Genomic DNA, 72,089 nt, shown 5'->3' on the forward strand with positions numbered 1-72,089 from the left:
CATATTGATGAGCGGATAATTTATACGCTTTTTGGCATTGTTTTTAGGTAGTTTTTAGTAAGTTCAAGCTACTTTTAGGGATGTTTTCATTAGTTTTTATGTTAAATTCACATTTCTGGACTTTACTATGAGTTTGTGTGTTTTTCTGTGATTTCAGGTAATTTCTGGTTGAAATTGAGGGACTTGAGCAAAACTCTGAAAAAGGCTGACAAAAGGACTGCTGATGCTGTTGGAATCTGACCTCCCTGCACTCGAAATAGATTTTCTGGAGCTACAGAACTCCAAATGGCGCGCTCTCAACAACTTTGGAAAGTAGACATCCAGAGCTTTCCGGCAATATATAATAGTCCATACTTTATTCGAAAATTGATGACGTAACTTGGCGTTGAACGCCAAGTACATGCTGCTGTCTGGAGTTAAACGCCAGAAAAACGTCATGATCCGGAGTTGAACGCCCAAAACACGTTATAACTTGGAGTTCAACTCCAAGAAAAGCCTCAGCTCGTGGATAGATCAAGCTCAGCCCAAACATATACCAAGTGGGCCCCGGAAGTGAATTTATGCATCAAATACTTACTCATGTAAAACCCTAGTAGCTAGTCTAGTATAAATAGGATAATTTACTATTGTATTAGACATCTTTGGTCTCAGTTTTGTTTTATTCTTCATCTTAGGAGGCTATTGATCACATTCAGGGGGCTGGCCATTCGGCCATGCCTGAACCTTTCACTTATGTATTTTCAACGGTAGAGTTTCTACACACCATAGATTAAGGGTGTGGAGCTCTGCTGTACCTCAAGTTTCAATACAATTACTATTACTTTCTATTCAATTCTCTTTTATTCTTATTCCAAGATATACGTTGCACTTCAACTTGATGAATGTGATGATCCGTGACACTCATCATCATTCTCACCTATGAACGCGCGTGATTGACAACCACTTCCGTTCTACCTTAGGCCGGGCGCATATCTCTTAGATTCCCCAAAAAAAATCTTCGTGGTATAAGTTAGATAGATGGCGGCATTCATGAGGATCCGGAAAGTCTAAACCTTGTCTATGGTATTCCGAGTAGGATTCTGGGATTGAATGACTGTGACGAGCTTCAAACTCCTGAAGGCTGGGCGTGATGACAAACGCAAAAGAATCAAGGGATTCTATTCCAACCTGATTGAGAACCGACAGATGATTAGTCGTGCTGTGACAGAGCATAGGAACGTTTTCACTGAGAGGATGGGATGTAGCCATTGACAACGGTGATGCCCTACATACAGCTTGCCATGGAAAGGAGTAAGAAGGATCGGATGAATGTAATAAGAAAGTAGAAATTCGAGAGGAGCACAGCATCTCCATACGCCTATCTGAAATTCCCACCATTAATTTACATAAGTATTTCTATCTTAGTTTATTTATCTTTATTTTCTATTTATTCCATTAATCAAATTTAAACCAATAATCCAATTATACTTGAATCCACCTGACTGAGATTTACAAGGTGACCATAGCTTGCTTCATACCAACAATCTCTGTGGGATCGACCCTTACTCACGTAAGGTATTACTTGGACGACCCAGTACACTTGCTGGTTAGTTGAACGGAGTTGTGTCCACACATAAGTGCCATAATAATGATTCCATACAACAACAAAGAATACTACATTGATGTGATCACAATTTCGTCCACCAAGTTTTTGGCGCCGTTGCCAGGGATTGTTCGAGTATGGACAACTGACGGTTCATCTTGTTGCTCAGATTAGGTAATTTTCTTTTCAAAAATATTTTTCAAAATTTTTCTTTTCTTTTTCGTTTTTCCAAACTTTATTTTCGAAAAAATTAATAAAAATCCAAAAAAAATTAATAAAATCATAAAAATCAAAAATATTTTGTGTTCCTGTTTGAGTCTTGAGTCAATTTTTAAGTTTGGTGTCAATTGCATGCTTTAAAAATTTTTCTTGCATTTTTTTCGAAAAATTCATGCATTCATAGTGTTCTTCATGATCTTCAAGTTGTTCTTGGTAAGTCCTCTTGTTTGATCTTGATGATTTCTTGTTTTGTGTGGTTTGTTGTTTTTCATATGCAATTTTTGTTTGTTAGAGTCTATGCATTAAAGAATTCTAAGTTTGGTGTCTTGCATGTTTTCTTTGCATCAAAAATTTTTCAAAATTATGTTCTTGATGTTCATAATGATCTTCAAAGTGTTCTTGGTGTTCATCTTAACATTCATAGTGTTCTTGCATGTATCTTGTGTTTTGATCCAAAATTTTCATGTTTTGGGTCATTTTTGTGTTTTTCTCTCTCATCATAAAAAAATTCAAAAATAAAAAAATATATCTTTTCCTTTTTTATCTCCTAATTTTCAAAAATTTGAGTTGAGTTAGTCAAAAATTTTAAAAATTAGTTGTTTCTTACAAGTCAAGTCAAATTTTCAATTTTAAAAATCTTATCTTTTCAAAACTTTTTCAAAAATTAAATCTTTTCCTTTTTTCTTATTAATTTTCGAAATTTTTTTAAATATTTTTCAAAATCTTTTTCTTATCTTTTACATCATATTTTCGAAAATTAGCTAACAAGTAATGTGATTGATTAAAAAATTTGAAGTTTGTTACTTTCTTGTTAAGAAAGGTTCAATCTTTAAATTCTAGAATTTTATCTTTTAGTTTCTTGTTAGTCAAGTAATTAATTTTAATTTTAAAATCAAATCTTTTTCAAAATATCTTTTTTATCTTTTTAATCATAACTTTTTATCTTATCTTTTATATCATATCTTTTTCAAAATTTTATCTTTTTCAAAAAAATTTGATTTCAAAATATCTTATCTAACTTCTTATCTTCTCATCTTTTCAAATTTGATTTTAATATCTTTTTCAACTAACTATTTAACTTTTTGTTTGTTTCTTATCTTTTTCAAAACCAACTAACTACCTATCCCTCTCTAATTTTCGAAAATATCTCATCTCTTTTTCAAAAATTCTTTTTAATTGTTTTAAATTTTAGTTTTAATTATATATTATCTTTAATTTTCAAAAATCACTAACCACTTTTTCAAAATCATTTTCGAAAATTTTCTATCTCTCCTCTTCTTCTATTTATTTATTTATTTACTAACACTTTTCTTCACTTCTCTTCATCTCAAATCACCACATCTATCCTTACCCATTCTTCTTCACTCTTTTTCCCTTTCTTCTTCTACTAACATAAAGGAATCTCTATACTGTGACATAGAGGATTCCTCTTTCTTTTCTTGTTCTCTTCTTCCCTATATGAGCAGGAACAAGGAAAAAGACAAAAGCTTCCACCTCTGAGTCATGGGAGATGGAAAGACTCATCTAAAGGGTTTATAGCTCAGTGGTAGAACATTTGACTGCAAATCAAGAGATCCCTGAGATACCTCAGGGGATACATGTTCCTCCACATAATTATTGGAAGCAACTAAGGATAAGAACACCAAAATCACTAGGGATCATGCAACAAAAGCAAGGAAGAGACATAAAGGAGCTCAAAAAGCACCATTGGACCTTCAAGAAGGCGCCACCCTCACTCAGGTGGACTCATTCCTTGTTCTTGTTTTCCCTGCTTTTTCGGTTTTTATCCTTCATGTCTATCTATGTTTTTTGTCTCTACTTCATGATCATTAGTATGTAGTAACCATGTCTTAAAGCTATAAATAAATTCCATTAATCCTTCACCTCTCTTAAATGAAAAATGTTTTAATTCAAAAGAACAAGAAATTAATGAATTTCGAATTAATCCTTGAATTTAATTTAATTATATTGATGTGGTGACAATACTTTTTGTTTTCTGAATGAATGCTTGAACAGTGCATATTTTTGATCTTGTTGTTTATGAATGTTAAAACTGTTGGCTCTAGAAAGAATGATGAACAAGGAGAAATGTTATTGATGATCTGAAAAATCATGAAATTGATTTTTGAAGCAAGAAAAAGCAGTGAAAACAAAAAGCTTGCGAAAAAAAAAGAAAAAAATTGGCGAAAAAAAATAGAAAGAAAAAAAAGCAAGCAGAAAAAGCCAATAGCCCTTAAAACCAAAAGGCAAGGGTAAAAAGGATCCAAGGCTTTGAGCATCAATGGATAGGAGGGCCCAAGGAAATAAAATCCAGGCCTAAGCGGCTAAATCAAGCTGTCCCTAACCATGTGCTTGTGTCATGAAGGCCCAAGTGAAAAGCTTGAGACTGAGTGGTTAAAGTCGTGATCCAAAGCAAAAAGAGTGTGCTTAAGAGCTCTGGACACCTCTAACTGGGGACTCTAGCAAAGCTGAGTCACAATCTGAAAAGGTTCACCCAGTCATGTGTCTGTGGCATTTATGTATCCGGTGGTAATACTAGAAAACAAAATGCTTAGGGCCACGGCCAAGACTCATAAGTAGCTGTGTTCAAGAATCAACATGCTTACCTAGTAAAGTCAATAACACTATCCGAAATTCTAAGTTCCTAGAGAAGCCAATCATTCTAAACTTCAAAGGAAAAAGTGAGATGCCAAAACTGTTCAGAAGCAAAAAGCTACAAGTCCCGCTCATCTAATTATAATTAATATTCATTGATATTCTGGAATTTATAGTATATTCTCTTCTTTTTATCCTAATTGATTTTCAGTTGCTTGGGGACAAGCAACAATTTAAGTTTGATGTTGTGATGAGCGGATAATTTATACGCTTTTTGGCATTGTTTTTAGGTAGTTTTTAGTAAGTTCAAGCTACTTTTAGGGATGTTTTCATTAGTTTTTATGTTAAATTCACATTTCTGGACTTTACTATGAGTTTGTGTGTTTTTCTATGATTTTAGATAATTTCTGGCTGAAATTGAGGGACTTGAGCAAAACTCTGAAAAAGGCTGACAAAAGGACTGCTGATGCTGTTGGAATCTGACCTCCCTGCACTCGAAATAGATTTTCTGGAGCTACAGAACTCCAAATGGCGCGCTCTCAACAACTTTGGAAAGTAGACATCCAGAGCTTTCCGGCAATATATAATAGTCCATACTTTATTCGAAAATTGATGACGTAACTTGGCGTTGAACGCCAAGTACATGCTGCTGTCTGGAGTTAAACGCCAGAAAAACGTCATGATCCGGAGTTGAACGCCCAAAACACGTTATAACTTGGAGTTCAACTCCAAGAAAAGTCTCAGCTCGTGGATAGATCAAGCTCAGCCCAAACATACACCAAGTGGGCCCCGGAAGTGAATTTATGCATCAAATACTTACTCATGTAAAACCCTAGTAGCTAGTCTAGTATAAATAGGATAATTTACTATTGTATTAGACATCTTTGGTCTCAGTTTTGTTTTATTCTTCATCTTAGGAGGCTATTGATCACATTCAGGGGGCTGGCCATTCGGCCATGCCTGAACCTTTCACTTATGTATTTTCAACGGTAGAGTTTCTACACACCATAGATTAAGGGTGTGGAGCTCTGCTGTACCTCAAGTTTCAATACAATTACTATTACTTTCTATTCAATTCTCTTTTATTCTTATTCCAAGATATACGTTGCACTTCAACTTGATGAATGTGATGATCCGTGACACTCATCATCATTCTCACCTATGAACGCGCGTGATTGACAACCACTTCCGTTCTACCTTAGGCCGGGCGCATATCTCTTAGATTCCCCAAAAAAAATCTTCGTGGTATAAGTTAGATAGATGGCGGCATTCATGAGGATCCGGAAAGTCTAAACCTTGTCTATGGTATTCCGAGTAGGATTCTGGGATTGAATGACTGTGACGAGCTTCAAACTCCTGAAGGCTGGGCGTGATGACAAACGCAAAAGAATCAAGGGATTCTATTCCAACCTGATTGAGAACCGACAGATGATTAGTCGTGCTGTGACAGAGCATAGGAACGTTTTCACTGAGAGGATGGGATGTAGCCATTGACAACGGTGATGCCCTACATACAACTTGCCATGGAAAGGAGTAAGAAGGATCGGATGAATGTAATAAGAAAGTAGAAATTCGAGAGGAGCACATCATCTCCATACGCCTATCTGAAATTCCCACCATTAATTTACATAAGTATTTCTATCTTAGTTTATTTATCTTTATTTTCTATTTATTCCATTAATCAAATTTAAACCAATAATCCAGTTATACTTGAATCCACCTGACTGAGATTTACAAGGTGACCATAGCTTGCTTCATACCAACAATCTCTGTGGGATCGACCCTTACTCACGTAAGGTATTACTTGGACGACCCATTACACTTGCTGGTTAGTTGAACGGAGTTGTGTCCACACATAAGTGCCATAATAATGATTCCATACAACAACAAAGAATACTACATTGATGTGATCACAATTTCGTCCACCACATATTCTCTGAAATATGCAGAAGTTGTTCAATGAAGAGTGTTGAACATTAATCTTAAAATCAGGGGAGCTTTGTACCTTGAGCTTCACTATTGATCCTGGATTAGCCCATAGCAACTCTGAGTAGTAATCAGCTATCCTCTTATATTGCTTCCTGTAAGTTTCTTGTATTTCATCTAATGCAGCTTGTCTTGACCTAGCTGCCATTGACATTGTCTGATAGAGGGAAATCGTCGGTTCGAAATTTTCACAAAGATATCATCTCGCTGAAGTATAGATCCAAACCAACAATCAACTCTCAATCAAAGTTTAATTTGTTTGTCACAATGCAAATCGATAAAAACAGAGAGTATATAAACCTCAGGTCGTCTCTCAAGGAATTGAAGGGAAGTGTGCATATTATTGGTTATGAAATATTTTAGAGTTTTTGTAATAAGAGATGAGAAATGTAAATAACAAAAAAATAAGCTAACAACTAAGAAAGGTCTTGGCAAGAGGTGAGAATTGGAATTCCTATCCTCATTATCATCCTCAATTGTGATGACAATTGTCTTTTGCTCTTACTTAGCTATCCTCTAACAATTGAAAGAATGTCAAGTGAGAAAAATTAACTCTAGTCCACAAGTCCTAATCAAAGATTAGCTTTAGTGGAATTCAAGTCAATTAGTAATCCTCAATCACCAATCAACAAAAGAATTTGACAATTCAAGAGTTTCCAATTACTCAACCCAAGCCAAAAACACAAAATTCTACACTAAAATTGAAAGCAGCATTTTATCAAATACCTAACATGCATAAAAGAAAAAATAGTATAAATTGCAATAATGATAAAAATCTATAACTACCAATTGCAAAGAAATAATATCAATCACTTAAATAAACATCAAGAAATATAAAACATCAAAATTGCATTAAAGAAATTTCAAATTAACAAAGGTGCATTAACATAAAGAGTATCAAAATAAAGAGAGTAACAATAAAAGAAAACTAACTATGAAGCAAGAACAAAGAATTGTAAATGAAACTAAATGAAAGCAAGAATCAAATCCTAAACTAATAAGAAACCTAAATCTAAAACCCTAATTCCTAGAGAGAGAAGAGAGCCTCTCTCTCTCTCTCTAGAAATCTCACTCAAAATATGCTAAAAACTAAAATGAAATTCATTCTATGTTGTCTTTGGAATATTTCCCCCTTGAAAGAGCTTCCATTCAGCTTTTAGGCATCCAAAATTGGGCCAAAAGACCTCCCAAATCGCGAGCCATGTGACTTTTTAATGAAGTCATGTGCCCAAACTTGTGCATACGCACAGAATGTTGTGTGTACGCACACTTCAATGTGTGTATATTCCTTGTTTCTTCTTTTGTTCTCCCATTTTTCATGCTTTTCTTCCACTTTCCCAAGCCATTCTTGCCTAATTGACCTGAAATCACTCAACAAAATATATCACAGCATCGAATGGAATAAAAGTGGAATTAAATTGATCAAATTAAGCACAAAATAGCATGTTTTCACACTTAGGTGCAATTTAGAGAGAAATCACAAAAATATGCTATTTAAGTGTATAAATGTGAGTTTATATAATGAAATCCACTCAATTCAAGTCAAAATTTACCATCAAATATGGATTTATCAATTCTCCTACACTTAAAAAATAGCCTGTCCTCATACTTAACACAAACAAGAAAAATGATCAAAGAGGTAAACAACTTATTAAATGAAACTATTTGTATGCATGCAACTATACTAATGCTGTCTACTTCTATCTATAGTACAATATCCTATTGATTTGGTAAAACCAAAAAAACACATTTCCAAGCAAACATATTAACATATATGGCTAAAGAAAGAAATATTGCAATGCAATCACAATCTAAAGATTTGATTCAAGTTCAAAATGAAGCAACTTGCAAAATAGCACAAAACAAGAGGTGGAGACATGAAATTGAGCAATCGAACCCCTCACTGGATGTGTATACACTCTAATCGCTCAGTGTTTAGGGTTTAATCACTCAATTCTCTTCTAATCATGCTTTCTAGGATTGGCTCTTCATCTAACAATCAACAAGTATTTGATGCATGAATGTAAATATCATGAGGTCTTTAGAGGGTTGTAATGGGGTTAGGGTTAAGGTAGGATTAATATGGTCAAGTAGACTAAGAGATTGAATCTTTGATTAGCTTAAGTATCCACACAACGTATATCAACCTAATCACCAAAAATGCAACCTAACTACCCATCACTTCCTTTTTACACAGATTCATGCATTAGTTCTCTTCTAATCCGTATATGCATTTCTTATTCATTTTTCTTTTCTTTGGGGCTACCTTTATCCCCTTTTTGTAATTTTCTCAATTTTTGTATTTGTTTTTCTTTTCTTTTTCTCTAAAACACATGTATATAGTTAAAGCAATATAAACATGAACATGGACCCAATTTTCTAAGATTTTTCAATGAATACCCAAAATGCTCTTTTTATTCACCATCAATTTTTTTCTACAATTTCTCCACACTTGAATGATACACACGCCTCAACCAAAGCTAGTCAAAGATACAATTCATAGACATTAATGATTTTTTTATTTAGGATTAGTGATGTGGTAACAAATAGAACAAAAGGGAATTAAGAGGCTCAAAAGTGGCTTAAAATGGTAGATGTAAGGGTATAGCCATATGGGTTAGTGAGTTTAAATTAAAAAATGGTCTCAATCATGATAAATGCATTCAAAACATCAAATATTGGAAATAAAGAATCAAGCAAATTCAAGATCACAATCATAGAAGGAGCATAGCACACACAAGAATGAAGATTGTGGTTAAAGATATGCAACCACATTTTAGAAGCTCAAATCTCACTTGGTGTCTTGTTCTAACTCTTTTCTATATTCCACAAAATAATCCAAGCAAGTTTAAAAGCAATTTTTCGAATCAAATCAATGGAATGCCCTTAAAAATATTCCTTGGAGTTTTTTATTATTTTTACCAAAATTATTTCCTATATATGTATGTATGTGTTGGATGCAAAGCCAAAATTCCTAGCTCTTTTTTCTACTTTCCACTATCCAAAATCATTATGAACATTTAGAAAAAATTGAACTAGGTGCTAACTAGTAGTCACAACATCCGATCACATCCATTATCCAAAGCATTTATACCCACTAAAATAAAATGCAATATATATCAACTAAAATCAAAATTCAATACTAGAAATAAAGCTCAAAATAAACTAAGATATATACAACCAACCAAAATAAAAGTGCGCAATGCAAGAGTCAAAAGTACTAAGAAAATATCCACAAAAGCATAATAACAAGAAAACAACCAAAAGTCAGAAGTACTAGCAATTATCCCTGAAAGCATAATAACAAGAAAATAAAATAGATTCCAAAGTTGTTCAGAAGAGAGAATGTTACGCCCCAAAAGTCACAAATCCTCCTCCACACGGGGCTCTGGCGGCTGGTAGACAATCATGTCCCAAACAGGCTCGGCATCGCCATTCTCATCATCTTCCTCCTCTATTGCGGGATCAGGTGAAGCTACATGAACTGGGCCAGGATCTCTCCCCTCGAGCTTCACCACCAACCAGTTGAAACGCCTCGCATTGAGGCGCTCATTGCGGCAGACCTCCTATAGTAGCTCCTGGACCAACACATAAATAGGCTGGATGGAAGGTGTAGGTGCAGATGATGGCGGTGGTCTAGATGATGATGCTGACTTAGATGTCATCCTCTTGTTTGTTCTCTTGTTTGCCAACCCCTCCCACTCCCCAAATGGCAAAAGTCTGTGGCCACTCGGGACTTGGAAGATGCGATCATCTGGTATCCTTTCCACTCTGGCTGCTGTGGCCAATCTCATTACTACAAGAAACAAGGGGTTTAGCCACGGAAATAATCGTGGCTAAACTCCAAGATAACGGTAGCAACCATGCATTGGCGACGAAAAATTATTTGTGGCTAATCAGGGGGTTGCATTTTCAGTTTGCCACAATTTTAGAGCTATTAGCCACACTTTTAAACATCGTGGAGACCTTTGAACAATCACAATTTGTATAATATTGCACACGCATAATACCGTGGCTAAATAAAAATGATCAAATTGAAAAGTATAATTCTACTACACTTCATCCGTTGTTAATTGTGCAAGCCAGATTTTTTGGCCACAATTTTTTCGTGGCTAATGTTGGGTTATTTAATCACACTATTTTTGTGGCTAACTTGCACTGTTTTTCATATACCATTCGTGGCTAATTTGCTATGTTTTTTTTCGTAACTAACTTTTTTTTATCGTTTTATAATATGTAGCCTTTGTTTTAGTTTGACTATGGCAAATTGAACAGTTTTATTAAATTAAAATTATATTTATGTATAAAACATTAATAACAAAAAATTAAACTTTTAAATATATAATATTTAACATTTTTTAATAAAAAATATAATAAAAATTCAGTATAATAATAATAATATCATTAATAATAATAATAATAATACGACAAGTCTAAACTTGTAATACAATAAGAAATAAGAAAAATTCTAACATAAATAAGAAAAATCCTAACTCTTCTAGAGTAAATATATTTAAAATTTTAACTATTATTTATTAAATACACTAACTAAATGTCCGACATATCACTGGATGGACTAGGCACTTCATCATCACCATATTTTGATAACAAAAATTTGTGTAGAGTTGCCAATTGGATTTTGGTTTCTTCATACCTATCTATTTTTTTCTCTAATGTTTCAATTTGCTTCTCTAAATTTATCACATGCTACTGAGATATGTTGCTGGAGACTCCACCGATTGTAAATCCAAAAATACGTTTAGACTTGCCAAAACCTACCAGACATACAGCACTACTAAAACCTTGCACACGCCCTACATTTTCAGCACCAAAGACCTTTTCAATTGCATCATTTGGATGAGCTAACATTTTCGAAGGAACTCCTTCAGTAGTAGCACGTTCTTGTTCTTCAGGCAAATGCTCTAATATTTGCTCCTACACAAGAAAAAAAATTAGATTAGTATATACAAGGTTTTAATTTATAAAATTAAATTACACATTAACCTAAAACAAATAGCATAATACACTTACTGCGAAATTGTGCCCACCATTTACATAATTTCCATTCTTCTTCACTAGAATTGACAGAATAACTTCACTCCAACATACAGATCTTTCTAAGATTTTTTCTTATCATAATGCAATTGCATTGTCAATACTTATTTTAGAATAACTACAAATACAATAGTAAAAAAAAAGTTAAAAATACCATTTCACTTGCTCTTTTGGCATTGCTTTTACTACCACCAGCATGTGATACTTGAAGCTTCTCTCAATTTTTTCTATTTTGCAAGCATTATTTCTAAAATTTATAAACACAAAAAATAAAGGTAATATTATTATAAAAATAACAAGAATAAAATATAACAGTAATAAAACAAAAAATTAATATAACAATACTACTAAAAGAAAAACTAAGTTATTACCTTTGTTGTAATGATGCACAAAAGCTGTCCATTCAATGGGAGGTATATTTGAATCAATCTTAGTTGCTATAATTTTTTTCTTTGTTTTATTAGGATAAAAATAAATATTCCATAATGAATATTTGTAGGCTTTTCATCGATCACCCAATATTCTTAATGCCCATTTAATACCAGTAGCATAATCAAACTCAAAATCTTCCTTCAAAATATTTATATACAACCTTAAAATTCATATTTAAAATATTATCATTAAATAATTGTATTTTTTCATAGTTATTACATCACAAAATTTAATTAAGGAGTTGAGAGTTTTAAACATCTAAAATCAAACAGATAAAAAAACATGAATATTTAATCACACATATCTAGTGGATGTTAATCATGACAATAATTATACAAGAAAATAGAACATGAATATATAATCACACATATCTAATGGTATTCATTTATCATGATAATATCCCCAATTGCAGTATCTTATACATTAATATATCCTCTCCAACTTTTTTTTAAAAAATCAAGAGACACTTGTTAAGATTTCTAAAATAGCTTGTTCATCCCTTTACTTATTTTTTTCAAAGCACTATTTTCTAACATGATTTATAACGATCACTCAAATTAGAGCATATAACATTTTAAGCAAAAAATAAAAAATAAAAAACAAACCTAATAAGCAAAGAAACAAGCCAATTCTACACAAATTGGGCAAAAAAAATTATTTTTTTGAGAGAATAATAGATACATAAAACATTGTATGTACATCTATAATTTTAACTATATAATATGAGAAAACAACCATAAATAGATACAGTATCACATATAAGTAGCATACAACCACTTAGAGCTACAATGAGCAATTTAATACAACAGAAAAAATTTTAAAATGTCTTGAGTATATATACTTACTTCAATGTAGTTTCACTGCTTTTTTTGTGTTGTCTTAAAGCATCTGATCCCATCTTTGAATTGAAATTGGACACAACATTGCTCTACGAGCCATTAAACCAAGAAACTATACCAATAAATTTGCACCATTATCTCGACCTTGTCCATGGCCATCAAGTTCCATAATGATTTTTTCATCCTTTTTCAAATGCCAACCTTAAACGGCCGTTATTTTACAAGTTGTGATTTCTCCGGTAGAAATGTCTACAACCGAATGTAAAATTGAATAAAAGAAATAAACCAAATATTAGAACTCAAAAAATCATGTTAAAATTGAGAATTGCGTATACCTTTGACATTCACAACTAAAGGGTCATTATGGTGATGTTTGGTAGGTGCAATTGATTGATCTGTTATCATTGTATCATGCTCATTCGTTTTGTCTATATCCAAAGATCCAGCATCGTCTTGGTTGAGACTTATTTCATCTAAACCCTCAGCAAATTCTTCATTGTTGTTGACAATCTGTGGTTGTCGTAGTTCTGCTAGAAGGGCCTTTCCTGAACTATTACATTTTTGCTTCGTGAGAAAATCTGCCAAAAAAAAAACTAACGAATAACACCAAAATGAAGAAAGAAAAAGTCAGTATTTTGGGTTTGGAGAATGCTGTATCATATGATAGGCCTCATAATATAATGTGGTTAAAGAAAGTGTCTTCAGGTGCTATAGAGATTAAGAGTCAAAATACGACGTGAACAGGAGTGATAGAAATTACGTTGGACTTTTTCCGTGGTTACTTTAACTTTTCATCAAAAGGTACATTAAAAGTTGAGCGCAATTTAAAATTTTAAATCTCGAAGATTCAGTCTAGTCATTGTTGTTTAGGTCATCTTTTTACTTTTTTATTTTTTTAATTTTAAAAATATTTTTTTCTATTTTACTTTTTATTATGTACTAAATATACTTTATATTAATTTATTTCTAATACAATAGTTATTTATTTATTTATTTTTTAATGATTAAATATGATTAAAAATTTAAATTTAAATTTTAAGTCTGTATTATTTTTATCTTTAATTTTTGTTATAATAATAATAAATAACCAAAAAACTATTTTAATAAATATACTACCCTCACAATTTCTCACTTCATGTGGGTGATGATTCAAACAATGCATTATCATTTAATTATTTTTCTATTATGCACGAAACAATATAATAAGAGTTATACATTAAATCAGTTTTGTAAATATTTTTACCTGAAAATTTTAATGTTTAATAAATTTTAATTACTAAGTCAGTTATTAAAATTTAATTTCATTAGACAAATAAATTATCACATAAAATTGTTATAAAAAATTTTACAAATCAGTTTCTGTTGTTACTTAATAAAATTAAAATTTTTTATATAAGTGAATAATTACTCATTAATTTATTAATATTAATTTTCTTATAAGTAAGACTGACAACTTAATTTAGATATGAATTCTTGTGATGAATAATCTTGGATTTCAAATTAAACCAGTTCAGTAATTTTATTGAATTTTAAGGGTTATGTTCCATGCAGGAAGTATTCGACATTGCCAACTAATGGTGGACTTGCTCAATCGATGGCCATGAACATGAACATTATTGCATTGTCAACTATAAACAAACAATGAACTTCCCAGATAACAGTAGATAGAATAATTAAGTATAAGTTTTGTCCAGTGTCCAGTGTATAAATAAGAAGCCATACTATTGAAATTTTGAAAATTCTTAACAAGATATAGATAATTTCATTTAAATACCTAACGTGAGTAATGTTCAGCATCCCTTTTCATGGCGGCCATTATCACTTCTCTTTTACAGTTCTTCCTGAAATTAGAATGGTAGAATATAATTGCAAGCGCTGACTGAAACGAACGAAGACAACCAAATATCAAAAAGTACTACTATTGTATTGATCATTATTGAAATTAAATGAAAAAAAAAGTAGAAAATAGTTCAAGGACGAAAATTTTGATAATTTTGACATAATTTATGTATCATTTAAGTGCTGTATTGGGCTAGCCAACCACATTTATCGGTGCTTGTATTTTTTTCAATTAAAACTACTACATATTATAATATAACTTTATCTACAATTTAAGGAAGCTTGTTTTCATTATCCATCCTACTAGAGTTGGCTCCCTCTAATACAACTAGAAAATTACTTAATACAGACAGATTTAGTCTATATTACAAACGAATTTTTAGTTACCGACGAAATTACCGATGGATTTTGTCCCTCTGTAAAAGTCTTGTCGAAAATTATTTTTCGTCGATAAATTACCGACAGATTTTTACTAGTTACCGACAGATTTTTTCTCTGTAAATTTTCCCCTCTATTTCGTGAGTGTCAAACTTTTCGATAGATTTTTCGTCTGTAACTAAAGACAAATTTTTTGACAGATTTTCCGTCGATAATTGGCAATGAATTTTCCTACAGATTTTCCATCGATAATTAGAACCTTGAAAAATCATTCCAAACTCTGAATACAAACAGAAAATCTGTCTATAAATACATCAATAAGGTAAAATATTTTTTTTAGATTTTTCTATTGCAAAATAAACCTGTTTTCATACAAAATAAATATAAATTTAATAAATACAAATTTTTATCTAATTTGTATTCGAATATTTATAATATTTCAAGAAATAAACAAATTCATCGTATTATCAAACTAAAAAAAAAAGTACTATAAACAAACAATTAAATATAATTTAAAACATAAACAAAGTGTATTGATAAAACCATACTAAAATTATCAGCTATAGTCCTAGTGTCATCTTCATCCCCATCATCATCATAGTTCTCCAAAAAAACTCTTCATCATCATCATCAATAAGAAAGTGGTTCTGCACATAAAAAAGATACTATGATATAAGAAAATAATCTTGTTGACAATAATATTTAAGACAAGAAAATTTGGGATCGGACCTGATGAGTGAGATAGTGGTCTGGATGGTTGCCCAAGAAGAAATGCTCCACTAGCTCACTAACTGATTCATCAGGATCAGGTGGTACATTCCTAACAAGTATCTGCACAAGAGTAATTTCTTCAAGAGCGCTGTGACTTTTGAAATAAAAACAAACAGGATACACTTTTTGAGTATAAATTTTGAATTAGGAGTTAAACAATCTTAGTACATAAATCCTTATCCAGAAGCGTTGTTACTATGATTATAAACATATCACAAGTCATGAGAACATGATCTTACTATGAACTGATCAGGACGGCGTCGTTCTGAAGCAAGAAAATGTAACCTCATTATTGCAATAATTTGATACTTCCTTTTCAAGATATAGCATGTCCAAACGGTAAAAGCATATGCCATTACCAAATGGGTCCAAAATTTGTAATACATTTAAAACGTTATTTGTGTGTAAAAATTAACTTCAATTACCAAAAGCTTCTTCTATAACAAAGAAAAAATACCAATACAAGATTTGCTTACCTGTTTGATCCTAATGGAATGTTTGAAATGGAAAGCTTATCTATGCTACTATAAACCAAATTTGAACGCTTCAAGGTGTCGTTGGTGAAGAAAGAGCATCACCGCACCAGACAACAAGTATAAGAGTTCAAGACCTTTTTGGCGTCTTTTTTGTAAACTGCATAGAAAAGTTCTAGCAGTCTCTCTCGAGTAAAAGATTTTATCTCCCCCATCATCCCAAAATCATAATAAATAAGTGCTTCATCCACATCAATAGCCAGATTACCAGGATGAGGATCCAAATGGAAAAAACCAGTCTTCACTATCTACAACACAAAACTAATGATTCATTCCCTCGTTAATCAAACCCAGTTTAGAAAAGGGGTGAAGATTATGAACCCGAATCAAGTATGCCTCAATAGCACGTGATGAGATCCTTATCAGATCATAGCCACGCGAAGTTTACACATCCACTTGATTTTTCTTGATGCCTGTCCCACAAGTAACAGTGTCATAAACCATACACTGGCTTAAAATGTTGTACAACATGCCAATTTCATTTGACTTAAAGAAAAGAAGCCAGAGGTCAAGATAAAGACCTGGTACATACTCCAATGTCAACACAAGGAAGGCAATAGGGACAAATATTTTTATCCTGAGAGAATATATAGCAAATCAACAAGAAAGAAAGGAACAATTTAATCAATGCCTGCTCCAAATTAATATATAAATTTAATATCAGATACACAACCATAGTTACTGCAAATAATATTTTAGGAGCATACCCGAGCAAGTATATCCTCAAGTATACGGCGGAATCCAGGCCTGCATGGTCAATTAGTTCTGGTTTCGGCATTTGCAATGCTGCCGGCATCCAATTCAAGAACCTTATATAAGACTTTAAGTCTAAATTGACAAACTTGCTCACAAATGCTCCTGAGTGCATTTAGTACCTATGAATCATCCAACACAAGCAATATTTCATCTATCATACAACACCCTATCAATGTTTAACCATATCAATATTTTTAATGTAATATAAGGCAAAATGTGTAGCCTGGAGCAGCATAGCCAAAAGTACCAGCAAATGTTGTCCAACTATATGAACCAGGCTTGAGAAACTTAGCAATCCCAAAATCTGAAACATGAGCTTCATACTCTGAATCCAACATAAAGGCCTATAAGCATACTCTCTTGGATAACTTAGCAGTCCAACTATCATTTATATTTATTTCTAAATTTTTATTAAAATAATTCAAGGATACAATAACTAATCATTGATTAGAAGTTCTGGTGTTAGAAGATGAGTTCTTAGCTGCTAATCATTTATTAGAAGTTCTGTAAACTAGTGCAGCTAAAGGAAAACGTTTTGCACACTAGAAGAAAGCATGAATAACTTACAAGACAAAAAGTCACATTATAAAAGGTTGGTGGCTAGCATGGTCAATGTCTAAAATTGGAAAAGTCTGTTCAGACTTCAAAAGATAGCTCCAACTATAATTTGTAACGGAAATCCCCATATTTCTTTCACTACAAAATCATCTAAAATAACATTCATTATCGACCGAACTTAAGATAAAAATTTCCAAACATAAATCACATAAAACTAAACCCACTAATAGTCAAAATTAATTCTACAAAATCACGATGACTCAATCTTAAGCTTGTAAACCCAAACTCACAGAATAAATTAAAAAAAAAGAAACACTAAATTACAGTCAACTAACCCTCTAGAGTATGCTTCCAAGGCACCGATGAACCCTGCACACCACAAGTTGTGTTCTTGGAATTGCTATACTTATGGTTAACTATTAACTTAAAAATAAGAAGAGAATAGTAATAACAAAAATGTAAGAACCTCAGGAACAATTTGATTGAGGAAGGTTTCAGTATCATCACGAACATCAAAATCGTAATTCTCGTTAATAGTAAGAGAAGCACTCGTGGGCTGCACTGCGATTTCAGTTCCAGTTCCAATTTCAGTGGCACTGAGCTCAAACAATCAAAGTCAAAATGAAATGAAATAGATTATACTTATAGAAGAGATGAGCAAGGCCACACTTTAATCCAGACAGGTCCTGCTCGATTTCCTTCACTATCTGATTCCCGATCAAAGTTCAATCAATAGTTAGGGTTCTGATAAATCCTATTTTTAGGGTTTATCTTGTGTTGAATTTAGAGGGTTTTGTCAATTTTTCTTCCATGTATCCAATAAAATAGCATGATTTTGTAAATTCTCCTTTAATTGTGCTTAAAAGTGAAAACATGTTTTTTATGACTTAAAATAGCTAAATTTAATTCACTTTGATTCCATTAGATGCCTTGATATGTTTGTTAAGTGATTTCAAGTTTAGGAGGCAAAGATTGGATTGAGGGAATGAAGAGAAAGCATGTAGAAATGGAGAACTCATGAAGAAATGAAGGAATCGCAAAGCTATCAAGCCCGACCTCTTCACACTTATTCGATCATAACTTGAGTTACAGAGGTCCAAATGACACGGTTTTAGTTGCGTTGGAAAGCTAACATCTGAGGCTTCAAAATAATATAAAATTTGCCATAGTTGCCTGGCGTTCAGAGATGCACACGCACACTGTACGCATACACATTGGTGATGGCACGTGATTCACTAATTGCAACACGTGGCTAGCAATTTCTGAAGCATTTTGGGCCCAATCCAACTTATTTTTGATGCTATATTTAACCCAAAGATTGAAGAGGGATAATACACTTAGGAACCTTTAGTCATAGTTTAGTTTTAGAAGTAGTAAGAGTTAGTTTTTAGAGAGAGAAACTCTCTTTTTTCTATAATTAGGATTAGGTTTTAGATCTAGATCTACTTCTTCTCCTCTTCTAATTTTCCTTTTTCTTCCTTAATTGTTCTCTTGTAGTTGTAGAATTCTTCTTCTCTTAGTGTTCTTGCATGCATAATTGGTTTTGATCCAAAATTTCTATGTTTTGGGTCATAATTGTGTTTTTCTCTCTCATCATTAAAAATTTAATATATATATATATATATATTTTTTTTTCCTTTTTTCTCTCCAAATTTTCGAAAATTTGAGTTGACTTGGTCAAAAAATTTTAAATTAGTTGTTTCTTACAAGTCAAGTCAAATTTTCAATTTAAAAAATCTTATCTTTTTTAAACTTTTTCAAAAATTAAATATTTTTCATTTTTTTAATTAATTTTAGAAATTTATTTTTTTAAATTATTTTTCAAAAATTTTTTTCTTAATTTTATCTTTATTTTCGAAAATTATGCTAACAATTAATATGATTGATTCAAAAATTTGAAGTTTGTTACTTTCTTGTTAAGAAAGGTTCAATCTTTAAATTCTAGAATCTTATCTTGTAGTTTCTTGTTAGTTAAGCAATTAATTTTAATTTTAAAAATTAAATCTTTTTCAACCATATCTTTTTATCATATCTTCTTATCTTATCTTTTTATCATATCTTTTTCAAAATTTTATCTTTTTCAAAATTTTGATTTCAAAATATCTTATCTAACTTCTTATCTTCTTATCTTTTCAAATTTGATTTTAATATCTTTTTCAACTAACTATTTGACTTTTTGTTTGTTTCTTATCTTTTTCAAAACCACCTAACTACTTTTCCCTCTTTAATTTTCGAAAATATCTCATCTTTTTTTCAAAAATTCTTTTTAATTGTTTTAAATTTTAATTTTAATTATATCTTGTCTTTAATTTTCGAAAATTATTAACTACCTTTTCAAAATTATTTTCGAATTCTCCCTCTCTTATTTTCTTCTATTTATTTATTTATTTACTAACACTTCTCTTCACCTCTCTTCATCTCCAATCACTGCCTCTATCCTCATCCTTGTGATTGGATTCTCCACTCTTATTCCTTTCTTCTTCTACTAGTAATAAGGATCCTCTTTGTCCAGATATAGAGGATTCCTCTTCCTTTTTCTTTTTCTCTTCTCTTTCATATGAGCAGGAATAAGGAAAAAAGCATCTTTGTTGAAGTTGATCCAGAACCTGAAAGGACTCTAAAAAGGAAACTAAGAGAAGCTAAATTACAACAATCCAGAGGCTACCTTTCTGAAATTTTTGAACAAGAGAAGGAGATGGCAGCCGAACCCAACAACAATAATGCAAGGAGGATGCTTAGTGATTTCACTAAACCAACGTCCAAGTTTGATGGAAGAAGCATCTCAATTCCTGCCATTGGAGCAAACAATTTCGAGCTGAAACCTCAATTAGTTGCTTTGATGCAACAGAACTGCAAATTTCATGGACTTCCATCTGAAGATCCTTATCAGTTTTTAACTGAGTTCTTGCAGATTTGTGAGACTGTCAAGACAAATGGAGTAGATCCTGAAGTCTACAGGCTCATGCTTTTCCCTTTTGCTGTAAGAGACAGAGCTAGAACATGGTTGGACTCACAACCTAAAGATAGCCTGGACTCTTGGGATAAACTGGTCATGGCCTTCTTGGATACGTTCTTTCCTCCTCAAAAGCTGAGCAAGCTTAGAGTGGATGTTCAGACCTTCAAGCAAAAAGATGGTGAATCCCTCTATGAAGCTTGGGAAAGATACAAGCAGATGACCAAAAAGTGTCATTCTGACATGTTTTCAGAGTGGACCATATTATATATATTCTATTATGGTCTATCTGAGTTTTTCAAGATGTCATTGGACCACTCTGCAGGTGGATCCATTCACCTAAAGAAAACGCCTGTAGAAGCTCAGGAACTTAGTGACATGGTTGCAAATAACCAATTCATGTATACTTCTGAAAGGAATTCTGTGGATAATGGGACACCTCATAGGAAGGGAGTTCTTGAAATTGATGCTCTGAATGCCATATTGGTTCAGAACAAAGTGTTGACTCAGTAAGTCAACATGATTTTTCAAAGTCTGAATGAATGGCAAAATGCATCCAACAGTACTAAAGAGGCATCTTCTGAAGAAGAAGCTTATGATCCTGAGAACCCTGCAATGGTAGAGGTAAATTACATGGGTGAATCTTATGGAAACACCTATAATTCATCTTGGAGAAATCACCCAAATCTCTCATGGAAGGATCAACAAAGGCCTCAACTAGGCTTTAATAATGGTGGAAGAAATAGGTTTAGCAATAGCAAGCCTTTTCCATCATTTTCTCAGCAACAGACAGAGAATTCTGAACAGAGCACCTCTAACTTATCAAACATAGTCTCTGATCTGTCTAAAGCCACTTTAAGTTTCATGAGTGAAACAAGGTCCTCTATTAGAAATTTGGAGGCACAAGTGGGACAGCTGAGTAAGAAAGTCATTAAAACTCCTCCCAGTATTCTCCCAAGCAATACAGAAGAAAATCCAAAAGGAGAGTGCAGGCCATTGATGTAATCAATATGGCCGAATGCACAAGGGAGGAGAAGGACAAAAATCCTAGTGAGGAAGACCTCCTGGGACGTCTCTCAAACAAGAAGGAGTTCCCTATTGAGGACCTAAAGGAATATGAGGCTCATATAGAGACCATAGAGATTCCATTAAATCTTCTTCTGCCATTCATGAGCTCTGAAGATTATTCTTCCTCTGAAGAGAATGAAGATGTAACTGGAGAGCAAGTTGCTCAATATCTAAGAGCCATCATGAAGGTGAATGCCAAGTTATTTGGTAATGAGACTTGGGAAGGTGAACCTCCCTTGCTCATTAGTGAACTTGATACATGGGTTCAGCAAACTCTACCTCAAAAGAAACAAGATCCTGGGAAATTCTTAATACCCTGTACCATAGGCACCATGACCTTTGAAAAAGCTCTGTGTGACCTAGGGTCAGGCATAAATCTTATGCCACTCTCTGTAATGGAGAAGCTGGGGATCATTGAGGTACAGCCTGCCTTATTCTCATTACAATTGGCAGACAAGTCAGTAAGACAAGCTTATGGATTAGTATAGGACGTGTTGGTAAAGGTTAAAGGCCTTTATATTCCTGCTGATTTCATAATCTTAGACACTAGGAAGGAGGAGGATGAATGCATCATCCTTGGAAGACCTTTCCTAGCCACAGCAAAAGCTGTGATAGATGTTAATAGAGGAGAATCAGTCCTTCAATTGAATGAGGACTACCTTGTGTTTAAGGCATACGGCTATCCTTCTGTAACAAGGGAGAGTAAGCATGCAGAGCTTCTCTCAGTACAGAGTCAAATAGAGCCCCCACAATTAAACTCTAAGTTGGTTTTGGGAGTCGACAACATTGACCTGATCACCTTTGTGGCTCTAAGAGAGCCCACTGTCAAGCTAGTGACACTAAAAGAGCGCTTGTTGGGAGGCAACCCAATTTTTATTTATCTAATTTTATTTTTTTTCATTGTTCTTTTATGTTTTATTAGGTTCATGATCATGTGGAGTCATGAAAAAAATATTAAAATAAAAATAGAATAAAAAACAGCAGAAGAAAAATCACACCCTGGAGGAAGAACTTACTGGCATTTAAACGCCAGTAAGGAGCATCTGGCTGGCGTTCAACGCCAAAACAGAGCATGGATCTGGCACTGAATGACAGAAACAAGCAACATCCCGGCGTTTAAACGCCAGGAATGCACCCTGAAGAGAGCTGGCGCTGAACGCCAGAAACAAGCATGGAACTGGCGTTCAACGCCAGAAACATGCTGCACATGGGCGTTGAACGCCCAGAACATGCATCACTTCGGCGTTTAAACGCTAGAATTGCATGGAAAGGCATTTTGCATGCCTAATTGGTGCAGGGATGTAAATCCTTGACACCTCAGGATCTGTGGCCCCCACAGGATCATCTCAGGATCTGTGGACCCCACAGGATCCCCACCTACCTCACCCTCTTTCTCTCCATTCACAGTCATCCCTTCTGTTTTTCACCACTCACATCCATCCATCTCTTCCCCACCCAAACCCACCCTACATAGCCGAATACACATCTCTCTCCCTTTCCTCTACATCTTCTTCTTTTTCTTCTTCTATTCTTTCTTCTTTTGCTCAAGGGCGAGCAACATTCTAAGTTTGGTGTGGTAAAAGCATAGCTTTTTGCCTTTCCATAACCATTGATGGCACCTAAGGCCAGAGAAACCTCAAAAAAAAAAAAAGAAGAAGAAAAAGGGAAGACAATTGCTTCCACTTCTGAGTTATGGGAGATGGAGAGATTCATCTCAAGGGTCTATAGCTCATTGGTAGAACATTTGACTGCAAATTAAGAGATCCCTGAGATACCTCAGGAGATGCACTTTCCTCCCAACAACTATTGGGAACAACTCAACACTTTCTTAGAAGATTTGAGTTACAATGTGGATCAATTAAGGGTGGAACATCAAGAGCATTCCATCATTTTCCATGAAATTAGAGAAGATCAAAGAGCAATGAGGGAGGAGCAACAAAGGCAAGGAAGGGACATAGAAGAGCTTAAGGACATCATTGGTCCTTCAAGAAGAAGACGCCACTAAGGTGGATTCATTTCTTGTTCTTATTTTTCTGTTTTTTTCGGTTTTTATGCTTATTATGTCATCTATTTTTGTGTCTCTACTTCATGATCATTAGTATGTATTAACTATGTCTTAAATCTATGAATAAATTCCATAAATCCTTCACCTCTCTTAAATGAAAAATGTTTTTAATTCAAAAGAACAAGAAGTACATAAATTTCGAAATTATCCTTTACTTTAGTTTAATTATATTGATGTGGTGACAATACTTTTTGTTTTCTGAATGAATGCTTAAACAATGCATATTTTTTATCTTGTTGTTTATGAATGTTAAAATTGTTGGCTCTTGAAAGAATGATGAACAAAGAGAAATGCTATTGATAATCTGAAAAATCATGAAATTGATTCTTGAAGCAAGAAAAAGCAATGAAAAAGCAAAAGCTTGCGAAAAAAAGGAAAAAATGGCGAAAAAAATTAGAAAGAAAAAGAAAAAGCAAGCAGAAAAAACCAATAGCCCTTAAAACCAAAAGGCAAGGGTAAAAAGGATCCAAGGCTTTGAGCATCAATGGATAGGAGGGCCCAAGGAAATAAAATCCAGGCCAAAGCGGCTAAATCAAGCTGTCCCTAACCATGTGCTTGTGGCATGCAGGTCCAAGTGAAAAGCTTGAGACTGAGTGGTTAAAGTCGTGATTCAAAGCAAAAAGAGTGCGCTTAAGAGCTCTGGACACCTCTAACTGGGGACTTTAGCAAAGCTGAGTCACAATCTGAAAAGGTTCACCCAGCTATGTGTCTGTGGCATTTATGTATCTGGTGGTAATACTGGAAAACAAAGTGCTTAGGGCCACGGCCAAGACTCATAAAAGTAGTTGTGTTCAAGAATCAACATACTTAACTAGGAGAATCAATAACACTATCTGAAATTCTAAATTCCTATAGATGCCAATCATTCTAAACTTCAAAGGAAAAAGTGAGATGCCAAAACTGTTCAGAAGCAAAAACCTACAAGTCCCGCTCATCTAATTAGAATTAATATTCATTGATATTTTGGGATTTATAGTATATTCTCTCCTTTTTATCCTAATTGATTTTTAGTTGCTTGGGGACAAGAAACAATTTAAGTTTGGTGTTGTGATGAGCGGATAATTTATACGCTTTTTGGCATTGTTTTTAAGTAGTTTTTAGTATGATCTAGTTACTTTTAGGGATGTTTTCATTAGTTTTTATGCTAAATTTACATTTCTGGACTTTACTATGAGTTTGTGTGTTTTTCTATGATTTCAGGAATTTTCTGGCTGAAATTGAGGGACCTGAGCAAAAACCTGATAGGAGGCTGACAAAGGACTGCTGATGCTGTTGGAATCTGACCTCCTTGCACTCAAAATAGATTTTCTAGAGCTAAAGAACTTCAAATGGCGCGTTCTCAACGGCGTTGTAAAGTAGACATCTAGAGCTTTTCAGCAATATATAATTGTTCATACTTTATTCGTGATTAGACAATGTAAACTGGCGCTCAACGCCAGTTCCATGCTGCATTCTGGAGTCAAACGCCAGAAACACGTCACAAACCAGAGTTGAACGCCCAAAACACGTTACAACCTGGCGTTCAACTCCAAGAGAAGCCTCAGCTCGTGGATAGATCAAGCTTAGCCCAGGCACACTCCAAGTGGGCCCCGAAAATGGATTTATACATCAATTACTTACTCCTGTAAACCCTAGTAGCTAGTTTAGTATAAATAAGACTTTTTACTAGTGTATTAGTCATCTTTTGACCATTCAATCTTTGATCAGTTTATGCGATCTTAGACATTGGGGGCTGGCCTCTCGGCCATGCCTGGACCTTCATCACTTATGTATTTTCAACGGTGGAGTTTCTACACACCATAGATTAAGGGTGTGGAGCTCTGCTGTACCTCAAGTTTTAATGCAATTACTACTATCTTCTATCCAATTCGATTTATTCCTGTTCTAAGATATTCGTTGCACTTCAACTTGATGAATGTGATGATCCATGACACTCATCATCATTCTCACCTATGAACGCGCGTGACTGACAACCACTTCCGTTCTACCTTAGACCGGGTGCATATCTCTTGGATTCCTTAATCAGAATATTCGTGGTATAAGCTAGAATTGATGGCGGCATTCATGGGAATCCGGAAAGTCTAACCTTGTCTGTGGTATTCCGAGTAGGATTCCGGAATTGAATGGCTGTGACGAGCTTCAAACTCGCGATTTCTGGGCGTGATGACAAACGCAAAAGAATCAAGGGATTCTATTCCAACATGATCGAGAACCGACAGATGATTAGCCGTGCTGTGACAGAGCATTTGGACCATTTTCACTGAGAGGATGGGATGTAGCCATTAACAACGGTGATGTCCTACATACAGCTTGCCATAGAAGGGAGTGACAAAGATTGGATGAAAGCAGTAGGAAAGCAGAGATTCAGAAGGAACACAGCATCTCCATACACCTATCTGAAATTCCCACTAATGGATTTACATAAGTATTTCTATCCTTTATTATTTAATTAAGTATCTCTTTATATTTTCCGAAAACCATTATCAATTTGAATCCGCCTGACTGAGATTTACAAGGTGACCATAGCTTGCTTCATACCAACAATGTCTGTGGGATCGACCCTTACTCACGTAAGGTATTACTTGGACGACCCAGTACACTTGCTGGTTAGTTGTGTGGAGTTGTGACAAAGTGTGATTCACGTTTGAGAGCACCAAGCCTTTGGAGCCATTGTTGATGATCACAATTTCTTCCACCAGTGCCCATCCCATTTCAAACCCCAACCGTCCATTCTTAGCCTCAATTTCTTCCACCAGTGCCCATCCCATTTCAAACCCCAACCGTCCATTCTTAGCCTATAAGATCAATCCACACTCTCCATTTACACATCACTCTTCCATATAAGTGGCTCTATTTCCATACCTCTCCACATTCTAAATCCTTTCCCTTCACACTTCTTAATCTCGGAACACGCAGTCAACACTTCTTCCTCCATCAAAAGCACTCTCGCCCACTCCTTTAGCTACACCTTTCAACATCAAAACCATCCATACCTATACACTTCCTAAAACAAAGATCACTCATGGCATCATCAAAGTCTAAGAGGCAAAAAGGCAAGGAACCGGTGGAGAGCATTCTTTTCGATGAAGGGAGGTTTAAAACCGCGTTCCATGAGTTCTAATTCGGATGGGTGGAACAAAAGAAAATATTGCCAGAGCTTGCATTTCAGTTCAATGATGATGAGTGCCCAGAGATTAGAGAGAAGATTGAATGGAGAAGATGGCAAGAGCTCACGAACCCAATCACAAAGATAAATGCAAATTTTATCAAGGAGTTCTATGCTAATGTAGCTAGAGAGAACACTACCAAAACTCCTATCTTCAAAAGCTATGTAAGAGGAACCAAAGTTGATTTCAGCCCCAATGCTATAATGAAAACTCTTCAATTAAGATCAAGGCCTTTTAACGAGCCCAGCTATCATTCAAGAATGAGCAATGGCCCCGACTCTGAATAAATTGAAGAGATTGTGAATGACATATGTGTTGTAGGATCCGACTGGGTAAGGTACTTGGACAGGAGGCCATGGTTTATTAGGAGGGGAGACCTCATCCCGGAAGCCAAGGGATGGTTTGAGCTCGTGAGAAGGTCCATCCTCCCAACTTCCAACAATTCTGAGGTCAACATTGCTCGAGCTACTATGGTACACTGCATAATGAAGGACGGAGACATCAATATGCATGAGATCATCGCCGAAGGAATCCAAGAGGTCGTTGAGAAAAATGATCCAGACGCTTGGCTTAGCTACCCCAGTACCATCCTAAAACTATGCATAAGAGCCAAGGTGGTCTTTGAAGATAGCAATCCAATATGGCTAAACCCTGGGAGGTTAATCACACTCCAGCGCATAACTTATGTGGCACCCGCTCAGCAACAAAGAAGGCCTCGGAGATGGAGGAAAGTATCACAAGAAGAGCCTCAATACGAAGAGCCTCAACAAGCAGAGCACTAGCAGGAAGAGCAACATGATCCAATTGACATGAATATGAGTCACTGGTACACAAAATTGGAAATCACAATTCTTCACAACTTCGCACAACTAACCAGCAAGTGCACTGGGTCGTCCAAGTAATACCTTACGTGAGTAAGGGTCGAATCCCACGGAGATTGTTGGCTATAAGCAAGCAATGGTTATCCTGTAACTCTTAGTCAGGATATAATATCAATAATGATTCTTAGTTTTAATTGTAAAAAGTGAAAGGGCATAAATAAATAATTGTTACGCAATAATGGAGAATATGTTGGAGTTTTGGAGATGCTTTGTCCTCTGAATTCCTGCAACATAATGCTTTCTTACTTTCATACATGCAAGGCTCCTTCCATGGCAAGCTGTATGTAGGGCATCATCGTTGTCAATGGCTACTTCCCATCCTCTCAGTGAAAATGGTCCAAATGCTCTGTCACAGCATGGCTAATCATCTGTCGGTTCTCGATCATGTCGGAATAAGATCCCTTGATCCTTTTGCGTTTGTCACTACGCCCAACACTCGCAAGTTTGAAGCTCGTCACAGTCATCCAATCCCAGAATCCTACACGGAATACCACAGACAAGGTTTAGACTTTCCGGATTCTCAAGGATGCTGCCAATAGATTCTAGCTTATACCACGAAGATTCTGATTAAGGAATCTAAGAGATACTCATTTAATCTAATGTAAAACAAAGGTGGTTGTCAGGCACACGTTCATGGATTGAAGAAGGTGATGAGTGTCACGGATCATCACCTTCTTCATAGTGAAGCGCGAATGAACATCTTAGATAGGAACAAGCGTGTTTGAATGGAAAGCAGAAATGATTGCATTAAGTCATCGAGACGCTGCAGAGCTCCTCACCCCCAACAATGGAGTTTAGAGACTCATGCCGTCAAAAGGTATATACTTCAGATCTAAAAATGTCATGAGATACAAAACAAGTCTCTAAAAGTTGTTTAAATACTAAACTAGTAGCCTAGGTTTACAGAAAATGAGTAAACTAAGATGAATAGTGCAGAAATCCACTTTTGGGGCCCACTTGGTGTGTGCTGGGGCTGACACTTAAGTTTCTCACCTGCCTGGGCTGTTTCTGGAGTCAAACTACAGGTTGTAACCTATTTCTGGCGTTGAACTCCAACTTGCAACCTGTTTCTAGCGCTGAACGCCAGACTGCAACATGGAACTGGCGTTAAACACCAGTTTACGTCATCTATCTTCGTGCAAAGTATGGACTATTATATATTTCTGGAAATTCCTGGATGTCTACTATCCAACCCAATTGAGAGCGTGCCAATTGGACTCTTGTAGCTCCAAAAAATCTATTCCGAGTGCAGGGAGGTCAAAATCCAACAGCATCAGCAGTCCTTTTTCAACCTAAATCAGATTTTTGCTCAGCTACCTCAATTTCAGCCAGAAAATACCTGAAATCATAGAAAAACACACAAAATCATAGTAAAGTCCAAAAATATGAATTTTGCCTAAAACTAATAAAAATATATTAAAACTAACTAAAACACATTAAAATCTACATGAAATTACCCCCAAAAAGCGTATAAAATATCTGCTCATCACAATACCAAACTTAAACTGTTGCTTGTCCTCAAGCAACTAGATAAATATAATAGGATAAAAAGAAATTAAGAAGCAATAATATCTCAGAGTTTCAAGTGAAGCTCAGATTCTAACTAGATGAGCGGGACTAGTAGCTTTTTGCTTTTGAACAGTTTTGGCATCTCACTTTATCCTTTGAAATTTAGAATGATTGGTATCCATAGGAACTCAGAATTCAGATAGTATTATTGATTCTCCTAGTTTTGTATGTTGATTCTTGAACATGGCTACTTGATGAGTCTTGGCCGTGGCGCTAAGCACTTTGTTTTCCAGTATTACCACCGGATACATAAATGCCACAGACACATAACTGGGTGAACCTTTTCAGATTGTGACTTAGCTTTGCTCAAGTCCCTAATTAGAGGTGTCCAAAGTTCTTAAGCACATTCTTTTGCCTTGGATCACGACTTTAACCACTCAGTCTCAAGCTTTTCACTTGGACCTGCATGCCACAAGCACATGGTTAGGGACAGCTTGATTTAGCCACTTAGGCCTGGATTTACTTCCTTGGGCCCTCCTATCCATTGATTCTCAAAGCCTTGGATCCTTTTCACCCTTGCCTTTTGGTTTTAAGGGTTATTGGCTTTTTCTTTTTCTTTATCCAATGATTTTTTCACTGCTTTTTCTTGCTTCAAGAATCAATTTTATGATTTTTCAGATCATCAATAATATTTTTCTTGTTCATCATTCTTTTAAGAGCCAACAATTTTAACATTCATGAAATTCAATATCAAAAATATGCACTATTCAAGCATTCATTCAGAAGACAAAAAGTATTGCCACCACATATAAATAATTAGAATTTTCCTTATTAAGAACTCGAAAAAATTAAATTGCCTCTTTATTCTAAAAATCTACTATTTTATTCATGTTTGATGATGATGAGAAAAATAAATTATAACTTAATTGGAAATAAAATTAAAATAGATATACTAATTACTACTACTCATATATAACTTCTAAGGTAAATTCCTATAAGAACAACTATCACAGAGTTAAAGCTAAGATTAGGACTCAACAACCTTTATTTTGAGAACTGGATGTTCCTCTAGTCTGTGGGGTGCTTAGTCCTTCAAGAGATAGTTTTTGACGCTTCAGTTCCTTCAAGTCACGCCTTTGCTCTTCTTGTTCCCCAAGCAGTTTGCAAAGCATGCTATTTTGATTATTCTGTTCTTCCTTTATTTGGTCTATAGCTTCTTGAAATTTGGTAACAGATGCTTCAAGATGCTCCCAATATTCAATTTGAGGGATTTCCGGGAGGAATTCCTGTGCTCTCCTCTTAATGGAGTCATCCTGCACTTGTTGTCTTTCCATTGATATTTTGGTGATTGGTCGCTCAACTGAGATATACTCAGTTATTCCCATCTTCACTCCAGCATCTTTGCATAGCATAGAGATTAAGCTTGGATAAGCCAACTTGGCATCTTTGAAATTCTTGTTTGCAATTATGTAAAGTTCACACGAAATCAGCTGATGAACTTCCACTTCTCTTCCCAATATAATGCAATGGATCATTACTACTCTTTTAATGGTGACTTCAGAATGGTTGCTAGTGGGCAATATAGAACGCCCAATGAAGTCCAGCCAGCCTCTGGCGACTGGTTTGAGATCTTCTCTCTTGAGTTGATTTGGGACGCTCTTGGTGCTGGTGGTCCATCTGGTTCCAGGGAGGCATATGTCCTCTAGAATCTTGTCCAGGCCCTTATTTGTTCTCATCATTCTCCTATTAAAGGAGTCTGGGTCATCTTTCAGCTGAGGTAGCTTAAAGATCTCCCTGATTTTGTCAGGATGGATGTGAACAATCTTTCCTTTGACCAAGGTCCGATAGTCATAAAGGGCAGTTCCAGATATTCTCTGCCTGTCTGTTTGCCACAGATTAGCGTAGAATTCCTAAACCATGTTTCTTCCCACCTTTGTTTCAGGATTAGCTAGGACTTCCCAGTTTCTGTTTCGAATTTGCTCTTGGATCTCCGGATTTTCGTCTTCTTTCAGATCGAATTTAACTTCCGGGATCACTGACCTTAGACCCATTATTTTGTAGTAATAGTATGAATGTTCTTTGGTTAAGAACTTCCCTTGATTCCAAAGTTGTTTTGGAATACTCTCTTTCTTGCCTCTTGGAGTGGGTTGTTTTCCTTTAGGAACCATGATCTTAGTGGGTATGGTTTAGTGATCACGGATAAACACACCAAACTTAGAGGTTTGCTTGTCCTCAAGCAAAAGAAAGGAAATGAGAGGGATAGAAGGAGAGCAAGTATCGAATGGTGGATGAGAGGAGGGAAGCCGAATGTGGATTTAAAGGGAGGGGATGGGTTTTCGAAAATTTTGAAGAAAGATAAGATAGAAGATATGATTTGTAAAAGATAAATATAATAGGAAAAAGATATAATTGAAAATTAAAAAGTTATGAAAGATATTTGAAAAAGATAAATCTGAATTTTTATTTTGAAAAAGATTTGAGATGAATTTGAAAAGATAATTGAGTTTTGAAAAAAAATTTGAAACGAAGTTGGGTGGGATTTGAAAAGGATTTGTGTTTATGAATTAAGATACATTTGATTTTTTTGAAAAAGGGATTTTAGAAATTAGGATTAAAATTTTTGGAATTGAAGGGTGAGAGTTTGTAACATGTTTATGCAAGAAATCATGAATTGAGATATGAAAATTGGAAAAAATGTGAAGTAAAAATGAATTTACCTCCTCCCTACAATCTTGGCGTTAAATGCCCAAATGCTGCATGTTTTGGGCGTTTAACGCCCATTTGTAACTTCTCCTGGGCGTTGAACGCCCAGCTGTTGCTTCTAGCTGGCGTTGAACGCCAGGAACTCTTTTGTCACTAGGCGTTTTTTTGAACGTCCAGGATGCTGTAAATCTGGCGTTAAACGCCCAGAAGGTGCTTCTTTCTGGCGTTCAATGCCCAGAAGATGTTTCTTTCTGGCATTTAACGCTCAGATGGCTATCCTTACTAGCGTTGAACGCCCAGTAGATGCTTCTTTTGGGCGTTCAATGCCCAAAATAGTTCTTACTGGCTTTTTCGTACCAGTGAGCTTCCTTTTTGCTGTTTTATCTTGCGAATCCTTCTGTAACTCTGTGAACTCAAGCAATTGCTATTTTACCTTAAAGATAATTGACATAAACCTGTAAAAATCAATTAATTAACAAATAAGCTTTGTAAATGGCTGGGTTGCCTCCCAGCAAGCGCTTCTTTATTGTCTTTAGCTGGACTATTACTGAGCTTTAATCAAGTCTCAGTTTTGAGCATTCTTGCTCAAAATTGCCTTCAAGATAATGTTTAACTCTCTGTCCATTAACAATGAACTTCTTGTTAGAATCATTATCCTGAAGCTCTACGTATCCATACGGTGACACACTTGTAATCACATATGGACCTCTCCACCGTGATTTCAATTTTTCGGGGAATAATCTGAGCCTAGAATTAAACAGCAGAACTTTCTGCCCTGGCTCAAAGTCTCTGGATGACAACTTCTTATCATGCCATCTTTTTGCTTTCTCTTTGTAAATTTTTGCATTTTCGAAAGCATTGAGTCTGAATTTCTCTAGCTCATTTAACTGGAGCAACCGTTTTTCTCCAGCTAACTTGGCATCAAGGTTTAGGAATCTGGTTGCCCAATAGGCCTTCTGTTCCAGTTCCACTGGCAAGTGACAGGCTTTTCCATACACAAGCTGGTATGGAGAAGTTCCTATAGGAGTCTTGAATGCTATTTTGTATGCCCATAGAGCATCATCCAAGCTTCTTGCTCAATCCCTTCTACGGTTAATCACAGTCCATTCCAGAATTTTTTAAGTTCTCTATTAGAGACTTCAGCTTGCCCATTTGTCTGTGGATGATATAGAGTGGCCACCCTATGGCTAACTCCATAGCGAACCAAAGCAGAGTAAAGCTGTTTATTGCAGAAATGTGTGCCTCCATCACTGATTAGTACTCAAGGGATACCAAATCTGTTGAAAATATGTTTTTGGAGGAATTTCAGTACTGTCTTAGTATCATTAGTGGGTGTTGCAATAGCTTCAACCCATTTGGATACGTAATCCACTGCCACCAGAATATAAGTGTTTGAGTATGATGGTGGGAAAAGCCCCATGAAGTCAATACCACATACATCAAACAACTCAATCTCCAAGATCCCTTGTTGAGGCATGCCATAACTGTGAGGCAAATTGCCAGACCTTTGGCAACTGTCACAATTAAGTACAAACACTCGGGAGTCTTTATAGAGAGTAGGCCAGTAGAAGCCACATTGGAGAACTCTTGTGGCTGTTCGCTCACTTCCAAAATGTCCTACATACTGTGATCCATGGCAGTGCCAGAGGATCTTCTGTGCTTCTTCTTTAGGCACACATCTACGGATTACTCCGTCTGCACATCTCTTAAAGAGATATGGTTTATCCCAAAGATAGTACTTTGCATCAGTAATCAATTTCTTTGATTGCTGCCTACTGTATTCTTTGGGTATGAATCTCACTGCCTTGTAGTGTGCAATGTCTGCAAACCATGGCACTTCCTAGATGGCAAAGAGTTGCTCATCCGAAATGTTTTTAGAGATCTCAATAAGAGGGAGGGACGCCACTTCTACTGGTTCTATTCGGGACAGGTGATCTGCTACTTGGTTCTCTGTCCCTTTTCTGTCTCTTATTTCTATATCAAACTCTTGCAGAAGCAACACCCATCTGATGAGTCTGGGTTTTGAATCCTGCTTTGTGATTAGATATTTAAGAGCAGCATGGTCAGTGTACACAATCACTTTTGATCCTACTAAATAAGATCTAAACTTGTCAATGGCATAGACCATTGCAAGTAACTCTTTTTCTGTGGTTGTGTAGTTCTTCTGTGCATTATTTAAAACACGATTGGCATAGTAAATGACGTGCAGAAGCTTGTCATGCCTTTGTCCCAACACTGCACCAATGGCATGGTCACTGGCACACACATTAGTTCAAATGGTAATGTCCAGTCTGGTGCAGAGATGGCTGGTGCTGTGACCTGTGATGAGCGGATAATTTATACGCTTTTTGGCATTATTTTTAGATAGTTTTTAGTAGGATCTAGCAACTTTTAGGGATGTTTTTCTTAGTTTTTATGCTAAATTCACATTTTTGGACTTTACTATGAGTTTGTGTGCTTTTCTGTGATTTCAGATATTTTCTGGCTGAAATTGAGGGACCTGAGCAAATCTCTGATAAAAGGCTGTCAAAAGGATTGCTGATATTATTGGATTTTGACCTCTCTGCACTCGAAATGGATTCTTTGGAGCTACGGAACTCCAAATGGTGCTCTCTCAACGGCGTTGGAAAGTAGACATCTAGAGCTTTCCAGCAATATATAATAGTCCATACTTTATTCGAGATTATACGACGCAAACTGGCGCTCAATGCCAGTTCCATGTTGCATTCTGGAGTCAAACGCCAGAAACACGTCACCAACCAGAGTTGAATGCCAAAAACACATTACAACTTGCCGTTCAACTCCAAAAGAAGCCTCTGCATGTGTAAAGCTCAAGCTCAGCCCAAGCACATACCAAGTGGGCCCCGGAAGTGGATTTCTGCATCAATTACTTCTGTAAACCCTAGCAGCTAGTCTAGTATAAATAGGACATTTTACAATTGTATTAGACATCTTTTGATAGTATAGGCTTTGACAATATCTTTGGATGTTTAGTTCTTAGACCATGGGGGCTGGCCATTCGGCCATGCCTGGACTATCACTTATGTATTTTCAACGGTGGAGTTTCTGTACGCCATAGATTAAGGGTTTGAAGCTCTGTTGTACCTCGAGTTTCAATGCAATTACTACTATTTTCTATTCAATTCAGTTTATTCCTGTTCTAAGATATTCGTTGCACTTCACCATGACAAATGTGATGATCCGTGACACTCATCATCATTCTCACCTATGAACGCGTGACTGACAACCACTTCCGTTCTACCTTAGACCGAGCGCATATCTCTTGGATTCCTTGATCAGAATCTTCGTGGTATAAGCTAGAATTGATGGCGGCATTCATGAGAATCCAGAAAGTATAAACCTTGTCTGTGGTATTCCGAGTAGGATTCATGGATTGAATGACTGTGAAGAGCTTCAAACTCGCGATTGTTGGGCGTGATGACAAGCACAAAAGAATCAATGGATTCTATTCCGACATGATCGAGAACCGACAGATGATTAGCCGTGCCGTGACAGAGCATTTGGACCTTTTTCACTGAGAGGATGGGATGTAGCCATTGACAACAGTGATGCCCTACATATAGCTTGCCATGGAAAGGAGTAAGAAAGATTGGATGAAGGCAGTAGGAAGGCAGAGATTCAAAAGGAGCACAACATCTTCATACGCCTATCTGAAATTCCCACCAATGATTTACATAAGTGTTTCTATCTTTATTTTCTGTTTATTTATTATTATTATTCGAAAACTCCATAATCATTTATTATCCGCCTAACTGAGATTTACAAGATGACCATAGCTTGCTTCATACCAATAATCTCCGTGGGATCGACCCTTACTCACGTAAGGTTTATTACTTGGACGACCCAGTGCACTTGCTGGTTAGTTGTGCCAAGTTGTGAAGAAAGTGCTGAGTTAGTAGATGCGCATACCAAGTTGAATGCCATTATTAGAGATCATAATTTCGTGCACCAAGTTTTTGGCACTGTTGCCGGGGATTGTTCGAGTTTGGACAAGTGACGGTTCATCTTGTTGCTCAGATTAGGTAAATTTCTTTTTGTTTTATTTTCGAAAAAAATAATAAAAAATTATTTTTCAAAATTCTTTCAAAAAAATTTTTCCTTTTGTTTTCGAAAATTATTCTAAATTTTTAAGAATGAATTCTAGAGTTTCATGGTAACATGTTGAAGCCTGGCTGGCTGTATAGCCATATCCAAATTCTTTTGGATTGAGGCTTCCATTTGTCAACATAAAAGGCATGTATATGGAGTTGGATGAAGTATCAGCTGTTGCATGCCTGATTTATATCCTAAAGCTGGCTGGCTATTAAGCCATGTCCAACCCTTAGATTGGAGCTTTAGGCTAACATTGAAAGATTCCTGGAATTCTTATTAAAAATTTTGAATTTCTTATTTTCTTTTTCCTATAAAATTTCGAAAAATATGTAAAATAATTATAAAATCATAAAATAAAAAAATATTTTTGTGTTTCTTGTTTGAGTCTTTAGTCAAATTTTAAGTTTGGTGTCAATTTCATATTTATCTTGTTCTTGCATTTTTCGAAAATTCATGCATTCATAGTGTTCTTCATGATCTTCAAGTTGTTCTTGGTAAGTCTTTGATACATGCTCGGAAAGACAACAGGAGCATTCTAAGACAAAAGGGCGTAATGGGAATTTCACACTTCCAGAAGGCCCCATCACTAGAGCACGTGCAAAGAAGCTCAAGGAGAGTTTTGGAAACCTGGCAGCGCTTGTGCATATGGAGTTACATCAAGTTCTAACCAAGGAAGAATGGGCAAGGCCCATTAGGCTAAGTCAGGACAGCAAGAAGCCCAATAATGCTTTCCGAATTCAGTGGGAGGCATAATTTATTTTTAAATTTCGAAATTCTAGACCCTTGTTCTAGTTTGTTATGTGGTCAAAAGTTTGTTAGAAGACTTATTTTAAATCTGTTATGCTTAGTAGTATTTTTAGGGATTTTAAATTTAAATCAAATCTGATCTAATCCAATAAGATCAAATCTGATTTAAATTAGTTATCTTATCTTTTAGTTAATTGTTAGGTGCCTATTTAAACACCTTTGGTGAGACAATTTACATAACTTTGATGAATAAATTTCAGTTGCTTTTAAGCACTTTTTATTGTGTGAGAAGTGAGGTGAGTGATTTGCTTCACTTGTTGCATGAGGAAGATTAAAGGATCCAACACTAAGGTGATCTGCGTGGTGGCTTCTTTCAGTTTTTGCCCCTCTGATCTAGGTTGTCAAGGACAAGTTCTTTGAAGGTCTAGTAGGGAATCCTTTCCGGTGACCTAGGTTGCTAAGAACAGGTATCTTAGAGGTCTAGTAGGAAAATCCCCCTTATCTATCCTTTTGTTTTGTTGTTTTTCCTTATCATCTGGTATCAGAGCAGATGGTCAAACTGAAGTCGTAAATCGAACATTGGGAACCTTATTGCGTGCTGTTGTTGGTAAGAATTTGAAAACCTGGGAAGATTGTTTACCTTTTATTGAGTTTGCTTATAACAGGACAATCCATTCTTCCACTGGTTTTTCACCCTTTGAACTTGTCTATGATTTTAATCCTCTCACTGTCTTAGATTTAATGCCTTTACCTTTGAGTGATATTATTAGTTGATGTGCGGAAAACGATCCGACACAAAACTCACCGGCAAGTGCACCGGGTCGCATCAAGTAATAAAACTCACGGGAGTGAAGTCGATCCCACAGGGATTGAAGGATTGAGCAACTTTAGTTTAGTGGTTGATTTAGTCAAGCAAACAAGTGTTGGTTGTGTGAAATTTTGTTGATAGGAATTAAATTGCAGAGAATGTAAAGGGGAGTGGGTGATTTGCAGGAAATTAAAGGGAACAAAAAAAAGAAAAAGAACTGAATCTTAAAGTGCAAGTAATGTAAACTGCAGAAACTTAAATTGCAAGAAATGTAAATTGTAGAAACTTAAATGGGTTAGGGATATGGGATTGCAGAAATTAACCAAGGAAAGTAAAATTCAACAAACGGAAGAGTAGAAGATGGATTCAATTAAACCAGATCTTAAACGAAAATGAAAATCAGCTTGGTGTAGCGATTAAACAAGGAAGTTTAAAATGAAAATTCCAGATCTCAGGACTCAAGAGACTAGATAACTAAGTCTAGATCTCAATGCCTTCCTAGATCCAAGTTCTGAAAACAATTGCAAGAGAATTGAAGATCAAGCAGTGGAATAAAGGAATTCAAATATCAATTTCTCAAATGTGCAGTAGCTCAAAACAGAGAGAGATCTCAAGGCGAGATTGAGATAGAATTTCCTCAATTCTCAACACCCAAGACTCAAGTAAAGCTTTGCAGAAAAGAAAACAATAAAACCCAGAGGAAGAGAATTCAATTCTCCTCCCAGAAACTCTCTAAAATGCAAAGTAAGCTCTCCTCCGTAAGCACTATGAAAATTCTAAAAGAAAAGCTCTCTAAAAATTCTAAGAAGAAAGCTCCAAAAAGAAAAGCTCCCCAAAAACTTCAAATCCTAAGCTATTTATACACTTTCTTCAACTGATCATTAAGCCTTGATTTGGGCCTTGGCCTTGATGGAATTGGGTTGAATCATGCCTCTGTTGCTTGCTCTTAGTGTTGGGAAGAAATCAATTCTTGAACCGGGCCATGTAGCTTTCACGTTTGAGCCAACGTTTGAGGCAAACGTTGACTCAAACGTGCCATGTGAACAATTATGCAGCTAGGCCTAAAATGCTGTCATCCACGTTTGGCTCAACGTTTGAGGTCAAACGTGAGCTCAAACGTGGCTCCCCCATGCTCCCTTTTTGGCCAACGTTTGGCCCAACGTTTGAGGCAAACGTTGGCGTAAACGTGGCTCATCAATCATCATCAATCAGGGGTCTCTTCCTTGCTAAGATATAGCCAACGTTTGACCTCACGTTTGAGGCAAACGTTGGCGCAAACGTTGCATGCTTCCAGGATGCCATTTTCCTTCATTTTGGCGCCAACGTTTGACGTCACGTTTGGGGCAAACGTTGGCGCAAACGTTGCCTTCCTCCCTTGCTTTCTTTCAACCAACGTTTGCCTCAACGTTTGAGGCAAACGTTGGCACAAACGTTGAGGCTTCCCTGGGCTTTCTTGATCTGCTTCTCACGTTTGAGTTAACGTTTGAGTCAAGCGTTAGCTCAAACGTGAATCCCTCTTTTCAAGCCTATTCTTGCAACCTTCTTCCAAGCTTTATTTCACCTATCATCAATCAACAATTGTATCAAAGCTATGCCATAATCATGAGAGTTATTCTTCTTCTTGTCATGTGAGCAATTATGGTGCAAAAACTCATGAAAATGCATCAATTTATCCATGGTTGATTGAATCAAAGGAAACATGAATTTCAACCCAATTGGCTTACTTATGGCTTAAGAAAGTGCACAAAACTAAATGAAAACAAAGGAAAAGACTAGTAAAACTAGGCTAAGATGACTTGTCATCATAACACCAAACTTAAAACTTGCTTGTCCCCAAGCAAGAAGAGAATTATTGAGAAGAAAGAGTGAAAAAGGAAGAGAATGCTCATGTTAGTAGAGTATTATTGGTAGCTCATGGGGTTTTATGCAGATATGTAACTATTCACTTCTTATTGACTTGTAGGCCTAGAAATTTTCCTCTAAGCATCAAGCAACACACTACTATGACCTCTCATTATTCTATTGTCCTTGTTTACTAAAAATTTTCTTTATAAGCTTTAATTCAGTGTGATGTGTAACAAGCTTCTTTTCTTTATTTGTGCTTGACACATTATTCACTTTAGACACTTGGCTTGCATTCCTTCATAGAGCATTGATGCCCAGCACCTCTTTGGGTCACTAAGTGCCTTGTAGTTAGGTTGCTCTTGATGGTGGATTTTCAGTTGATAATCCCGGGTTAGTTAACCCAAGTTACCGAGTGTTAATGCACTCCAAAAAACTTAATAATCCAAGCAGATCCTAGTACAAAGACACCATAGGCATATACTCTAAGGTTCAAGCTATTGGTGTCTAGCTTTATTTCTTCTTTCTTTTGTTCTTGTTGCTGCCATTTTTGGCTTTTCTCATTCCACTTTTCTTTTCTTTTCAGCCAATGACTTTTTATTTATTTGAGATTCATAGACAGTGAGCTACTTTCTACTTAAAAGAGAACAGTCTATTCCTTTTATTCACTAATAGTGAGTTACCACACAATCACACATACATGCCACCACTTACTATTATTTGACTCCTAGCTAACAATGAACCATTTTACTTCATGTTTCAAACATTTCTTTTATTGAATTGAAAGGGCTTAGGGAACAGAGCATGCATTAGTTAAGTGAAGGTAAACAAACAAGCACACTTAGACTGGCATTCTTATTGACAATAATATTTAAGATGCATAACTACTGAACTAATAGTTACTGCTAAGATGGGCATATTTAAACTTCGAATTTAGAAAACTTGCATGCTAATGGAGTTAAGTGACAATACAACCTTTTGGTGGCTTCTTCTTCTTACTCTCAATTGATGGTGTGAAGTCCTCCCAAGAAAGTGTTTGAATCCCTGCAGAGTTAATGGAAGTTGCTTGTTTCTCAAGCCCTTAGGTAACTAGTTAGTGTGCAAGACCTTCTTGTAGGCTTTTGAACTTACTTTGGTGTGTGAACACCAAACTTAGTCCCTTGCCACTGCCTCTGATGCATCGAGTTGATCATATATGAATTCCTTGTGTCTTTGCTAAAAGTAATAAATCTACAAAGTAGAAGCAGACAATGATTAAATGATTCATCTGATTGCTCGGAGCTAGCAATCCTTTATGCAGAAGGTGAGAATGTGTTTTTAAATTAGATTTTTTTTTGGTGGAACACCAAACTTAAAATCATTCATTCTCCTTTAAATTGTTTTGGTGTGCAACACCAAACTTAGCTCCTTGCACTGTAGGTGAATCCACTTAATCTTTTTATTGAACTAGCATTGAAAGGAAAGAACTACCTCAGGTTGGGTTGCCTCCCAACAAGCGCTCTTTTAATGTCACTAGCTTGACATTCTTCATTTTTGCTTCAAGGACGTTGTAAGCTCTGAACCTCTTTTTCCTTGTCCCAATGTCCTCCTAAGTATAGCTTTGCTCTGTGACCATTTGCTGTGAATTGACTCTTTGTTGCTTCATCCAGCAATTCAATACTCCCATAAGGGAAAACCTTGGTTACCAAATATGGACCAGTCCACTTAGATTTAAGCTTGCCAGGAAATATCTTGAGCCTTGAGTTGTACAAAAGTACTTGCTGCCCAGGTTTGAATTCTTTCTTCATGACCTTCTTGTCATGCCACCTCTTGGCTTTTTCCTTGTATATCTTGGCACTTTCATAGGCTTCTAATCTAAATTCATCCAGCTCATTTAGCTGCAACAACCTTTTCTCACCTGCTGCTTCAGAGTCAAGGTTTAGGAGTTTAGTAGCCCAAAAAGCTTTGTGTTCAAGCTCCACAGGTAGGTGACATGATTTGCCATATAATAGCTGAAAGGGTGACTTCCCAATGGGAGTTTTGAAAGCTGTCCTGTATGCCCAGAGTGCATCCTCCAGCTTCCGAGCCCAATCTTTTCTTGAACTTCCTACTGTCTTTTCTAAGATCTTCTTTAATTCTCGATTTGCTAATTCAGCCTGTCCATTGGTCTGGGGGTGATATGGCGTGGCTACTTTATGAATCACTCCGTATTTATGGAGGAGCTTCTCCATCTGTTTGTTGCAAAAATGGCTACCACCGTCACTCACAAGACCCTTGGGAACTCCATATCTAGTGAAAATGTGCTTCTTAAGGAATTGAAGGACAATCTGTGCATCACAGGTGGTTGTGGCTATGGCTTCCACCCACTTTGATACGTATTCTATTGCCACCAAAATATATCTGAAAGAATAGGAAGGGGGGAAAGGTCTCATGAAATCAATACCCCATAAATCAAATAATTCCACTTCCAGAATGAAGCTTTGAGGCATCTCATTCCTTCTCGTCAGGCCTCCTGTTCTCTGGCATTCGTTGCATTGGTGGACAAATTCTCTAGCATCTTTGAAGATTGTTGGCCAATAGAACCCACTCTGTAGTATCTTTGCAGCTGTTCTTTCTGGGCCAAAATGTCCACCATAGGCTGAGCCATGTCAACACAGTATATTTCTTATTTCACTCTCAGGGACACATCGCCTAATTACTCCATCAGAGCATCTCTTGAACATGAAAGGTTCATCCCACAAGAACTTCCTTGCTTCATTGATTAACTTCTTCACTTGTTGCTTAGACAATTCTTGAGGTATATTCCTTCCTACTTTGTAGTTTGCTATGTCAGCAAACCAAGGTGCTTGTTGAATCTGTAGCAGATGTTCGTCTGGGAAGCTTTCATTCACTGGCTGTGAGGCTTCTTGAATTGTTTCTTGTGGTAGTCTTGATAAATGATCAGCAACTTGGTTTTCAGTGCCCTTCCTGTCCTTTATTTCAATATCAAATTCTTGTAAGAGTAATATCCACCTGATAAGTCTTGGTTTAGCATCCTGTTTTGACATTAAATACTTAATGGCAGCATGATCAGTATAAACCACAATTTTGGATCCTATCAAGTATGATCTAAACTTATCAAATGCATAAACTACAGCTAACAATTCCTTCTCTGTTGTGGTGTAATTTTTTTGAGCCTCATTCAATACTTTACTTGCATAATATATGACATGATGCAAGTTTCCCTTCTTTTGTCCAAGCACAGCGCCAATTGCAATGTTACTTGCATCACACATGAGTTCAAAAGGTAGTTCCCAATCTGGGGGTGTGATGATTGGTGCTGTTGTGAGTCTGTTTTTTAAAGTTTCAAAGGCATGCTGGCAATTTTCATAAAAAACAAAAGGAGTATCAATCATAAGCAGATTACTCAAAGGTTTAGCTATTTTAGAAAAATCCTTGATAAACCTTCTATAAAATCCTGCATGCCCCAAGAAACTTCTAACATATTTCACATTAGTTGGTGGAGGGAGCTTTTCTATGATTTCCACTTTTGCCTTGTCAACTTCTATCCCTTTTCTTGAAACTTTGTGACCAAGAACAATCCCCTCTTGTACCATGAAATGGCATTTCTCCCAGTTCAAAACCAAATTAGTTTCTTGGCACCGTTTCAAGACAAGAGTTAGATGTTGCAAGCAAGCATTGAAATTATCACCAAAAACAGAAAAGTCGTCCATGAAGACCTCTAAGAACATTTCGACCATATCTGAAAAAATTGCAAGCATACACCTTTGAAAAGTGGCTGGGGCATTGCATAACCCGAATGGCATTCTTCTATAGGCAAAAACTCCAAATGGGCATGTGAACGAGGTCTTTTCCTGGTCTTTTGGATCCACCACTATCTGATTATACCCGGAGTAGCCGTCAAGGAAGCAATAGTAAGCATGGCCAGCTAATCTTTCAAGCATTTGATCAATAAATGGAAGAGGGAAATGGTCCTTGCGGGTGGCATCATTCAGTCTCCTGTAATCAATGCACATCCTCCATCCTGTTACAGTTCTTGTGGGAATGAGTTCATTCTTTTCATTAACAATGACTGTCATTCCACCCTTCTTTGGTACCACTTGGACTGGGCTTATCCATGAGCTATCAGAGATAGGATAGATTATCCCTGCATTCCACAACTTCACCACTTCCTTTTGGATGACTTCTTTCATAGTGGGATTTAGCCTTCTCTGGGGTTGAACCACTGGTTTGGAATTGTCCTCCAAGAGGATCTTATGCATGCATACTGCTGGGCTGATGCCTTTCAGGTCGTCAATGGTCCATCCTAGTGCATCCTTGTGGACTTTGAGTACATCAATAAGTTCTTCTTCTTCCCTTTTTGTTAGGGATGAGTTGATGATCACTGGGAAACTCTCTGATGTGCCAAGGAATGCATATTTGAGATGGTTTGGTAGTGGCTTCAGTTCTTGTTTTTGCGCTTCTTTTTTTTTCTGGCTTCACCTTTTGGTTAGTAGAAATTTCAGCTACCTGCTCCTTTGTTGTCTCTTGATCACCTTCCTCTTCTTGTTCATGATGATTGGCTTCTAACATTTCTTCTACCAGGTTTTCTATCATGGCCACCCTTAAGTGATCCTCCTGTTCAGGGGGGTGTTGCATTGACTTGAAGACATTTATGACCATTTGCTCATTGTGTACTCTGAAGATCATTTCCCCTTTTTCCACATCAATTATAGCTCTTGCAGTTGCTAAAAATGGCCTTCCCAATATGATTGAATTGTTCCCTTCCTCTTCGGTGTCCAAAATTACAAAGTCTGCAGGGAAGATAAACTCCCCAACTTTCACTAACAAATTTTCCACAATTCTATTGGGTGTCTTGATCGATCTATCAGCCATGACTAGTGACATCCTGGTGGGTTTGAGTTCTTTTATAGCAAGCTTCCTCATCATAGACAGGGGCATCAGGTTGATACTAGCTCCGAGATCACAAAGAGCCTTGTCTAATGTCATTTTGCCTATGGTGCAAGCAACTACAAAAATTCCTGGATCTTTAAGCTTTGGTGGGATCCCATTTTGAAGCACCGTACTACATTCTTCAGTGAGAAGTACAGTCTCCTTCTCCAGCCAGCTTCTTTTCTTGTTGATGAGTTCCTTCAAGAACTTGGCATATAAGGGCATCTGTTCCAATGCCTCAGCCAGGGGAATGTTGATTTCCAGCTTCTTGAAAGTTTCCAGGAATTTACGGAAGTGTTGATCTTTGGTTTCTTTGTTGAACCTCTGTGGATATGGCAGTGGAAGGGTGAGGTTCTTCTCCTTTTTCTGTTGTCCTTGAATCGCTTCTTCTTCTTCCTTATGTATATTGATTGGCTGATCTTCTTTTCTTTTGGGGTTCTCTGTGTTCTTGTTTGGCACCATATTTTGATCATTGGCTTCCTCTATATCTGTTGGCTTTTTGCTGCTCTCCACTTGTTTCCTTGTAGTGTCATTGTTGCTCATCAATGTTCTCCCACTTCTTAACTGTATTGCCTTACACTCTTCCTTAGGATTTGGAATTGTGTCACTTGGTAGTGAACTTGATGGTCTCTCTGTTGCAAAGTGTTTAGAGAGCTGGCCTATTTGTCTTTCCATGTTCTTGATGGAAGCTTCTTGATTATTGGCCATCATTTCTTGGTGTTTCCACATTTTGTCTATCAAGGTTTCCAGGTTAGTGATTCTTTGAGATTCTGGTGATGCTTGTGGTTGGTTGTGAGATGTGGGTGGTGGATGATAGGTATTTTGGTTGGTGGGTTGGTTATGGGTTGAATAATGGTTAGAGTTGGGGTAGGTGTTTTGTGGTTTTCTGAATGAATTTTGATTGTTGTTTTGCTGGTTGTTTCTTGGGTTATTTTGGGTTGTGTTTCTTTGCCATGACTGTTGGTTATGGTTATGGTTATCTCCCCATCTAAGGTTGGGGTGATTCTTCCAGGAAGGGTTGTAGGTATCACCATAAACTTCATTCTGTCCAGAATTTTGGTTATGCATGTATTGCACTTGCTCCTGTTGTTGCTCTTCTTGGCTTTCTTAATTCTGCACCCATACAGTTGATGGTTGGCTTGTGTTCACAGCTGCTACTTGAAGGCTATCAATTCTTTTGGCCATTTGTTCAAACTGTTGTTGAATTTGTTGTTGCATCATCTTGTTTTGAGCCAAAATGGGGTCCACTCCTTCTAGTTCTAGTACCCCCTTTCTCTGTGATGGTTAGCGGTTTCTTTGATGAGCAAAGAAGTATTGATTGTTGGCCACCATATCCACAAGATTCTGGGCTTCTTCAGCAGTTTTCATCAGTTGTAATGAACCTCCAGCGGAGTGATCTAATGCCTCTTGAGACTTCAATGTCAGGCCTTCATAGAAATTCTGCAGCACATCCCATTCATTGAACATTTCTGAGGGACACTTTCTGATTAGAGCTTTGTACCTCTCCCATGCTTCATACAAGGATTCAGCATCTAATTGAGTGAATGTCTGCACCTCGGTTTTCAGCCTGATGATCCTTTGGGGTGGGTAGAATTTGGCTAGAAATTTAGTCACCAAATCATCCCAACTAGTGATACTTCATTGGGGAAAAGTTTCAAGCCATTGTGCAGCCTTGTCCCTTAATGAGAATGGGAACAACAGAAGTTTGTAAGTTTCAGGATTCACGCCATTGGATTTGACAGTGTCCCAAATCCTTAAGAAGGTAGATAAATGCTGATTAGGATCTTCCAATGGGCTGCCTCCATAGGAACAATTGTTCTGGACAAGTGTAATGAGTTGTGGTTTTAGTTCGAAGTTGTTTGCATTGACATTGGGAGTTAAGATGCTGCTTCCACAGTGTCTGGGATTTGCAAATGTGTAGGAGGCCAAAACTCTCCTCTGTGGTGGATTGTTGTTGTTGTTAGCTGCTCCCCCTGGTGGATTGGGATTAGATGAATCTCCTTTCATCTCGTGATATTCTTCCTCAGATTCTTCCTCTCCAACGATACCTTTCTCTCTTTCAGCTCTTCTTATTCTCCTGAGAGTTCTCTGGTCAGCTTCAGATAAAATAGGAATAGCTCTCCCTGTACCTGACATACAAACAAAACAAGAGAAACGCACAACCAGTGATACTTCACTCTATTGCTAGAATGAAGTTTTAGTTAGCTTAAGCAAAAATTCAAACAGTTAGTGGGTTAGTAAAAAAAAAATAAAGAGAAAGTGCTTGATCTAAACTACCACCTCACTTAATCATTGTCAATCTATTCAATCCCCGGCAATGGCGCCAAAAACTTGATGTGCGGAAAACGATCCGACACAAAACTCACCGGCAAGTGCACCGGGTCGCATCAAGTAATAAAACTCACGGGAGTGAGGTCGATCCCACAAGGATTGAAGGATTGAGCAATTTTAGTTTAGCGATTGATTTAGTCAAGCAAACAAGTGTTGGTTGTGTGAAATTGTGTTGACAGGAATTAAATTGTAGAGAATGTAAAGGGGAGTGGGTGATTTGCAGGAAATTAAAGGGAACAAAAAGAAAAAGAGCTGAATCTTAAAGTGCAAGTAATGTAAATTGCAGAAACTTAAAGTGCAAGGAATATAAATGACTTGAAAAATAAAAGGGGAATGGGAATTGGATCTGCAGGAATTAAACAAGGAAAAGCAAATTTTAACAGAATGAAAAGTAATTGATGGAATTGGTTGAACCAGATCTCAAACTAAAAGGAAAATAAGCTTGGCGTAGTAATTAAACAAGGAAATTAAAATGGAAACCAATAGATCTCAGGACTCAAGAGACTAGATAACTCGTCTAGATCTCAATGCCTTCCTAGATCCAATTCAGAGAGCAAATGCAAAATTAAAGAAGAGAGCAATGTAGAAATGTAAATCCAAGTTCAATTTCCAGAAGTTGCAGTAAGAAAAACAAAGAGATCTCAAGGTGAGATTGAGACAGAATTTCCTCAATTCTTCAACACCCAAGACTCAAGACAAGTGTAGATGAAATTGAAAACAAGAAAACTAAGAGGAAGAGAATTCAATTCTCCTTTCCCAAGACTCAGAATCTCAAAATAGCTCAGGATCCAAAAGCTCTCTACTGTGAATACTATGAAAATTCTCAAAGAAAACTCTCTAAAAATTCTAAGAAGAAAGCTCCAAAAAGAAAAGCTCTCAAAAACTTCAAATCCTAAGCTATTTATACACTTTCTTCAACTGATCATTAAGCCTTGATTTGGGCCTTGGCCTTGATGGAATTGGGTTGAATCATGCCTCTGTTGCTTGCTCTTGGTGTTGGGAAGAAATCAATTCTTGAACCGGGCCATGTAGCTTTCACGTTTGAGCCAACGTTTGAGGCAAACGTTGACTCAAACGTGCCATGTGAACAATTATGCAGCTAGGCCCAAAATGCTGTCATCCACGTTTGGCTCAACGTTTGAGGTCAAACGTGAGCTCAAATGTGGCTCCCCCATGCTCTCTTTTTGGCCAACGTTTGGCCCAACGTTTGAGGCAAACGTTGGCACAAACGTAGCTCATCAATCATCATCAATCAGGGGTCTCTTCCTTGCTAAGATATAGCCAACGTTTGACCTCACGTTTGAGGCAAACGTTGGCGCAAACGTTGCATGCTTCCAGGATGCCATTTTCCTTCATTTTGGCGCCAACGTTTGACCTCACGTTTGAGGCAAACGTTGGCGCAAACGTTGCCTTCCTCCCTTGCTTTCTTTCAACCAACGTTTGCCTCAACGTTTGAGGCAAACATTGGCGCAAACGTTGAGGCTTCCCTGGGCTTTCTTGATCTGCTTCTCACGTTTGAGTTAACGTTTTGACTCAAACGTTAGCTCAAACGTGAATCCCTTTTTTCAAGCCTATTCTTGCAACCTTCTTCCAAGCTTTATTTCACCTATCATCAATCAACAATTGTATCAAAGCTATGCCATAATCATGAGAGTTATTCTTCTTCTTGTCATGTGAGCAATTATGGTGCAAAAACTCATGAAAATGCATCAATTTATCCATGGTTGATTGAATCAAAGGAAACATGAATTTCAACCCAATTGGCTTACTTATAGCTTAAGAAAGTGCACAAAACTAAATGAAAACAAAGGAAAAGACTAGTAAAACTAGGCTAAGATGAATTGTCATCACAACACCAAACTTAAAACTTGCTTGTCCCCAAGAAAGAAGAGAATTATTGAGAAGAAAGAGTGAAAAAGGAAGAGAATGCTCATGTTAGTAGGGTATTATTGGTAGCTCATGGGGTTTTATGCAGATATGTAACTACTCACTTCTTATTGACTTGTAGGCCTAGAAATTTTCCTCTAAGCATCAAGCAACACACTGCTATGACCTCTCATTATTCTTTTGTCCTTGTTTACTAAAAATTTTCTTTATAAGCTTTAATTCAGTGTCATGTGTAACAAGCTTCTTTTCTTTATTTGTGCTTGACACATTATTCACTTTAGACACTTGGCTTGCATTCCTTCATAGAGCATTGATGCCCAGCACCTCTTTGGGTCACTAAATGCCTTGTAGTTAGGTTGCTCTTGATGGTGGATTTTCAGTTGATAATCCCGGGTTAGTTAACCCAAGTTACCGAGTGTTAATGCACTCCAAAGAACTTAATAATCCAAGCAGATCCTAGTACAAAGACACCACAGACATATACTCTAAGGTTCAAGCTATTGGTGTCTAGCTTTATTTCTTCTTTCTTTTGTTCTTGTTGCTGCCATTTTTGGCTTTTCTCATTCCACTTTTCTTTTCTCTTCAGCCAAGGACTTTTTATTTATTTAAGATTCATAGACAGTGAGCTACTTTCTACTTAAAAGAGAACAGTCTATTCCTTTTATTCACTAACAGTGAATTACCACACAATCACACATACATACCTCCACTTACTATTATTTGACTTCTAGCTAGCAATGAACCATCTTACTTCATGTTTCAAACATTTCTTTTATTGAATTGAAAAAGATTTGGGGGACAAAGCATGCATTAGTTAAGTGAAAGTAAACACACAAGCACACACTTAGACTAGCTTACACTTAGACTAGCTTACTTATTTCAGGAAAGATAAACATAAAGCAACGATTACTAATTAAAATAACCAATAAAGATGCAGAGACTACTTTAAACAGATAGGATGCATGCTTTTTCTTTTAGTGATGAACAAGGAGCGAGTCCACCTTTCATTTGTGATGAGCGGATAATTTATACGCTTTTTGGCATTGTTTTTAGGTAGTTTTTAGTAAGTTCAAGCTACTTTTAGGGATGATTTCATTAGCTTTTATGTAAAATTCACATTTCTGGACTTTACTATGAGTTTCTGTATTTTTCTGTGATTTCAGGGAATTTCTGGCTGAAATTGAGGGACTTGAGCAAAACTCTGATAGGAGGCTGACAAAGGACTGCTGATGCTGCTGGAATCTGACCTCCCTGCACTCAAAATGGATTTTCTGGAGCTACAGAACTCCAAATGGCGCGCTCTCAACGGCGTTGGAAAGTAGACATCCACAGCTTTCCAGAAATATATAATAGTCCATAGTTTATTCGGGAATTGATAACGTAAAGTGACGCTCAACGCCAAGTACATGCTGCTGTCTAGAGTTAAACGCCAGAAACACGTCACAACCCGGAGTTGAACGCCCAAAACACGTTATAACTTGGCGTTCAACTCCAAGAGAAGTCTCAGCTCGTGGATAGATCAAGCTCAGCCCAAACATACACCAAGTGGGCCACGGAAGTGGATTTATGCATCAATTACTTACTCATGTAAACCCTAGTAGCTAGTTTAGTATAAATAAGACTTTTTACTAGTGTATTAGACATCTTTTGACCATTCGGTCTTTTGATCACCTTCATGGGGGCTGGCCATTCGGCCATGCCTGAACCTTTCACTTATGTATTTTCAACGGTGGAGTTTCTACACACCATAGATTAAGGGTGTGGAGCTCTGCTGTACCTCAAGTTTCAATACAATTACTATTATCTTCTATTCAATTCTCTTTTATTCTTATTCCAAGATATACGTTGCACTTCAACTTGATGAATGTGATGATCCGTGACACTCATCATCATTCTCACCTATGAACGCACGTGACTGACAACCACTTCCGTTCTACCTTAGGCCGGGCGCATATCTCTTAGATTCTCCAACAGAATCTTCGTAGTATAAGCTAGATAGATGGCGGCATTCATGGGAATCCGGAAAGTCTAACCTTGTTTGTGGTATTCCGAGTAGGATTCCAGAATTGAATGACTGTGACGAGCTTCAAACTCCTGAAAGCTGGGCGTTAGTGACAGATGCAAAAGAATCAATGGATTCTATTCCAACCTGATTGAGAACTGACAGATGGTTAGCCGTGCTGTGACAGAGCATTTGGACCATTTTCACTGAGAGGATGGGATGTAGCCATTGGCAAGGGTGATGTCTCCAGACGATTAGCCATAGGACCATTTTTCCGAGAGGATGAAAAGTAGCCATTGATGACGGTGATGCCCTACATACAGCTTGCCATGGAAAGGAGTAAGAAGGATTGGATGAATGTAATAAGAAAGTAGAGATTCAAGAGGAGCACAACATCTCCATACGCCTATCTGAAATTTCCACTATTGATTTACATAAGTATTTCTATCTTATTTTATTTTCTGTTTATTATTAATTTTCGAAATCCATAACCATTTAATCTGCCTAATTGAGATTTACAAGGTGACCATAGCTTGCTTCATACCAACAATCTCTGTGGGATCGACCCTTACTCACGTAAGGTATTACTTGGATGACCCAGTACACTTGCTGGTTAAGTTGAACGGAGTTGTGAGCTTCTCTAACAGTGCCTGGAACTCTTTTATCACAATTTCGTCCACCAAGTTTTTGGCGCCGTTGTCGGGGATTGTTGAGTTTGAACAACTGAGGTTCATCTTGTTGCTCAGATTAGGTAATTTTCTTTTCAAAAAGTTTTCAAAAAAATCTTTCAAAATTTTTTTTATTTATCTTTCATTTTTCTAATAATGATTTTCGAAAAAATTAATAAAAATACAAAAAAATTCATAAAATCATAAAAACCAAAAATATTTTGTGTTCTTGTTTGAGTCTTGAGTCAATTTTTAAGTTTGGTGTCAATTGCATGCTTTAAAAATTTTTCTTGCATTTTTTTCGAAAAATTCATGCATTCATAGTGTTCTTCATGATCTTCAAGTTGTTCTTGGTAAGTCCTCTTGTTTGATCTTGATGTTTTCTTGTTTGGTGTATTTTCTTGTTTTTCATATGCAGTTTTTGTTTGTTAGAGTCCATGCATTAAAGATTTCTAAGTTTGGTGTCTTCCATGTTTTCTTTGCATCAAAAATTTTTTCAAAAATATGTTCTTGATGTTCATCATGATCTTCAAAGTGTTCTTGGTGTTCAACTTGACATTCATAGTGTTCTTGCATGCATTAAGTGTTTTGATCCAAAATTTTCATGTTTTGGGTCATGTTTGTGTTTTTCTCTCTCATAATTAAAAATTCAAAAAATAAAAAAATATCTGTTCCTTATTTTTCTCATAATTTTCGAAAATTTGAGTTGACTTAGTCAAAAATTTTTAAAATTAGTTATTTCTTACAAGTCAAGTCAAATTTTCAAAATTTAAAAATCTTATCTTTTCAAAATGTTTTTCATAAATCATATCTTCTCCAATTTTTCCTCTTTTTCGAAAATTTGAAAATTCTTTTTCAAAATATTTTCAAAATCTTTTTCTTATCTTTATATCAAATTTTCGAAAATTAGCTAACAATTAATGTGATTGATTCAAAAATTTGAAGTTTGTTACTTTCTTGTTAAGAAATGATCAATCTTTAAATTCTAGAATCATATCTTGTAGTTACTTGTTAGTTAAGTAATTAATTTTAATTTTAAAAATTAAATCTTTTTCAAACATATCTTTTTATCACATCTTCTTATCTTATCTCTTTATCATATCTTTTTCAAAATTTTATCTTTTTTCAAAAAATTTGATTTTAAAATATCTTATCTAACTTCTTATCTTCTTATCTTTTCAAATTTGATTTTAATATCTTTTTCAACTAACTAATTGTTTCAAATTTTGATTTTAATCTTATCTTATCTCTAATTTTCGAAAATTACTAACACCTTTTTAAAATTATTTTCGAATTCTCCCTCTCTTTTCTTATTCTATTTAATTAATTATTTACTAACACTTCTCTTCACCTCTCTTCATCCAAATATCCAAACCCATTCTTCTTCACTCTCCTCCCCTTTTTTTTCTTCTACTAACATAAAGGAATCTCTATACTGTGACATAGAGGATTCCTCTTCTTTTCTTGTTTTCTTCTCTTTCATATGAGCAGGAACAAGGAAAAAGGCACTCTTGTTGAAATTGATCCTGAACCTGAAAAGACTCTGAAGAGGAAGTCAAGAGAAACTAAAAATCAACAATTCAGAGAAACCTCAAAAAAAAAAAAAAGAAAAAAAGAGAAAAGGGAAGACAAAAAGCTTCCACCTCCAAGTCATGGGAGATGGAGATATTCATCTCAAGGGTCCATAACTCAGTAGAAGAGCATTTGACTGCACATCAAGAGAGCATGAGAAATTCCCTCATCAAGAAATCCCTGAGATACCTCAGGGGATACATGTTCCTCCACATAATTATTGGAAGCAACTAAGGGTAGGAACACCAAAATCACTAGGGATCATGCAACAGAAGCAAGGAAGAGACATAAAGGAGCTCAAAAAGCACCATTGGTTCTTCAAGAGGGCACCACCCTCACTAAGGTGGACTCATTCCTTGTTCTTATTTTCTCTGCTTTTTCGGTTTTTATCCTTCATGTCTATCTATGTTTTGTGTCTTTACTTCATGATCATTAGGATGTAGTAACTATGTCTTAAAGCTATGAATAAATTCTATAAATCCTTCACCTTTCTTAAATGAAAAATGTTTTAATTCAAAAGAACAAGAAGTACATGAATTTCGAATTTATCCTTGAATTTAATTTAATTATATTGATGTGGTGACAATACTTTTTGTTTTCTGAATGAATGCTTGAACAGTGCATATTTTTTGATCTTGTTGTTTATGAATGTTAAAATTGTTGGCTCTTGAAAGAATGATGAATAAAGAGAAATGTTATTGATAATCTGAAAAATCATAAAATTGATTCTTAAAGCAAGAAAAAGCAGTGGAAAAAAAAGAAAAGCTTGCAAAAAAATGGCGAAAAAAATAGAAAGAAAAAGAAAAAGCAAGCAGAAAAAGCCAATAGCCCTTAAAACCAAAAGGCAAGCGTAAAAAGGATCCAAGGCTTTGAGCATCAATGGATAGGAGGGCCTAAGGAAATCAAATCCAGGCCTAAGCGGCTAAATCAAGTTGTCCCTAACCATGTGCTTGTGTCATGAAGGTCCAAGTGAAAAGCTTGAGACTGAGTGGTTAAAGTCGTGATCCAAAGCAAAAAGAGTGTGCTTAAGAGCTCTGGACACCTCTAACTGGGGACTCTAGCAAAGCTGAGTCACAATCTGAAAAGGTTCACCCAGTCATGTGTCTGTGGCATTTATGTATCCAGTGGTAATACTGGAAAACAAAATGCTTAGGGCCACGGCCAAGACTCATAAGTAGCTGTGTTCAAGAATCAACATACTTAACTAGGAAAGTCAATAACACTATCCGAAATTCTAAGTTCCTAGAGAAGCCAATCATTCTAAACTTCAAAGGAAAAAAATGAGATGCCAAAACTGTTCAGAAGCAAAAAGCTACAAGTCCCGCTCATCTAATTATAATTAATATTCATTGATATTTTGGAATTTATAGTATATTCTCTTCTTTTTATCCTAATTGATTTTCAGTTGCTTGGGGACAAGCAACAATTTAAGTTTGGTGTTGTGATGAGCGGATAATTTATACGCTTTTTGGCATTATTTTTAGGTAGTTTTTAGTAAGTTCAAGCTACTTTTAGGGATGCTTTCATTAGTTTTTATGTAAAATTCACATTTTTGGACTTTACTATGAGTTTGTGTGTTTTTCTGTGATTTCAGGTAATTTCTGACTGAAATTGAGGGACTTGAGCAAAACTCTGATAGGAGGCTGACAAAGGACTGCTGATGCTGTTGGAATCTGACCTCCCTGCACTCAAAATGGATTTTCTGGAGCTACAGAACTTCAAATGGCGCGCTCTCAATGGCGTTGGAAAGTAGACATCCAGAGCTTTCCAGAAATATATAATAGTCCATACTTTATTCGGGAATTGACGACGTAAAGTGGCGCTCAACGCCAAGTACATGCTGCTGTCTGGAGTTAAACGCCAGAAACACGTCACAACCCGGAGTTGAACGCCCAAAACACGTTATAACTTGGCGTTCAACTCCAAGAGAAGTCTCAGCTCGTGGATAGATCAAGCTCAGCCCAAACATACACCAAGTGGGCCCCGGAAGTGGATTTATGCATCAATTACTTACTCATGTAAACCCTAGTAGCTAGTTTAGTATAAATAAGACTTTTTACTAGTGTATTAGACATCTTTTGACCATTCGGTCTTTTGATCACCTTCATGGGGGCTGGCCATTTGGCCATGCCTGAACCTTCCACTTATGTATTTTCAACGGTGGAGTTTCTACACACCATAGATTAAGGGTGTGGAGCTTTGCTGTACCTCAAGTTTCAATACAATTACTATTATCTTCTATTCAATTCTCTTTTATTCTTATTCCAAGATATACGTTGCACTTCAACTTGATGAATGTGATGATCCGTGACACTCATCATCATTCTCACCTATGAACGCACGTGAATGACAACCACTTCCGTTCTACCTTAGGTCGGGCGCATATCTCTTAGATTCCCCAACAGAATCTTCGTGGTATAAGCTAGATAGATAGCGACATTCATGGGAATCTGGAAAGTCTAACCTTGTCTGTGGTATTCCGAGTAGGATTCCGGAATTGAATGACTGTGACGAGCTTCAAACTCCTGAAGGCTGGGCGTTAGTGACAAACGCAAAAGAATCAATGGATTCTATTCCAACCTGATTGAGAACCGACAGATGATTAGCCGTGCTGTGACAGAGCATTTGGACCATTTTCACTGAGAGGATGGGATGTAGCCATTGTCAAGGGTGATGCCTCCAGACGATTAGCCATGCAGTGACAGCGCATAGGACCATTTTCCCGAGAGGATGAAAAGTAGCCATTGATGACAGTGATGCCCTACATACAGCTTGCCATGGAAAGGAGTAAGAAGGATTGGATGAATGTAATAAGAAAGTAGAGATTCAAGAGGAGCACAACATCTCCATACGCCTATCTGAAATTCCCACTATTGATTTACATAAGTATTTCTATCTTATTTTATTTTCTGTTTATTATTAATTTTCGAAATCCATAACGAACCATTTAATCTGCCTAACTGAGATTTACAAGGTGACCATAGCTTGCTTCATACCAACAATCTCTGTGGGATCGACCCTTACTCACGTAAGGTATTACTTGGATGACCTAGTACACTTGCTGGTTAAGTTGAACGGAGTCGTGAGCTTCTCTAACAGTGCCTGTAACTCTTTTGGTCCAACAACAACACTAAGCTGTTGGTGCCATTACCAGGGATTATTAAGATCCCAGTTCATCATACCATGATCTCTTTGGGGTATTTTTGATTTCATACAAATACAAAGAGACCAATTTTGAGGATCACAATTTCGTCCACCAATTTGTCATGCTTTTTCTTTCTTCTTGCATTTGCTTGGGGGGTGGTGTCCTCTATGTCCAAGTCTGTTGTCTGTTGACCCTTCCAGAACCCATCTTTATTCATTGTTTCTTCTACTCAATCTTCAAGGCTCATAGCCTTGCTTACTTCTATTTCACTTTCTTTTTGAAGAATTCATCAAAAGTTGGAAATGCTGGATCCATGTTGTGCAGATGTTCTCCAATATAATTCAATTTAATTTGGCTATTTATGTTGTAATCGGCTTGGACTTCATATCTTGCATCTTGAAGGGCTGTGAATTCCTTGAGAGCCCTCATATTTTCAGCTTGCATTTGTGCCAACTTCCCAAATGATTCGTGAGATTGAAAAGCATGCTCCTCTTGCATCACAAAGAATTTTGATTCAAATTCGCTTTGTTGGTTCATCATTTTCAGCTGCCATTCCTCTTGCTCTTGTTGGTGCTTTATGTATTGTAGATGGTACTCCTCTTGCCTTTCTTGAATTCTTGTGTACTGTTGTGATAACCTTCCAATTGCTTCCTGCATCTGAGTCATGTTCAGATTGTCATGTGGTTGGACATGTTGCAGTTCCTCTTCCTCTTGTGCCTCTTCTTCCTCTTGTGACTCTTCTTCCTCCATTGGTTCATCTCTTTGCCTTCTTCTTTGTGGTCTTCGGCTCTGCTGTGATTCAGTAACAATCATCATTCTTTCAATGGTTATGGGCATGCCCGGGTTCAACCATGTTGGGTTTTCATCCTCCATTGGCACTTTGGCTTTCATGCATAAACGCATAATGGTACTTGGGTAGTGTAGCCAACCTTCGGTCGAATTCTTCTCTGCAATCCTTTGAATATCATTTGCAATGATCTCATGAACCTTCACTTCTCCTCCCATTATCATACAATATAGCATGATAGCTCTCTTCTTATTGACCTCAGAGTTGTTCACTGTGCCCAAGATTGATCTCTTCAATAGCTCATACCACCCTTTTGCTTCAGGGGTGAGGTCTCCTCTTCTCAAGTACTTGTACTTATTTTTAGTGGTTCCTCCCCACTCCGTGTTTACCACACATATTTCACTGGCAATCTCATCATAGTCTTGCTCTTCGTTTAGCCTTTGATGGTATCCTGGCTCATCAAAATGGGTTGCCCTCAGTTTCAACACTTTCATGATAGTGCTTGGGCTAAAATCTACTTCAGTCCCCCGTACATAACTCTTGTAAGTTGGAGCTTGATTTATTTCTATCCTTGGGGTGTTAGTGTAGAATTCCCATATGATGTTTGCATTGATCCTGGTAATTGGTGAAATGAGCTCTTCCTACCTCCTCTTTCTAATCTTGGCTTTCATTTCTTGGCAATCTTCATCCGGCAATAGAAGTGGAACTTCCGGGTATATCTTTTTATCTCTCATCCATCCCCATTGTGTTTGATGGTACCACGTTCTGAATCTACATTGATCAAATTCAGGGATACTTCCTTCATTCACGGGTTCCTTTTCCCTCCTCCGTTTGGTTCTTGAAGAAGAGGCCTTGCTTTGTCTTTTGAGGTTAAGGTTGTATGTGGAAGGAGGTTAAGGTTTCGGTATGTTTTTGGAAGAAGAGGTTTGTGAAGTTGAGAATATATGATGAGTAATGATGAAAGGAATGGAGTTTAGATGGTTAGAGTGCAAGGAGTGTGCAACTTCTTCGTATATGTGCATGGCTTGGTGGTGTTTTGTAATCATTTATTTGAACAATGAAGGGCTGGGATGCAATTGGATATCTTGCAAATCAAAGGTGTGCATGCAAAGTTGAATAAGGACAAAGCTTGCTTCCTCAAGGATTTTCAACGTACTCTTCCCAAGGATGTGCAGAACCACCTCTTGAAGCATGTGATGCATTCTTGTCCTCATGCTATGTCCCTCCTTGACTTGTCCCTTTCATTGAATATTCTTTTGACCACCTAACCATCACTACAAGACAGCAAGAATAACCATATTTAAATAATGGCAAGAGAGAGAAAAAAATGTAAACTACCATTCCTTATGCTAGATCAACTGACACCAAACTTAATGTTTGGTCCTATGGTCCAAGATATTACTTCCTTAAACCATTGTTCTTTCGAAGTTCCTACTTTGTTTTTGGTTAAATCTTTCATAAGGAATGCTTTATTAAATTACCTTCTAACAATTATGATCTTTGTTAGACCTCCATGATATTCAAAACTTAAAAGACCATTGACTTTCATGACTTGTTCCCGCAATTTGTTTAGTGTGCCCCGTGGGTACACCAAACTTAGAATTCAATCATATACCCTCCAATGTCATGAATAATTGTCAATTTTGTCCAAAAAGGTCTGAAATCATATTGGTGCAACAAGTATTATTTATATTGAAATATTAAAGACAAGAAAATTAAATCATGGGTTGCCTCCCATGGAGCGCTCGTTTATTGTCACTAGCTTGACATTGAACCCTTCTTCTATGGTGGTTGATGACTGTAGTGCCTCAGCTTGTCCCCTCTGACTGTGAGCTTCTTCTTTGTCCCTTGGTGCTCAATTTTCACATGCTCAAGAGAGAGTACTTGGTTAATAGTGTAATGATCCTCAGTTCCCAGCTGCTGATATATTAGTTGCACCTTGTCACCTTTGGAAAATCCTTCAGTTGGGATTTTTTTATTCTTCCACCCTTTTTGAGCCTTCTTCTTGTTTTTCTTCCTTTTTCTTGTTAACCTTTCTTCCTTGACAGTAGCTTTGGTTGTGGTACCTTCCTTCTTGTTTGTCATCCTGATTCCTTTTTGAATTCCTTCTCCTCTTTGCATATGCTCATTCTTCTGCTCCCTTGTGTTGTTGGTAGCTTGCCTTGGAAAACAGTCACTGACTACCTTGCTTCCCTCTTCACTAATTTGTGGTTCTGGAAACACTTTCAGGATGATGCTTTCCTCGTGCATCCTGAGAGTTAATTCTCCTTGCTCTACGTCTATAATAGCCCTAGCAGTGGCCAAGAAAGGTCTCCCAAGTATGATGGAATCACTTTCATCCGTATCTGAATCTAAAACCACAAAGTCCGTAGGATATATGAATTTGTCCACCTTGACTAGAAGGTTTTCAATCACACCCCTGGGATGTACTATTGACTGATCCACCAATTCTAATGACATCTGTATTGGTTTCACCTTTTCTATGCCAAGCTTTTTCACTAAAGAGGATGGAATCAGATTTATGCTTGCTCCTAAATCACACATCCCCTTGTCGATAAATAGACTTCCAATGGAGCAAGGTAAGAAGAAACTCCCTGGATCTTCCAACTTGGGAGGGAGTCCTTTTCTGATGAGTGCACTGCATTCTTCAGTGAGAAGTACAGTCTCCTTCTCCATCCAGCTTCTTTTCTTGTTGATGAGTTCCTTCAAAAACTTGGCATATAAGGGCATCTATTCCAATGCCTCAGCCAGGGGAATGTTGATTTCTAGCTTCTTGAAAGTTTCCAGGAATTTGCGGAAGTGTTGATCTTTGGTTTCTTTGTTGAACCTCTGTGGATATGGCAGTGGAGGGGTGAGGTTCTTCTCCTTTTTCTGTTGTCCTTGAATCGCTTCTTCTTCTTCCTTATGTATATTGATTGGCTGATCTTCTTTTCTTTTGGGGTTCTCTGTGTTCTTGTTTGGCACCATATTTTGATCATTGGCTTCCTCTGTATCTGTTGGCTTTTTGCTGCTCTCCACTTGTTTCCTTGTAGTGTCATTGTTGCTCATCAATGTTCTCCAACTTCTTAACTGTATTGCCTTACACTCTTTCTTAGGATTTGGACTTGTGTCACTTGGTAGTGAGCTTGATGGTCTCTCTGTTGCAAAGTGTTTAGAGAGCTGGCCTATTTGTCTTTCCATGTTCTTGATGGAAGCTTCTTGATTCTTGGCCGTCATTTCTTGGTGTTTCCACATTTTGTCTATCAAGGTTTCCAGGTTAGTGATTCTTTGAGATTCTGGTGATGCTTGTGGTTGGTTGTGAGATGTGGGTGGTGGATGATAGGTATTTTGGTTGGTGGGTTGGTTATGGGTTGAATAATGGTTAGAGTTGGGGTAGGTGATTTGTGGTTTTCTGAATGAATTTTGATTGTTGTTTTGCTGGTTGTTTCTTGGGTTATTTTGGGTTGTGTTTCTTTGCCATGGCTGTTGGTTATGGTTATGGTTATCTCCCATCTAAGGTTGGGGTGATTCTTCCAGGAAGGGTTGTAGGTATCACCATAAACTTCATTCTGTCCAGAATTTTGGTTATGCATGTATTGCACTTACTCCTGTTGTTGCTCTTCTTGGCTTTCTTCATTCTACACCCATACAGTTGATGATTGGCTTGTGTTCACAGCTGCTACTTGAAGGCTGTCAATTCTTTTGGCCATTTGTTCAAACTGTTGTTGAATTTGTTGTTGCATCATCTTGTTTTGAGCCAAAATGGAGTCCACTCCTTCCAGTTCTAGTACCCCCTTTCTCTGTGATGGTTGGCGGTTTCTTTGATGAGCAAAGAAGTATTGATTGTTGGCCACCATATCCACAAGATTCTGGGCCTCTTCAGCAGTTTTCATCAGTTGTAATGAACCTCCAGCGGAGTGATCTAATGCCTCTTGAGACTTCAATGTCAGGCCTTCATAAAAATTCTGCAGCACATCCCATTCATTGAACATTTCTGGGGGACACTTTCTAATTAGAGCTTTGTACCTCTCCCATGCTTCATTACAAGGATTCAACATCTAATTGAGTGAATGTCTGCACCTCGGTTTTCAGCCTGATGATCCTTTGGGGTGGGTAGAATTTGGCTAGAAATTTAGTCACCAAATCATCCCAACTAGTGATACTTCCTTGGGGAAAAGTTTCAAGCCATTGTACAGCCCTGTCCCTTAATGAGAATGGGAACAACAAAAGTTTGTAAGTTTCAGGATTCATGCCATTGGATTTGACAGTGTCACAAATCCTTAAGAAGGTAGATAAATGCTGATTAGGATCTTCCAATGGGCTGCCTCCATAGGAACAATTGTTCTGGACAAGTTTAATGAGTTGTGGTTTTAGTTCGAAGTTGTTTGCATTGACATTGGGAGTTAAGATGCTGCTTCCACAGTGTCTGGGATTTGCAAATGTGTAGGAGGCCAAAACTCTCCTCTGTGGTGGATTGTTGTTGTTGTTAGCTGCTCTCCCTGGTGGATTGGGATTAGATGAATCTCCTTCCATCTCGTGATATTCTTCCTCAGATTCTTCCTCTCCAACGATACCTTTCCTTCTTTCAGCTCTTCTTATTCTCCTGAGAGTTCTCTGGTTCAGCTTTAGATAAAATAGGAATAGCTCTCCCTGTACCTGACATACAAACAAAACAAGAGAAACACACAACTAGTGATACTTCACTCTATTGCTAGAATGAAGTTTTAGTTAGCTTAAGCAAAAATTCAAACAGTTAGTGGGTTAGTAAAAAAAAAAGAGAAAGTGCTTGATCTAAACTACCACCTCACTTAATCATTGTCAATCTATTCAATCCCCGGCAACGGCGCCAAAAACTTGATGTGCGGAAAACGATCCGACACAAAACTCACCGGCAAGTACACCGGGTCGCATCAAGTAATAAAACCCACGGGAGTGAGGTCGATCCCACAAGGATTGAAGGATTGAGCAAAGGAAAAGACTAGTAAAACGATCCGAAAAGTCAATTGAAGGACAAGTCATCTTAGCCTAGTTTCACTAGTCTTTTTCCTTTGTTTTCATTTAGTTTTGTGCACTTTCTTAAGCCATAAGTAAGCCAATTGGGTTGAAATTCATGTTTCCTTTGATTCAATCAACCATGGATAAATTGATGCATTTTCATGAGTTTTTGCACCATAATTGCTCACATGACAAGAAGAAGAATAACTCTCATGATTATGGCATAGCTTTGATACAATTGTTGATTGATGATAGGTGAAATAAAGCTTGGAAGAAGGTTGCAAGAATAGGCTTGAAAAGAGGGATTCACGTTTGAGCTAATGTTTGACTCAAACGTTAACTCAAACGTGAGAAGCAGATCAAGAAAGCCCAGGGAAGCCTCAATGTTTGCGCCAACGTTTGCCTCAAACGTTGAGGCAAACGTTGGTTGAAAGAAAACAAGGGAGGAAGGAAACGTTTGCGCCAACGTTTGCCTCAAACGTGAGGTCAAACATTGGCGCCAAAATGAAGGAAAATGGCATCCTGGAAGCAAGCAACATTTGCGCCAACGTTTGCCTCAAACGTGAGGTCAAATGTTGGCTATATCTTAGCAAGGAAGAGACCCCTGATTGATGATGATTGATGAGCCACGTTTGCGCCAACGTTTGCCTCAAACGTTGGGCCAAACGTTGGCCAAAAAGGGAGCATGGGGGAGCCACGTTTGAGCTCACGTTTGACCTCAAACGTTGAGCCAAACGTGGATGACAGCATTTTGTGCCTAGCTGCATAATTGTTCATATGGCACGTTTGAGTCAACATTTGCCTCAAACGTTGGCTCAAACGTGAAAGCTACATGGCCCGGTTCAAGAATTGATTTCTTCCCAACACCAAGAGCAAGCAACAGAGGCATGATTCAACCCAATTCCATCAAGGCCAAGGCCCAAATCAAGGCTTAATGATCAGTTGAAGAAAGTGTATAAATAGCTTAGGATTTGAAGTTTTACAGAGCTTTTCTTTTTGGAGCTTTCTTCTTAGAATTTTTAGAGAGCTTTTCTTTTAGAATTTTCATAGTGCTTACGAAGGAGAGCTTACTTTGCATTTTAGAGAGTTTTTGGGAGGAGAATTGAATTCTCTTCCTCTGGTTTTATTGTTTTCTTTTCTGCAAAGCTTTACTTGAGTCTTGGGTGTTGAGAATTGAGGAAATTCTGTCTCAATCTCACCTTGAGATCTCTCTCTGATTTTAGCTACTGCACATTTGAGAAATTGATATTTGAATTCCTTTATTCCACTGCTTGATCTTCAATTCTCTTGCAATTGTTTTCAGAACTTGGATCTAGGAAGGCATTGAGATCTAGACTTAGTTATCTAGTCTCTTGAGTCCTGAGATCTGGAATTTTCATTTTAAACTTCCTTGTTTAATCGCTACACCAAGCTGATTTTCATTTTCGTTTAAGATCTGGTCTAATTGAATCCATCTTCTACTCTTCCATTTGTTGAATTTTACTTTCCTTGGTTAATTTATGCAATCCCATATCCCTAACCCATTTAAGTTTCTACAATTTACATTTCTTGCAATTTAAGTTTCTGCAGTTTACATTACTTGCACTTTAAGATTCAGTTCTTTTTCTTTTTTTTTTGTTCCCTTTAATTTCCTGCAAATCACCCACTCCCCTTTACATTCTCTGCAATTTAATTCCTGTCAACAAAATTTCACACAACCAACACTTATTTGCTTGACTAAATCAACCACTAAACTAAAGTTGCTCAATCCTTCAATCCCTGTGGGATCGACCTCACTCCCGTGAGTTTTATTACTTGATGCGACCTGGTGCACTTGCCGGTGAGTTTTGTGTCGGATCGTTTTCCGCACATCAAGTTTTTGGCGCCGTTGCCGGGGATTGAAATAGATTGACAATGATTAAGTGAGGTGGTAGTTTAGATCAAGCACTTTTTCTTTATTTTGACTAACCCACTAACTGTTTGAGGATTTGCTTCTACTAACCCACTAACTGTTTGAAGTTTTGTCTCAACTGACTACACTCAATTTTCAAAAGTACCACTGTGTGTTCTGTTTGTTGATTTATATGTCACAGGAAAGAAGAGAGGCCAGAGGGAAGGCTATCATTGAAGAAGGAGTTTCTGAGAAAGAAGAACACCACAACATGAAGCCGCAACTCATTACACTAATCATGAACAATTGCTCCTATGGTGGAAATCCATTGGAGGATCCTAAACAACACATATCCATTTTTCTGAGGACTTGTGGTGCTGTAAATCTCGATGGTGTAAATCATGATACCTATAAGCTCTTGTTATTTCCTTTCTCACTGAGGGATGAAGCGGCACAATGGCTTGAAACCTTTCCCCAAGGAAGTATCACTAGTTGGGATGATTTGGTTGCCAAGTTTCTAGCCAAATTCTCCTCATCCCAACAAAACATCAAGATGAAAGAGGAAATACATCCATTCATACAAGGAGAGGAAGAACCATTGTTCAAAGCATGGGAAAGATACAAGAAAGCAAGTGACAAAGTGGGTTTCCAAGCTTTCTATGAAGGATTAACCTCAGAAACAAGAAGAGCGGTGGATTACTTCTCAGATGGCCTACTCAAAGCAACAGCAACCGGCCAAGGAACTGTAGAGTTCAATGACAAAAGAGTCAATAATCAACACTCAATTGAGAAACAACAGAATGCAATTTCAGAAAAGGAAGTGATGAATCTTGAAGGAGTGAAGGCAGTCATGAATCAAAACAAGCAGCTACACCATCAAACTCAGCAACAATTGGAGTCAATAGCTAGACAAATTGATTTTCTACATTCTACTACAATGAATGCACAATTTCCACCATGGAAGCCACATTCTTATCTAAGAATAGGGGAATATCAACATCAGGAACAAAGGAGTTCCAATATAGGCAAACCCATGATCACAAACAACCAAAGTCACCCATTCAATAATGCCAAACAAAACCAATGCTCACAAAACATGCACCCTCAATCTCATAACAACCCACAAAATCCACAGAATACCTTTGCGACACCTACATTTTACTCGCACAATACATGTGGGATTCCTTCACAAAGTTTTCCACAACCACCAACCCATCTCATACATTTAAACCATTCTAAGAGGATCACTGACTTAGAATCGATGATGGAAAAACTCATGGAAATTCAAGTCCAGGAGACCAAACACCATGAGGAAGCGCTTAAGAAGCTTGAAGAACATGTATTGCTATTGGCTAAGCAGTTTTCACAAATGAGGGAGAAAGAGGGTACCAACCAAGAAAAACACAACAAAGAAGTTTCACAAGTAGGGACAGAGGATAGAATTGGAGAGAAACAGAAAATCCCTACTGAAAAATTTGCACTAGGGGATAAAGTGCTGCTAAACACTCAATCCACAAAGGTGTCTCCACAGTTGTTTGATCACTATATTGTGACTGGAATCCTTCCACGAGAACTCATAGAGATCATCAAAGAAGAAACCGGAAGGAAATTCACAGTAAAGAAAGATAAGCTAAGGCACTGTGATCTTCAGCCTCCATAATCATAGAATGGAAGATGTCAAGCTAGTGACAGAAAAGAAGTGCTTGTTGGGAGGCAACCCAACCTGAGGTAGTTTTCTTTTCATAGCTATTTCAATAAAAATGTAGAGTAGTTTTATCTATAGTGCAAGGAGCTAAGTTTGGTGTTTCACACCAAAATAATTTGAGGAAGAGTGAAGGATGCTAAGTTTGGTGTTCCACCAAAAATCTCATTTGAAAAAACATTTTCACCTTCTGCATAATCAGTGCCAGCTCCAAACACCAGAGAAGCTACTTAACAACTGTTTAGTTTTTAGTTCGAAGTCTGTTCTCTAGTTCATAGCTTGCTTTTCTAGTTTATAGTGTGTTTTCTTACTAAGAGCACATGTGGTTTTTTGCATATGAACAAACTGCTATATAAGGCAAGGAACTAAGTTTGGTGTTCGCACACCAATCTAAGTTCAAGAGCCCACAAACATACATGCATACTAACCATTTTAGAGTGCTTGGGGAACAAGCAACTTTCAAAGTTTATTGTAGGTAGTCACTTGAATCTAAAAAAGGATTAAGCACCATCAACCATAGAGACAAAGAGGGATACAAAGATCAATAATGGCACTGAGAAGGAGTGAAGCAAGTGAACTCCAACAGGTTGTATTGTTAAGTGACTGTCTTTTATTCAAAACTGTTATGATTGGAAGTGATATTGTGTCCCTGTTCAGTATAATTTCCTTGTAGTTCAATAACTAAGATGTTTGGTATATCATAGCACCATACACTTGAAAATTGCTTGCACTTAAGGATTGGAAAAATATAAATAGAAAACATTTCTTTGAAGAGAAGGATTGAGGAATCAAAAATTCATCTTGAGGTAAGCAAAAGATTAAGTGAAGTGGTGGTTCTGGTTGTATGAATGTGTATTGAGGTTGCATGTTTGTGAAAACCTGCATGGGAGCTCATAGGCAAGAAATAGAGTTTGGTGGACGAAATTGTGATAAAAGAGTTCCAGGCACTGTTAGAGAAGCTCACAACTCCGTTCAACTTAACCAGCAAGTGTACTGGGTCATCCAAGTAATACCTTACGTGAGTAAGGGTCGATCCCACAAAGATTGTTGGTATGAAGCAAGCTATGGTCACCGTGTAAATCTCAGTTAGGCAGATTAAATGGTTTATGATGAGTTTAAAAATTAATAATAAACAGAAAATAAAAAGGGATAGAAATACTTATGTAAATCAAACGTGGGAATTTCAGATAGGCGTGTGGAGATGCTAGAATCCCTTCTTATCTCTACTTTCTTATTACATTCATCCAATCCTTCTTACTCCTTTCCATGGCAAGCTGTATGTAGGGCATCACCATCATCAATGGCTACTTTCAATCCTCTCGGGAAAATGGTCCTATGTGCTGTCACTGCACGGCTAATCGTCTGGAGGCATCACCCTTGTTGATAGCTACATCCCATCCTCTCAGTGAAAATGGTCCAAATGCTCTGTCACAGCGTGGCTAATCATCTGTCGGTTCTCAATCAGGTTGGAGTAGAATCCATTGATTCTTTTGCGTTTGTCATCACGCCCAGCCTTCAGGAGTTTGAAGCTCGTCACAGTCATTCAATACCGGAATCTTACTCGGAATACCACAGACAAGGTTAGACTTTCCAGATTCCCGGAATCCTACTCGGAATACCACAGACAAGGTTAGACTTTCCAGATCCCCATGAATGCCGCCATCTATCTAGCTTATACCACGAAGATTCTGTTGGGGAATCTAAGAGATATGCGCTCGGCCTAGAGTAGAACGGAAGTGGTTGTCAGTCACGCACGTTCATAGGTGAGAATGATGATGAGTGTCACGGATCATCACATTCATCAAAGTGTTGTGCAACGTATATCTTGGAAAAAGAATAAAAGAGAATTGAATAGAAAGTAATAGTAATTGTATTGAAACTTGAGGTACAGCAGAGCTCCACACCCTTAATCTATGGTGTGCAGAAACTCCACTGTTGAAAATACATAAGTGAAAGGTTCAGGCATGGCCGAATGGCCAGCCCCCTAAAATGTGATTAATAGCTCTTAAGATGAAGAATAAAACAAAGCTAAGACCAAAGATGAAACGTGGTCAAAAGACGACTAATACACTAGTAAAAAGTCTTATTTATACTAAACTAGCTACTAGGGTTTACATGAGTAAGTAATTGATGCATAAATCCACTTCCGGGGTCCACTTGGTGTATGTTTGGGCTGAGCATGATCTATCCACGAGCTGAGGCTTTTCTTGGAGTTGAACGCCAAGTTATAACGTGTTTTGGGCGTTCAACTCCGGATCATGACGTGTTTCTGGCGTTTAACTCCAGACAGCAGCATGTACTTGGCGTTCAACGCCAAGTTACATCGTCAATTTCCGAATAAAGTATGGACTATTATATATTGCTGGAAAGCTCTGAATGTCTAATTTCCAACACCATTGAGAGCGCGCCATTGGGAGTTCTGTAGCTCCAGAAAATCCATTTCGAGTGCAGGGAGGTCAGATTCCAACAGCATCAGCAGTCCTTTTGTCAGCCTTTTTCAGAGTTTTGCTCAAGTCCCTCAATTTCAGCCAGAAATTACCTGAAATTACAGAAAAAACACACAAACTCATAGTAAAGTCCAGAAATGTGAATTTAACATAAAAACTAATGAAAACATCCCTAAAAGTATCTTGAACTTACTAAAAACTACCTAAAAGCAATGCCAAAAAGCGTATAAATTATCTGCTCATCACAACACCAAACTTAAATTGTTGCTTGTCCCCAAGCAACTGAAAATCAATTAGGATAAAAAGAAGATAATATACTATAAATTCCAAAATATCAATGAATATTAATTCTAATTAGATGAGCGGGACTTGTAGCTTTTTGCTTCTGAACAGTTTTGGCATCTCACTTTTTCCTTTGAAGTTTAGAATGATTGGCTTCTATAGGAACTTAGAATTTCAGATAGTGTTATTGAATCTCCTAGTTAAGTATGTTGATTCTTGAACACAGCTACTTTTATGAGTCTTGGCCGTGGCCCTAAGCACTTTGTTTTCCAGTATTACCACCGGATACATAAATGCCACAGACACATGACTGGGTGAACCTTTTCAGATTGTGACTCAGCTTTGCTAGAGTCCCCAGTTAGAGGTGTCCAGAGATCTTAAGCACACTCTTTTTGCTTTGGATCACGACTTTAACCACTCAGTCTCAAGCTTTTCACTTGGACCTTCATGACACAAGCACATGGTTAGGGACAACTTGATTTAGCCGCTTAGGCCTGGATTTTATTTCCTTGGGCCCTCCTATCCATTGATGCTCAAAGCCTTGGATCCTTTTTACCCTTGCCTTTCGGTTTTAAGGGCTATTGGCTATTTCTGCTTGCTTTTTCTTTTTCTTTCTATTTTTTTCGCCATATTTTTTTCTTTTTTTCGCAAGATTTTGTTTTTCACTGCTTTTTCTTGCTTCAAGAATCAATTTCATGATTTTTCAGATTGTCAATAACATTTCTCTTTGTTCATCATTCTTTCAAGAGCCAACAATTTTAACATTCATAAACAACAAGATCAAAAATATGCACTGTTCAAGCATTCATTCAGAAAGCAAAAAGTATTGTCACCACATCAATATAATTAAACTAAATTCAAAGATAAATTCGAAATTCATGTACTTCTTGTTCTTTTGAATTAAAACATTTTTTTATTTAAGAGAGGTGAAGGATTCATGGGATTATTCATAACTTTAAGACATAGTTACTAAACACTAATGATCATGAAGTAGAGACACAAAACATAGATAAACATATAATATAAAAACCGAACAGCAGAAAAGTAAGAACAAGGAATGAATCCACCTTAGTGGCATCTTCTTCTTGAAGAACCAATGGTGCTCTTTGAGCTCCTCTATGTCTCTTCCTTGCTTCTGTTGAATGATTCCTAGTAATTTTGGTGCTCTTATCCTTAGTTGCTCCCAATAATTGTGTGGAGGACAATTTATCCCCTGAGGTATCTCAGGGATCTCTTGATTTGCAGTCAAATATTCTACCACTGAGCTATAAACCCTTTACATGAGTCTTTCCATCTCCCATGACTCAGAGGTGGAAGCTTTTGTCTTCCCTTTTTTCTCTTCTTCTTTTTTTTTTGAGGTTTCTCTGGCCTTAGGTGCCATCAATGGTTATGGAAAAACAAAAAGCTATGCTTTTACCACACCAAACTTAGAAAATTGCTCGCCCTCGAGCAAGAGAAGAAAGAAAATATGAAGAATAAGAAGAAGATATGGAAAAGATGGAGGGATATGTGTATTCGGCTATATGGGTGGGATTGGGTGGGAAAGAGATTTTGAATGTTGAAGGTAGGTGGGGTGTTTGGGGAAGAGTGGATGGATGTGAGTGGTGAATGGAAAACAGAAGGGATGACCATGAATGGAGAGAGAGAGGGCGAGGTAGGTGGGGATCCTGTGAGGTCCACAGATCCTGAGGTGTCAAGGAATTCCATCCCTGCACCAAATAGGCATGTAAAATGCCTTTGCACACCATTCTGGCATTTGAACGCCGAGTGGTGCACATTCTGGGCATTCAACGCCCATATGTAACATGTTTCTGGCGTTGAACACCAGTTTCATGCTTGTTACTGGCGTTCAATGCCAGCTTTTCCTCTAGGCACATTCCTGGCGTTCAAACGCCAGAATGTTGCTTGTTTCTGGCGTTCAGCGCCAGATTCATGCTCTGTTCTGGCGTTGAACGCCAGCCAGATGCTCCTTACTGGCGATGAACGCCAGTCTGTGTTTCCTCCAAGGTGTGATTTTTTTCTTCTGCTGTTTTTGATTCTGTTTTTAATTTTTATTATTTTTTTTGTGACTCCACATGATCATGTACCTAATAAAACACAAAATAACAATAAAATAAAAATTAGATAAATAAAATTGGGTTGCCTCCCAACAAGCGCTTCTTTAATGTCAATAGCTTGACAGTGGCTCTCATGGAGCCACAAAGGTGATCAAGTCAATGTTGTATAGTCCCAACACCAAACTTAGAGTTTGGATATGGGGTCTTAACACCAAACTTAGAGTTTGGTTGTGGCCTCACAACACCAAACTTAGAGTTTGACTGTGGGGGCTCTTCTTGACTCTGAACTGAGAGAAGCTCTTCATGCTTACTCTCTTTTGTCACAGAGGGATGGCCATGTGCCTTAAATACAAGGTAGTCCCCATTCAATTGAAGGACTAATTCACCTCTGTTGACATCTATCACAGCTCCTGCTGTAGCTAGGAAAGGTCTTCCAAGGATAATGCATTCATCCTCTTCCTTCCTAGTGTCTAAGATTATGAAATCAGCAGGGATGTAAAGGCCTTCAACCTTTACTAACACGTCCTCCACTATTCCATAAGCTTGTCTCAATGACTTGTCTGCCAATTGTAATGAGAACAAGGCAGGTTGTACCTCAATGATCCCCAGCTTCTCCATTACAGAGAGTGGCATAAGATTTATCCCTGACCCCAGATCACATAGAGCTTTTTCAAAGGTCATGGTGCCTATGGTACAAGGTATTAAGAACTTGCCAGGATCTTGTTTCTTTTGAGGTAGAGTTTGCTGAATCCAGGTATCTAGTTCATTAATGAGCAAGGGAGGTTCACTTTCCCAAGTTTCATTACCAAACAACTTGGCATTCAGCTTCATGATAGCTCCTAAATATTGAGCAACTTGCTCTCCAATCACATCTTCATCCTCTTCAGAGGAAGAATAGTCTTCAGAGCTCATGAATGGCAGAAGGAGATTTAATAGAATTTCTATGGTCTCTGTATGAGCCTCAGATTCCTTTGGATCCTTAATAGGAAACTCCTTCTTGCTTGAAGGACGTCCCAGGAAGTCTTCCTCACTAGGATTTTCGTCCTCGTCTTCCCTTGTGCATTCGGCCACATTGATTACATCAATGGCCTTGCACTCTCCTTTTGGATTCTCTTCTGTATTGCTTGGGAGAATACTGGGAGGAGTTTCAATTACTTTTTTACTCAGCTGGCCCACTTGTGCCTCCAGATTTCTAATGGAGGACCTTGTTTCACTCATGAAACTGAAAGTGGCCTTTGACAGATCAGAGACTAGATTGGCTAAATTAGAAGTATTTTGTTCAGAATTCTCTGTCTGTTGCTGAGAAGATGATGGAAAAGGCTTGCTATTGCTCAGCCTATTGCGTCCACCATTGTTAAAGCCTTGTTGAGGCTTTGGTTGATCCTTCCACGAGAAATTTGGATGATTTCTCCATGATGAGTTATAGGTGTTTCCATAAGGTTCACCCATGTAATTGACCTCTGCCATGGCAGGGTTCTCAGGATCATAAGCTTCTTCAAAAGGTGCCTCTTTAGTACTGTTGGATGCATTTTGCCATCCATTCAGACTTTGAGAGATCATGTTGACTTGCTGAGTCAACACTTTGTTCTGAGCCAATATGGCATTCAGAGCATCAATTTCAAGAACTCCCTTCCTCTGAGGTGTCCCATTATTCACAGAATTCCTCTCAGAAGTGTACATGAATTGGTTATTTGCAACTATGTCAATTAGTTCTTGAGCTTCTGCAGGTGTTTTCTTTAGGTGAATGGATCTACCTGCAGAATGGTCTAATGACATTTTTGAAAATTCAGATAGACCATAATAGAATATGTCTAATATGGTCCATTTTGAAAACATGTCAGATGGACATCTTTTGGTCAGCTGCTTGTATCTTTCCCAAGCTTCATATAGGGATTCACCATCTTTTTGTTTGAAGGTTTGAACATCCACTCTCAGCTTGCTCAGCTTTTGAGGAGGAAAGAATTTGTCCAAGAAGGCGGTGACCAGCTTATCCTAGGAGTCCAGGCTATCCTTGGGTTGTGAATCCAACCATATTCTAGCTCTGTCTCTTACAGC

General features: G+C 37.1%; 1 protein-coding gene across 17 annotated transcripts; it reads right to left on the reverse strand.

Moving 5' to 3' along the window:
- Positions 1-15,328: 15,328 nt before the first annotated feature.
- On the reverse strand, positions 15,329-18,296 carry LOC140183810 (CSC1-like protein At1g11960). Of its 17 annotated transcripts, XM_072233134.1 has the most exons (9): positions 18,186-18,296; positions 18,010-18,104; positions 17,879-17,912; positions 17,233-17,310; positions 16,937-17,104; positions 16,751-16,806; positions 16,173-16,642; positions 15,655-15,756; positions 15,329-15,572 (listed from the first exon to the last, which is right to left on the reverse strand). In XM_072233134.1, coding segments are annotated over exons 1-5 (237 nt in total). In that variant the 5' UTR covers positions 18,187-18,296; the 3' UTR covers positions 15,329-15,572; positions 15,655-15,756; positions 16,173-16,642; positions 16,751-16,806; positions 16,937-17,075. The 17 variants fall into 17 exon arrangements, with proteins under 17 accessions (XP_072089235.1, XP_072089219.1, XP_072089227.1 ...); XM_072233118.1 differs by lacking the exon at positions 17,879-17,912; XM_072233126.1 differs by having other exon boundaries at positions 15,655-16,642; positions 17,233-17,289.
- Between the last annotated feature and the right edge of the window lie 53,793 nt (positions 18,297-72,089).

The sequence above is a fragment of the Arachis hypogaea genome, chromosome 3, assembly GCF_003086295.3.
Source record: "Arachis hypogaea cultivar Tifrunner chromosome 3, arahy.Tifrunner.gnm2.J5K5, whole genome shotgun sequence".
NCBI lineage: Eukaryota > Viridiplantae > Streptophyta > Magnoliopsida > Fabales > Fabaceae > Arachis > Arachis hypogaea.

What these genes read in the sequence shown, in the direction of transcription:
- LOC140183810 (XM_072233118.1), bottom strand. An exon ending in TCAATCAAATTGTTCCTGAG is followed by an intron (nt 17,311 to 18,009) that starts GTTCTTACATTT and finishes TGTTGGATTCAG; the next exon opens with AGTATGAAGCTCATGTTTCA. An exon ending in TAGTTGGACAACATTTGCTG is followed by an intron (nt 17,105 to 17,232) that starts GTACTTTTGGCT and finishes GATGATTCATAG; the next exon opens with GTACTAAATGCACTCAGGAG.